A 72,089-nucleotide genomic window follows, 5' to 3' on the forward strand; every position below is an offset into this window, starting at 1 on the left:
TCTGATTCCCCGCTTCTGATTCTGATTCCCTGCCTCTGATTCCCCATCTCTGATTCCGCACATCTGATTCCCTGCCTCTGATTCCCCACCTCTGATTCCCCATATCTGATTCCCCGCCTCTGTTTCCCCGCCTCTGATTCCCCGCCTCTGTTTCCCTATATCTAATTCCCCACCTCTGATGCCCCAACTCTGATTCCCCACCTCTGATTCCCCAGCTCTGATTCCCCGCCTCTGATTCCCCGCATCCGATTCCCCATATCTGATCCCCGCCTCTGTTTCCCCGCCTCTGATTCCCCGCCTCTGTTTCCCCATATCTGATTCCCCGCCTCTGATTCCCAACTATGATTCCCCGCCTCTGATTCCCCAGCTCTGATTCCCTGCCTCTGATTCCCTGCGTTCTATTCCCTGCCTCTGATTCCCCGCCTGTGATTCCCCATCACTGATTCACCACCTCTGATTCCCCACATCTGATTCCCAATATCTAATTCCCCGCCTCTGTTTGCCCGCCTCTGATTCCCCGCCTCTGTTTCCCCATATCTGATTCCCCGTCTCTGAATCCCCAACTCTGATTCCCTGCCTCTGATTCCCCAGCTCTGATTCCCCACCTTTGATTCCCCCCGTCTGATTCCCAGCCTCTGAATCCCCGTGTCTGATTTCCTGCCTCTGATTCCCCGCCTCTGATTCCCCATCTCTGATTCACCGCCTCAGATTCCCCACCTCTGATTCCCCATCTCTGATTCCGCACATCCGATTCCCTGCCTCTGATTCCCCAACTCTGATTCCCCGCCTCTGATTCCCCATCTCTGATTCCCCACCTCTGATTCCCCGTGTCTGATTCCCTGCCTCTGATTCCCCGCCTCTGAATACCAGCCTCTGATTCCCCATATCTGATTCCCCGCCTCTGATTCCCTGCCTCTGATTCCCCAGCTCTGATTCCCCGCCTTTGATTCCCCCCGTCTGATTCCCAGCCTCTGAATCCCCGTGTCTGATTTCCTGCCTCTGATTCCCCGCCTCTGATTCCCAATCTCTGATTCACCGCCTCTGATTCCCCATCTCTGATTCCCCACCTCTGATTCCCCGTGTCTGATTCCCCGTGTCTGATTCCCTGCCTCTGATTCCACGCCTCTGATTCCCCATATCTGATTCCCTGCCACTGATTCCCCGCCTCTGATTCCCCATCTCTGATTCACCACCTCTGATTCCCGGCCTCTGATTGCCCACCTCTGATTCCCCGCCTCTGATTCGCCAGCTATGATTCCCCCCCTCTGATTCCCCGCGTCTGATTCCCCGCCTCTGATTCCCCAACTCTAATACCCCGCCTCTGATTCCCCAGCTCTGATTCCCCTCCTCTGATTCCCCGCATCTGATTCACTGCCTCTGATTCCCCGCCTCTGATTCCAGGCCTCTGATTCCCAACCTCTGATTCCCCACCTCTGATTCCCAATATCTGATTCCCCGCCTCTGTTTCACCGCCTCTGATTCCCCGCCTCTGTTTCCCCATATCTGATTCCCCGCCTCTGATTCCCCAACTCTGATTCCCCGCCTGTGATTCCCCAGCTCTGATTCCCCGCATCTGATTCCCCATATCTGATTCCCATCCTCTGATTGCCCACCTCTGATTCCCCGCCTCTGATTCGCCAGCTCTGATTCCCCGCCTCTGATTCCCCACATCTGATTCCCTGCCTCTGATTCCCCGCCTCTGATTCCCCATCTCTGATTCCCCGCCTGTGATTCCCCAGCTCTGATTCCCCGCCTCTGATTCCCCAGCTCTGATTCCCAGACTCTGATTCCCCGTGTTTGATCCCCTGCCTCTGATTACCTTCCTCTGATTCCCGGCCACTGATACCCCGCTTCTGATTCTGATTCCCTGCCTCTGATTCCCCATCTCTGATTCACCACATCTAATTCCCTGCCTCTGATTCCACGCCCCTGATTCCCCACCTCTGATTCCCCATATCTGAATCCCCGCCTCTGTTTCCACGCCTCTGATTCCCTGCCTCTGATTCCCAACCTCTGATTCCCCACCCCTGATTCCCCATATCTGATTCCCCGCCTCTGTTTCCCTGCCTCTGATTCCCCGCCCCTGTTTCCCCATATCTGATTCCCCGCCTCTGATTCCCCAACTCTGATTCCCCGCCTCTGATTCCCCAGCTCTGATTCCCCGCCTCTGATTCCCCGTGTTTGATTCCCTGCCTCTGATTCCCCGCCTCTGATTCCCCAGCTCTGATTCCCCTCCTCTGATTCCCCGCATCTGATTCCCTGCCTCTGATTCCCCGCCTCTGATTCCAGGCCTCTGATTCCCAACCTCTGATTCCCCACCTCTGATTCCCCATATCTGATTCCCCGCCTCTGTTTCACCGCCTCTGATTCCCCGACTCTGTTTCCCCATATCTGATTCCCCGCCTCTGATTCCCCAACTCTGATTCCCCGCCTGTGATTCCCCAGCTCTCATTCCCCGCCTCTGATTCCCCATATCTGATTCCCATACTCTGATTGCCCACCTCTGATTCCCCGCCTCTGATTCGCCAGCTCTGATTCCCCGCCTCTGATTCCCCGCATCTGATTCCCTGCCTCTGATTCCCCGCCTCTGATTCCCCATCTCTGATTCCCCGCCTGTGATTCCCCAGCTCTGATTCCCAGCCTCTGATTCCCCGTGTTTGATCCCCTGCCTCTGATTACCTTCCTCTGATTCCCGGCCTCTGATACCCCGCTTCCGATTCTGATTCCCTGCCTCTGATTCCCCATCTCTGATTCACCACATCTAATTCCCTGCCTCTGATTCCACGCCACTGATTCCCCACCTCTGATTCCCCATATCTGAATCCCCGCCTCTGTTTCCACGCCTCTGATTCCCTGCCTCTGATTCCCAACCTCTGATTCCCCACCCCTGATTCCCCATATCTGATTCCCCGCCTCTGTTTCCCTGCCTCTGATTCTCCGCCACTGTTTCCCCATATCTGATTCCCCGCCTCTGATTCCCCAACTCTGATTCCCCACCTCTGATTCCCCAGCTCTGATTCCCCGCCTCTGATTCCCCGTGTTTGATTCCCTGCCTCTGATTCCCCGCCTCTGATTCCCCATCTCTGATTCACCGCCTTTGATTCGACACCTCTGATTCCCCATATCTGATTCCCCACCTCTGTTACCCCGCCTCTGATTCCCCGCCTCTGATTCCCCATATATCATTCCCCGCCTCTGAATCCCCATCTCTGATTCCTGCCTCTGATTCCCCGCCTCTGATTCCCCGCCTCTGATTCCCTGCTTCTGATTCCCAACCTCTGATTCCCCACCTCTGATTCCCCATATCTGATTCCCCGCCTCTGTTTCCCCGCCTCTGATTCCCCGCCTCTGATTCCCCAACTCTGAATCCCCGCCTCTGATTCCCCAGCTCTGATTCCACGCCTCTGATTCCACGTGTTTGATTCCCTGCCTCTGATTCCCTGCCCTGATTCCCCATCTCTGATTCACCGCCTTTAATTCGCCACCTCTGATTCCCCATATCTGATTCCCCTCCTCTGTTTCCCCGCCTCTGATTCCCAACCTCTGATTCCACACCTCTGATTCCCCATATCTGATTCCCCGCCTCTGTTTCCCCGCCTCTGATTCCCCGCCCCTGTTTCCCCATATCTGATTCCCCACCTCTGATTCTCCTACTCTGCTTCCCCGCCTCTGATTCCCCAGCTCTGATTCCCCGCCTCTGATTCCCCGTTTTTGATTCCCTGCCTCTGATTCCCCGCCTCTGATTCCCCATCTCTGATTCACCGCCTTTGATTCGCCACCTCTGTTTCCCCATATCTGATTCCCCACCTCTGTTTCCCCGCCTCTGATTCCCCGCCTCTGATTCCACATATCTGATTCCCCGGCTCTGATTGCCCACCTCTGATTCCCCGCCTCTGATTCACCAGCTCTGATTCCCCGCCTCTGATTCCCCGCATCTGATTCCCTGCCTCTGATTCCCCGCCTCTGATTCCCCATCTCTGATTCACCGCCTTTGATTCGCCACCTCTGATTCCCCATATCTGATTCCCCACCTCTGTTTCCAGGCCTCTGATTCCCCGCCTCTGATTCTCCATATCTCATTCCCCTCCTCTGAATCCCCATCTCTGATTCCCGGACTCTGATTCCCCACCTCTGATTCCCGGCCTCTTATTCCCAGCATCTTATTCCCGGCCTCTGATTCCCGGCCTCTGATTCCCCGCTTCTGATTCTGATTCCCTGCCTCTGATTCCCCATCTCTGATTCCGCACATCTGATTCCCTGCCTCTGATTCCCCACCTCTGATTCCCCATATCTGATTCCCCGCCTCTGTTTCCCCGCCTCTGATTCCCCGCCTCTGTTTCCCTATATCTAATTCCCCACCTCTGATGCCCCAACTCTGATTCCCCACCTCTGATTCCCCAGCTCTGATTCCCCGCCTCTGATTCCCCGCATCCGATTCCCCATATCTGATCCCCGCCTCTGTTTCCCCGCCTCTGATTCCCCGCCTCTGTTTCCCCATATCTGATTCCCCGCCTCTGATTCCCAACTATGATTCCCCGCCTCTGATTCCCCAGCTCTGATTCCCTGCCTCTGATTCCCTGCGTTCTATTCCCTGCCTCTGATTCCCCGCCTGTGATTCCCCATCACTGATTCACCACCTCTGATTCCCCACATCTGATTCCCAATATCTAATTCCCCGCCTCTGTTTGCCCGCCTCTGATTCCCCGCCTCTGTTTCCCCATATCTGATTCCCCGTCTCTGAATCCCCAACTCTGATTCCCTGCCTCTGATTCCCCAGCTCTGATTCCCCACCTTTGATTCCCCCCGTCTGATTCCCAGCCTCTGAATCCCCGTGTCTGATTTCCTGCCTCTGATTCCCCGCCTCTGATTCCCCATCTCTGATTCACCGCCTCAGATTCCCCACCTCTGATTCCCCATCTCTGATTCCGCACATCCGATTCCCTGCCTCTGATTCCCCAACTCTGATTCCCCGCCTCTGATTCCCCATCTCTGATTCCCCACCTCTGATTCCCCGTGTCTGATTCCCTGCCTCTGATTCCCCGCCTCTGAATACCAGCCTCTGATTCCCCATATCTGATTCCCCGCCTCTGATTCCCTGCCTCTGATTCCCCAGCTCTGATTCCCCGCCTTTGATTCCCCCCGTCTGATTCCCAGCCTCTGAATCCCCGTGTCTGATTTCCTGCCTCTGATTCCCCGCCTCTGATTCCCAATCTCTGATTCACCGCCTCTGATTCCCCATCTCTGATTCCCCACCTCTGATTCCCCGTGTCTGATTCCCCGTGTCTGATTCCCTGCCTCTGATTCCACGCCTCTGATTCCCCATATCTGATTCCCTGCCACTGATTCCCCGCCTCTGATTCCCCATCTCTGATTCACCACCTCTGATTCCCGGCCTCTGATTGCCCACCTCTGATTCCCCGCCTCTGATTCGCCAGCTATGATTCCCCCCCTCTGATTCCCCGCGTCTGATTCCCCGCCTCTGATTCCCCAACTCTAATACCCCGCCTCTGATTCCCCAGCTCTGATTCCCCTCCTCTGATTCCCCGCATCTGATTCACTGCCTCTGATTCCCCGCCTCTGATTCCAGGCCTCTGATTCCCAACCTCTGATTCCCCACCTCTGATTCCCAATATCTGATTCCCCGCCTCTGTTTCACCGCCTCTGATTCCCCGCCTCTGTTTCCCCATATCTGATTCCCCGCCTCTGATTCCCCAACTCTGATTCCCCGCCTGTGATTCCCCAGCTCTGATTCCCCGCATCTGATTCCCCATATCTGATTCCCATCCTCTGATTGCCCACCTCTGATTCCCCGCCTCTGATTCGCCAGCTCTGATTCCCCGCCTCTGATTCCCCGCATCTGATTCCCTGCCTCTGATTCCCCGCCTCTGATTCCCCATCTCTGATTCCCCGCCTGTGATTCCCCAGCTCTGATTCCCCGCCTCTGATTCCCCAGCTCTGATTCCCAGACTCTGATTCCCCGTGTTTGATCCCCTGCCTCTGATTACCTTCCTCTGATTCCCGGCCACTGATACCCCGCTTCTGATTCTGATTCCCTGCCTCTGATTCCCCATCTCTGATTCACCACATCTAATTCCCTGCCTCTGATTCCACGCCCCTGATTCCCCACCTCTGATTCCCCATATCTGAATCCCCGCCTCTGTTTCCACGCCTCTGATTCCCTGCCTCTGATTCCCAACCTCTGATTCCCCACCCCTGATTCCCCATATCTGATTCCCCGCCTCTGTTTCCCTGCCTCTGATTCCCCGCCCCTGTTTCCCCATATCTGATTCCCCGCCTCTGATTCCCCAACTCTGATTCCCCGCCTCTGATTCCCCAGCTCTGATTCCCCGCCTCTGATTCCCCGTGTTTGATTCCCTGCCTCTGATTCCCCGCCTCTGATTCCCCAGCTCTGATTCCCCTCCTCTGATTCCCCGCATCTGATTCCCTGCCTCTGATTCCCCGCCTCTGATTCCAGGCCTCTGATTCCCAACCTCTGATTCCCCACCTCTGATTCCCCATATCTGATTCCCCGCCTCTGTTTCACCGCCTCTGATTCCCCGACTCTGTTTCCCCATATCTGATTCCCCGCCTCTGATTCCCCAACTCTGATTCCCCGCCTGTGATTCCCCAGCTCTCATTCCCCGCCTCTGATTCCCCATATCTGATTCCCATCCTCTGATTGCCCACCTCTGATTCCCCGCCTCTGATTCGCCAGCTCTGATTCCCCGCCTCTGATTCCCCGCATCTGATTCCCTGCCTCTGATTCCCCGCCTCTGATTCCCCATCTCTGATTCCCCGCCTGTGATTCCCCAGCTCTGATTCCCAGCCTCTGATTCCCCGTGTTTGATCCCCTGCCTCTGATTACCTTCCTCTGATTCCCGGCCTCTGATACCCCGCTTCCGATTCTGATTCCCTGCCTCTGATTCCCCATCTCTGATTCACCACATCTAATTCCCTGCCTCTGATTCCACGCCACTGATTCCCCACCTCTGATTCCCCATATCTGAATCCCCGCCTCTGTTTCCACGCCTCTGATTCCCTGCCTCTGATTCCCAACCTCTGATTCCCCACCCCTGATTCCCCATATCTGATTCCCCGCCTCTGTTTCCCTGCCTCTGATTCTCCGCCACTGTTTCCCCATATCTGATTCCCCGCCTCTGATTCCCCAACTCTGATTCCCCACCTCTGATTCCCCAGCTCTGATTCCCCGCCTCTGATTCCCCGTGTTTGATTCCCTGCCTCTGATTCCCCGCCTCTGATTCCCCATCTCTGATTCACCGCCTTTGATTCGACACCTCTGATTCCCCATATCTGATTCCCCACCTCTGTTACCCCGCCTCTGATTCCCCGCCTCTGATTCCCCATATATCATTCCCCGCCTCTGAATCCCCATCTCTGATTCCCGGACTCTGATTCCCCACCTCTGATTCCCGGCCTCTTATTCCCGGCATCTGAATCCCGGCCTCTGATTCCCGGCCTCTGATTCCCCGCTTCTGATTCTGATTCCCTGCCTCTGATTCCCCATCTCTGATTCCGCACATCTGATTCCCTGCCTCTGATTCCCCACCTCTGATTCCCCATATCTGATTCCCCACCTCTGTTTCCCCGCCTCTGATTCCCCGCCTCTGTTTCCCCATATCTTATTCCCCACCTCTGATGCCCCATCTCTGATTCCCCGCCTCTGATTCCCCGTGTCTGATTCCCTGCCTCTGATTCCCCGCTTCTGATTCCCCGCCTCTGAATCCCTGCCACTGATTCCCTGCCTCTGATTCCCCACCTCTGATTCCCCATATCTGATTCCCCGCCTCTGTTTCCCCGCCTCTGATTCCCCGCCTCTGTTTCCCCATATCTAATTCCCCACCTCTGATGCCCCATCTCTGATTCCCCGCCTCTGATTCCCCGTGTCTGATTCCCTGCCTCTGATTCCCCGCCTCTGATTCCCCGCCTCTGATTCCCTGCCACTGATTCAACTCTGATACCCCGCCTCTGATTCCCCAGCTCTGATTCCCCGCCTCTGATTCCCCGCATCCGATTCCCCATATCTGATTCCCCGCCTCTGTTTCCCCGCCTTTGATTCCCCGCCTCTGTTTCCCCATATCTGATTCCCCGCCTCTGATTCCCAACTATGATTCCCCGCCTCTGATTCCCCAGCTCTGATTCCCCGCCTCTGATTCCCCGCGTTCTATTCCCTGCCTCTGATTCCCCGCCTGTGATTCCCCATCTCTGATTCACCACCTCTGATTCCCCACCTCTGATTCCCCTTATCTAATTCCCTGCCTCTGTTTGCCCGCCTCTGATTCCCCGCCTCTGTTTCCCCATATCTGATTCCCCAACTCTGATTCCCCGCCTCTGATTCCCCGCCTCTGATTCCCCAACTCTGATTCCCCGCCTCTGATTCCCCAGCTCTGATACCCGCCTCTGATTCCCCGCGTCTGTTTCCCCGCCTCTGATTCCCTGCATCTGTTTCCCCATATCTAAGTCCCCGACTCTGATTCCCCAACTCTGATTCCCCACCTCTGATTCCCCAGCTCTGATTCCCCGCCTCTGATTCCCCGCATCTGATTCCCTGCATCTGATTCCCAGCCTCTGATTCCCTGCCTCTGATTCCAAACCTCTGATTCCCCACCTCTGATTCCCCATATCTGATTCCCCGCCTCTGTTTCCCCATATCTGATTCCCTGCCTCTGATTCCCCACCTCTGATTCCCCATATCTGATTCCCCGCCTCTGTTTCCCCGCCTCTGATTCCCCGCCTCTGTTTCCCTATATCTAATTCCCCACCTCTGAAGCCCCAACTCTGATTCCCCACCTCTGATTCCCCAGCTCTGATTCCCCGCCTCTGATTCCCCGCATCCGATTCCCCATATCTGATTCCCGCCTCTGTTTCCCCGCCTCTGATTCCCCGCCTCTGTTTCCCCATATCTGATTCCCCGCCTCTGATTCCCAACTATGATTCCCCGCCTCTGATTCCCCAGCTCTGATTCCCTGCCTCTGATTCCCTGCGTTCTATTCCCTGCATCTGATTCCCCGCCTGTGATTCCCCATCACTGATTCACCACCTCTGATTCCCCACATCTGATTCCCAATATCTAATTCCCCGCCTCTGTTTGCCCGCCTCTGATTCCCCGCCTCTGTTTCCCCATATCTGATTCCCCGTCTCTGAATCCCCAACTCTGATTCCCTGCCTCTGATTCCCCAGCTCTGATTCCCCACCTTTGATTCCCCCCGTCTGATTCCCAGCCTCTGAATCCCCGTGTCTGATTTCCTGCCTCTGATTCCCCGCCTCTGATTCCCCATCTCTGATTCACCGCCTCAGATTCCCCACCTCTGATTCCCCATCTCTGATTCCGCACATCCGATTCCCTGCCTCTGATTCCCCAACTCTGATTCCCCGCCTCTGATTCCCCATCTCTGATTCCCCGTGTCTGATTCCCTGCCTCTGATTCCCCGCCTCTGAATACCAGCCTCTGATTCCCCATATCTGATTCCCCGCCTCTGATTCCCTGCCTCTGATTCCCCAGCTCTGATTCCCCGACTTTGATTCCCCCCGTCTGATTCCCAGCCTCTGAATCCCCGTGTCTGATTTCCTGCCTCTGATTCCCCGCCTCTGATTCCCAATCTCTGATTCACCGCCTCTGATTCCCCATCTCTGATTCCCCACCTCTGATTCCCCGTGTCTGATTCCCCGTGTCTGATTCCCTGCCTCTGATTCCACGCCTCTGATTCCCCATATCTGATTCCCTGCCACTGATTCCCCGCCTCTGATTCCCCATCTCTGATTCACCACCTCTGATTCCCGGCCTCTGATTGCCCACCTCTGATTCCCCGCCTCTGATTCGCCAGCTATGATTCCCCCCCTCTGATTCCCCGCGTCTGATTCCCCGCCTCTGATTCCCCAACTCTAATACCCCGCCTCTGATTCCCCAGCTCTGATTCCCCTCCTCTGATTCCCCGCATCTGATTCCCTGCCTCTGATTCCCCGCCTCTGATTCCAGGCCTCTGATTCCCAACCTCTGATTCCCCACCTCTGATTCCCAATATCTGATTCCCCGCCTCTGTTTCACCGCCTCTGATTCCCCGCCTCTGTTTCCCCATATCTGATTCCCCGACTCTGATTCCCCAACTCTGATTCCCCGCCTGTGATTCCCCAGCTCTGATTCCCCGCATCTGATTCCCCATATCTGATTCCCATCCTCTGATTGCCCACCTCTGATTCCCCGCCTCTGATTCGCCAGCTCTGATTCCCCGCCTCTGATTCCCCGCATCTGATTCCCTGCCTCTGATTCCCCGCCTCTGATTCCCCATCTCTGATTCCCCGCCTGTGATTCCCCACCTCTGATTCCCCATATCTGATTCCCCACCTCTGTTTCCCCGCCTCTGATTCCACGCCTCTGTTTCCCCATATCTTATTCCCCACCTCTGATGCCCCATCTCTGATTCCCCGCCTCTGATTCCCCGTGTCTGATTCCCTGCCTCTGATTCCCCGCCTCTGATTCCCCGCCTCTGATTCCCTGCCACTGATTCCCTGCCTCTGATTCCCCACCTCTGATTCCCCATATCTGATTCCCCGCCTCTGTTTCCCCGCCTCTGATTCCCCGCCTCTGTTTCCCCATATCTAATTCCCCACCTCTGATGCCCCATCTCTGATTCCCCGCCTCTGATTCCCCGTGTCTGATTCCCTGCCTCTGATTCCCCGCCTCTGATTCCCCGCCTCTGATTCCCTGCCACTGATTCAACTCTGATACCCCGCCTCTGATTCCCCAGCTCTGATTCCCCGCCTCTGATTCCCCGCATCCGATTCCCCGCCTCTGTTTCCCCGCCTTTGATTCCCCGCCTCTGTTTCCCCATATCTGATTCCCCGCCTCTGATTCCCAACTATGATTCCCCGCCTCTGATTCCCCAGCTCTGATTCCCCGCCTCTGATTCCCCGCGTTCTATTCCCTGCCTCTGATTCCCCGCCTGTGATTCCCCATCTCTGATTCACCACCTCTGATTCCCCACCTCTGATTCCCCTTATCTAATTCCCTGCCTCTGTTTGCCCGCCTCTGATTCCCCGCCTCTGTTTCCCCATATCTGATTCCCCAACTCTGATTCCCCGCCTCTGATTCCCCAGCTCTGATACCCGCCTCTGATTCCCCGCGTCTGTTTCCCCGCCTCTGATTCCCTGCCTCTGTTTCCCCATATCTAAGTCCCCGACTCTGATTCCCCAACTCTGATTCCCCACCTCTGATTCCCCAGCTCTGATTCCCCGCCTCTGATTCCCCGCATCTGATTCCCTGCATTTGATTCCCAGCCTCTGATTCCCTTCCTCTGATTCCCAACCTCTGATTCCCCACCTCTGATTCCCCATATCTGATTCCCCGCCTCTGTTTCCCCGCCTCTGATTCCCCGCCTCTGTTTCCCCATATCTGATTCCCGGCCTCTGATTCCCCGCCTCTGATTCCCCCCCTCTGATTCCCTGCCTCTGATTCCCCATCTCCGATTCCGCACATCGGATTTCCTGCCTCTGATTCCCCGCCTCTGATTCCCCGCCTCTGATTCCCTGCTTCTGATTCCCAACCTCTGATTCCCCACCTCTGATTCCCCATATCTGATTCCCCGCCTCTGTTTCCCCGCCTCTGATTCCCCGCCTCTGATTCCCCAACTCTGAATCCCCGCCTCTGATTCCCCAGCTCTGATTCCACGCCTCTGATTCCCCGTGTTTGATTCCCTGCCTCTGATTCCCTGCCCTGATTCCCCATCTCTGATTCACCGCCTTTAATTCGCCACCTCTGATTCCCCATATCTGATTCCCCTCCTCTGTTTCCCCGCCTCTGATTCCCAACCTCTGATTCCACACCTCTGATTCCCCATATCTGATTCCCCGCCTCTGTTTCCCCGCCTCTGATTCCCCGCCCCTGTTTCCCCATATCTGATTCCCCACCTCTGATTCTCCTACTCTGCTTCCCCGCCTCTGATTCCCCAGCTCTGATTCCCCGCCTCTGATTCCCCGTTTTTGATTCCCTGCCTCTGATTCCCCGCCTCTGATTCCCCATCTCTGATTCACCGCCTTTGATTCGCCACCACTGTTTCCCCATATCTGATTCCCCACCTCTGTTTCCCCGCCTCTGATTCCCCGCCTCTGATTCCCCATATCTGATTCCCCGGCTCTGATTGCCCACCTCTGATTCCCCGCCTCTGATTCACCAGCTCTGATTCCCCGCCTCTGATTCCCCGCATCTGATTCCCTGCCTCTGATTCCCCGCCTCTGATTCCCCATCTCTGATTCACCGCCTTTGATTCGCCACCTCTGATTCCCCATATCTGATTCCCCATATCTGATTCCCCGCCTCTGTTTCCCCGCCTCTGATTCCCCGCCTCTGATTCCCCAACTCTGAATCCCCGCCTCTGATTCCCCAGCTCTGATTCCACGCCTCTGATTCCCCGTGTTTGATTCCCTGCCTCTGATTCCCTGCCCTGATTCCCCATCTCTGATTCACCGCCTTTAATTCGCCACCTCTGATTCCCCATATCTGATTCCCCTCCTCTGTTTCCCCGCCTCTGATTCCCAACCTCTGATTCCACACCTCTGATTCCCCATATCTGATTCCCCGCCTCTGTTTCCCCGCCTCTGATTCCCCGCCCCTGTTTCCCCATATCTGATTCCCCACCTCTGATTCTCCTACTCTGCTTCCCCGCCTCTGATTCCCCAGCTCTGATTCCCCGCCTCTGATTCCCCGTTTTTGATTCCCTGCCTCTGATTCCCCGCCTCTGATTCCCCATCTCTGATTCACCGCCTTTGATTCGCCACCTCTGTTTCCCCATATCTGATTCCCCACCTCTGTTTCCCCGCCTCTGATTCCCCGCCTCTGATTCCACATATCTGATTCCCCGGCTCTGATTGCCCACCTCTGATTCCCCGCCTCTGATTCACCAGCTCTGATTCCCCGCCTCTGATTCCCCGCATCTGATTCCCTGCCTCTGATTCCCCGCCTCTGATTCCCCATCTCTGATTCACCGCCTTTGATTCGCCACCTCTGATTCCCCATATCTGATTCCCCACCTCTGTTTCCAGGCCTCTGATTCCCCGCCTCTGATTCTCCATATCTCATTCCCCTCCTCTGAATCCCCATCTCTGATTCCCGGACTCTGATTCCCCACCTCTGATTCCCGGCCTCTTATTCCCAGCATCTTATTCCCGGCCTCTGATTCCCGGCCTCTGATTCCCCGCTTCTGATTCTGATTCCCTGCCTCTCATTCCCCATCTCTGATTCCGCACATCTGATTCCCTGCCTCTGATTCCCCACCTCTGATTCCCCATATCTGATTCCCCGCCTCTGTTTCCCCGCCTCTGATTCCCCGCCTCTGTTTCCCTATATCTAATTCCCCACCTCTGATGCCCCAACTCTGATTCCCCACCTCTGATTCCCCAGCTCTGATTCCCCGCCTCTGATTCCCCGCATCCGATTCCCCATATCTGATCCCCGCCTCTGTTTCCCCGCCTCTGATTCCCCGCCTCTGTTTCCCCATATCTGATTCCCCGCCTCTGATTCCCAACTATGATTCCCCGCCTCTGATTCCCCAGCTCTGATTCCCTGCCTCTGATTCCCTGCGTTCTATTCCCTGCCTCTGATTCCCCGCCTGTGATTCCCCATCACTGATTCACCACCTCTGATTCCCCACATCTGATTCCCAATATCTAATTCCCCGCCTCTGTTTGCCCGCCTCTGATTCCCCGCCTCTGTTTCCCCATATCTGATTCCCCGTCTCTGAATCCCCAACTCTGATTCCCTGCCTCTGATTCCCCAGCTCTGATTCCCCACCTTTGATTCCCCCCGTCTGATTCCCAGCCTCTGAATCCCCGTGTCTGATTTCCTGCCTCTGATTCCCCGCCTCTGATTCCCCATCTCTGATTCACCGCCTCAGATTCCCCACCTCTGATTCCCCATCTCTGATTCCGCACATCCGATTCCCTGCCTCTGATTCCCCAACTCTGATTCCACGCCTCTGATTCCCCATCTCTGATTCCCCACCTCTGATTCCCCGTGTCTGATTCCCTGCCTCTGATTCCCCGCCTCTGAATACCAGCCTCTGATTCCCCATATCTGATTCCCCGCCTCTGATTCCCTGCCTCTGATTCCCCAGCTCTGATTCCCCGCCTTTGATTCCCCCCGTCTGATTCCCAGCCTCTGAATCCCCGTGTCTGATTTCCTGCCTCTGATTCCCCGCCTCTGATTCCCAATCTCTGATTCACCGCCTCTGATTCCCCATCTCTGATTCCCCACCTCTGATTCCCCGTGTCTGATTCCCCGTGTCTGATTCCCTGCCTCTGATTCCACGCCTCTGATTCCCCATATCTGATTCCCTGCCACTGATTCCCCGCCTCTGATTCCCCATCTCTGATTCACCACCTCTGATTCCCGGCCTCTGATTGCCCACCTCTGATTCCCCACCTCTGATTCGCCAGCTATGATTCCCCCCCTCTGATTCCCCGCGTCTGATTCCCCGCCTCTGATTCCCCAACTCTAATACCCCGCCTCTGATTCCCCAGCTCTGATTCCCCTCCTCTGATTCCCCGCATCTGATTCACTGCCTCTGATTCCCCGCCTCTGATTCCAGGCCTCTGATTCCCAACCTCTGATTCCCCACCTCTGATTCCCAATATCTGATTCCCCGCCTCTGTTTCACCGCCTCTGATTCCCCGCCTCTGTTTCCCCATATCTGATTCCCCGCCTCTGATTCCCCAACTCTGATTCCCCGCCTGTGATTCCCCAGCTCTGATTCCCCGCATCTGATTCCCCATATCTGATTCCCATCCTCTGATTGCCCACCTCTGATTCCCCGCCTCTGATTCGCCAGCTCTGATTCCCCGCCTCTGATTCCCCGCATCTGATTCCCTGCCTCTGATTCCCCGCCTCTGATTCCCCATCTCTGATTCCCCGCCTGTGATTCCCCAGCTCTGATTCCCCGCCTCTGATTCCCCAGCTCTGATTCCCAGACTCTGATTCCCCGTGTTTGATCCCCTGCCTCTGATTACCTTCCTCTGATTCCCGGCCACTGATACCCCGCTTCTGATTCTGATTCCCTGCCTCTGATTCCCCATCTCTGATTCACCACATCTAATTCCCTGCCTCTGATTCCACGCCCCTGATTCCCCACCTCTGATTCCCCATATCTGAATCCCCGCCTCTGTTTCCACGCCTCTGATTCCCTGCCTCTGATTCCCAACCTCTGATTCCCCACCCCTGATTCCCCATATCTGATTCCCCGCCTCTGTTTCCCTGCCTCTGATTCCCCGCCCCTGTTTCCCCATATCTGATTCCCCGCCTCTGATTCCCCAACTCTGATTCCCCGCCTCTGATTCCCCAGCTCTGATTCCCCGCCTCTGATTCCCCGTGTTTGATTCCCTGCCTCTGATTCCCCGCCTCTGATTCCCCAGCTCTGATTCCCCTCCTCTGATTCCCCGCATCTGATTCCCTGCCTCTGATTCCCCGCCTCTGATTCCAGGCCTCTGATTCCCAACCTCTGATTCCCCACCTCTGATTCCCCATATCTGATTCCCCGCCTCTGTTTCACCGCCTCTGATTCCCCGACTCTGTTTCCCCATATCTGATTCCCCGCCTCTGATTCCCCAACTCTGATTCCCCGCCTGTGATTCCCCAGCTCTCATTCCCCGCCTCTGATTCCCCATATCTGATTCCCATCCTCTGATTGCCCACCTCTGATTCCCCGCCTCTGATTCGCCAGCTCTGATTCCCCGCCTCTGATTCCCCGCATCTGATTCCCTGCCTCTGATTCCCCGCCTCTGATTCCCCATCTCTGATTCCCCGCCTGTGATTCCCCAGCTCTGATTCCCAGCCTCTGATTCCCCGTGTTTGATCCCCTGCCTCTGATTACCTTCCTCTGATTCCCGGCCTCTGATACCCCGCTTCCGATTCTGATTCCCTGCCTCTGATTCCACATCTCTGATTCACCACATCTAATTCCCTGCCTCTGATTCCACGCCACTGATTCCCCACCTCTGATTCCCCATATCTGAATCCCCGCCTCTGTTTCCACGCCTCTGATTCCCTGCCTCTGATTCCCAACCTCTGATTCCCCACCCCTGATTCCCCATATCTGATTCCCCGCCTCTGTTTCCCTGCCTCTGATTCTCCGCCACTGTTTCCCCATATCTGATTCCCCGCCTCTGATTCCCCAACTCTGATTCCCCACCTCTGATTCCCCAGCTCTGATTCCCCGCCTCTGATTCCCCGTGTTTGATTCCCTGCCTCTGATTCCCCGCCTCTGATTCCCCATCTCTGATTCACCGCCTTTGATTCGACACCTCTGATTCCCCATATCTGATTCCCCACCTCTGTTACCCCGCCTCTGATTCCCCGCCTCTGATTCCCCATATATCATTCCCCGCCTCTGAATCCCCATCTCTGATTCCCGGACTCTGATTCCCCACCTCTGATTCCCGGCCTCTTATTCCCGGCATCTGAATCCCGGCCTCTGATTCCCGGCCTCTGATTCCCCGCTTCTGATTCTGATTCCCTGCCTCTGATTCCCCATCTCTGATTCCGCACATCTGATTCCCTGCCTCTGATTCCCCACCTCTGATTCCCCATATCTGATTCCCCACCTCTGTTTCCCCGCCTCTGATTCCCCGCCTCTGTTTCCCCATATCTTATTCCCCACCTCTGATGCCCCATCTCTGATTCCCCGCCTCTGATTCCCCGTGTCTGATTCCCTGCCTCTGATTCCCCGCTTCTGATTCCCCGCCTCTGAATCCCTGCCACTGATTCCCTGCCTCTGATTCCCCACCTCTGATTCCCCATATCTGATTCCCCGCCTCTGTTTCCCCGCCTCTGATTCCCCGCCTCTGTTTCCCCATATCTAATTCCCCACCTCTGATGCCCCATCTCTGATTCCCCGCCTCTGATTCCCCGTGTCTGATTCCCTGCCTCTGATTCCCCGCCTCTGATTCCCCGCCTCTGATTCCCTGCCACTGATTCAACTCTGATACCCCGCCTCTGATTCCCCAGCTCTGATTCCCCGCCTCTGATTCCCCGCATCCGATTCCCCATATCTGATTCCCCGCCTCTGTTTCCCCGCCTTTGATTCCCCGCCTCTGTTTCCCCATATCTGATTCCCCGCCTCTGATTCCCAACTATGATTCCCCGCCTCTGATTCCCCAGCTCTGATTCCCCGCCTCTGATTCCCCGCGTTCTATTCCCTGCCTCTGATTCCCCGCCTGTGATTCCCCATCTCTGATTCACCACCTCTGATTCCCCACCTCTGATTCCCCATATCTAATTCCCTGCCTCTGTTTGCCCGCCTCTGATTCCCCGCCTCTGTTTCCCCATATCTGATTCCCCAACTCTGATTCCCCGCCTCTGATTCCCCGCCTCTGATTCCCCAACTCTGATTCCCCGCCTCTGATTCCCCAGCTCTGATACCCGCCTCTGATTCCCCGCGTCTGTTTCCCCGCCTCTGATTCCCTGCATCTGTTTCCCCATATCTAAGTCCCCGACTCTGATTCCCCAACTCTGATTCCCCACCTCTGATTCCCCAGCTCTGATTCCCCGCCTCTGATTCCCCGCATCTGATTCCCTGCATCTGATTCCCAGCCTCTGATTCCCTGCCTCTGATTCCAAACCTCTGATTCCCCACCTCTGATTCCCCATATCTGATTCCCCGCCTCTGTTTCCCCATATCTGATTCCCTGCCTCTGATTCCCCACCTCTGATTCCCCATATCTGATTCCCCGCCTCTGTTTCCCCGCCTCTGATTCCCCGCCTCTGTTTCCCTATATCTAATTCCCCACCTCTGAAGCCCCAACTCTGATTCCCCACCTCTGATTCCCCAGCTCTGATTCCCCGCCTCTGATTCCCCGCATCCGATTCCCCATATCTGATTCCCCGCCTCTGTTTCCCCGCCTCTGATTCCCCGCCTCTGTTTCCCCATATCTGATTCCCCGGCTCTGATTCCCAACTATGATTCCCCGCCTCTGATTCCCCAGCTCTGATTCCCTGCCTCTGATTCCCTGCGTTCTATTCCCTGCCTCTGATTCCCCGCCTGTGATTCCCCATCACTGATTCACCACCTCTGATTCCCCACATCTGATTCCCAATATCTAATTCCCCGCCTCTGTTTGCCCGCCTCTGATTCCCCGCCTCTGTTTCCCCATATCTGATTCCCCGTCTCTGAATCCCCAACTCTGATTCCCTGCCTCTGATTCCCCAGCTCTGATTCCCCACCTTTGATTCCCCCCGTCTGATTCCCAGCCTCTGAATCCCCGTGTCTGATTTCCTGCCTCTGATTCCCCGCCTCTGATTCCCCATCTCTGATTCACCGCCTCAGATTCCCCACCTCTGATTCCCCATCTCTGATTCCGCACATCCGATTCCCTGCCTCTGATTCCCCAACTCTGATTCCCCGCCTCTGATTCCCCATCTCTGATTCCCCACCTCTGATTCCCCGTGTCTGATTCCCTGCCTCTGATTCCCCGCCTCTGAATACCAGCCTCTGATTCCCCATATCTGATTCCCCGCCTCTGATTCCCTGCCTCTGATTCCCCAGCTCTGATTCCCCGCCTTTGATTCCCCCCGTCTGATTCCCAGCCTCTGAATCCCCGTGTCTGATTTCCTGCCTCTGATTCCCCGCCTCTGATTCCCAATCTCTGATTCACCGCCTCTGATTCCCCATCTCTGATTCCCCACCTCTGATTCCCCGTGTCTGATTCCCCGTGTCTGATTCCCTGCCTCTGATTCCACGCCTCTGATTCCCCATATCTGATTCCCTGCCACTGATTCCCCGCCTCTGATTCCCCATCTCTGATTCACCACCTCTGATTCCCGGCCTCTGATTGCCCACCTCTGATTCCCCGCCTCTGATTCGCCAGCTATGATTCCCCCCCTCTGATTCCCCGCGTCTGATTCCCCGCCTCTGATTCCCCAACTCTAATACCCCGCCTCTGATTCCCCAGCTCTGATTCCCCTCCTCTGATTCCCCGCATCTGATTCCCTGCCTCTGATTCCCCGCCTCTGATTCCAGGCCTCTGATTCCCAACCTCTGATTCCCCACCTCTGATTCCCAATATCTGATTCCCCGCCTCTGTTTCACCGCCTCTGATTCCCCGCCTCTGTTTCCCCATATCTGATTCCCCGACTCTGATTCCCCAACTCTGATTCCCCGCCTGTGATTCCCCAGCTCTGATTCCCCGCATCTGATTCCCCATATCTGATTCCCATCCTCTGATTGCCCACCTCTGATTCCCCGCCTCTGATTCGCCAGCTCTGATTCCCCGCCTCTGATTCCCCGCATCTGATTCCCTGCCTCTGATTCCCCGCCTCAGATTCCCCATCTCTGATTCCCCGCCTGTGATTCCCCACCTCTGATTCCCCATATCTGATTCCCCACCTCTGTTTCCCCGCCTCTGATTCCACGCCTCTGTTTCCCCATATCTTATTCCCCACCTCTGATGCCCCATCTCTGATTCCCCGCCTCTGATTCCCCGTGTCTGATTCCCTGCCTCTGATTCCCCGCCTCTGATTCCCCGCCTCTGATTCCCTGCCACTGATTCCCTGCCTCTGATTCCCCACCTCTGATTCCCCATATCTGATTGCCCGCCTCTGTTTCCCCGCCTCTGATTCCCCGCCTCTGTTTCCCCATATCTAATTCCCCACCTCTGATGCCCCATCTCTGATTCCCCGCCTCTGATTCCCCGTGTCTGATTCCCTGCCTCTGATTCCCCGCCTCTGATTCCCCGCCTCTGATTCCCTGCCACTGATTCAACTCTGATACCCCGCCTCTGATTCCCCAGCTCTGATTCCCCGCCTCTGATTCCCCGCATCCGATTCCCCGCCTCTGTTTCCCCGCCTTTGATTCCCCGCCTCTGTTTCCCCATATCTGATTCCCCGCCTCTGATTCCCAACTATGATTCCCCGCCTCTGATTCCCCAGCTCTGATTCCCCGCCTCTGATTCCCCGCGTTCTATTCCCTGCCTCTGATTCCCCGCCTGTGATTCCCCATCTCTGATTCACCACCTCTGATTCCCCACCTCTGATTCCCCTTATCTAATTCCCTGCCTCTGTTTGCCCGCCTCTGATTCCCCGCCTCTGTTTCCCCATATCTGATTCCCCAACTCTGATTCCCCGCCTCTGATTCCCCAGCTCTGATACCCGCCTCTGATTCCCCGCGTCTGTTTCCCCGCCTCTGATTCCCTGCCTCTGTTTCCCCATATCTAAGTCCCCGACTCTGATTCCCCAACTCTGATTCCCCACCTCTGATTCCCCAGCTCTGATTCCCCGCCTCTGATTCCCCGCATCTGATTCCCTGCATCTGATTCCCAGCCTCTGATTCCCTTCCTCTGATTCCCAACCTCTGATTCCCCACCTCTGATTCCCCATATCTGATTCCCCGCCTCTGTTTCCCCGCCTCTGATTCCCCGCCTCTGTTTCCCCATATCTGATTCCCGGCCTCTGATTCCCCGCCTCTGATTCCCCCCCTCTGATTCCCTGCCTCTGATTCCCCATCTCCGATTCCGCACATCGGATTTCCTGCCTCTGATTCCCCGCCTCTGATTCCCCGCCTCTGATTCCCTGCTTCTGATTCCCAACCTCTGATTCCCCACCTCTGATTCCCCATATCTGATTCCCCGCCTCTGTTTCCCCGCCTCTGATTCCCCGCCTCTGATTCCCCAACTCTGAATCCCCGCCTCTGATTCCCCAGCTCTGATTCCACGCCTCTGATTCCCCGTGTTTGATTCCCTGCCTCTGATTCCCTGCCCTGATTCCCCATCTCTGATTCACCGCCTTTAATTCGCCACCTCTGATTCCCCATATCTGATTCCCCTCCTCTGTTTCCCCGCCTCTGATTCCCAACCTCTGATTCCACACCTCTGATTCCCCATATCTGATTCCCCGCCTCTGTTTCCCCGCCTCTGATTCCCCGCCCCTGTTTCCCCATATCTGATTCCCCACCTCTGATTCTCCTACTCTGCTTCCCCGCCTCTGATTCCCCAGCTCTGATTCCCCGCCTCTGATTCCCCGTTTTTGATTCCCTGCCTCTGATTCCCCGCCTCTGATTCCCCATCTCTGATTCACCGCCTTTGATTCGCCACCTCTGTTTCCCCATATCTGATTCCCCACCTCTGTTTCCCCGCCTCTGATTCCCCGCCTCTGATTCCCCATATCTGATTCCCCGGCTCTGATTGCCCACCTCTGATTCCCCGCCTCTGATTCACCAGCTCTGATTCCCCGCCTCTGATTCCCCGCATCTGATTCCCTGCCTCTGATTCCCCGCCTCTGATTCCCCATCTCTGATTCACCGCCTTTGATTCGCCACCTCTGATTCCCCATATCTGATTCCCCACCTCTGTTTCCAGGCCTCTGATTCCCCGCCTCTGATTCTCCATATCTCATTCCCCTCCTCTGAATCCCCATCTCTGATTCCCGGACTCTGATTCCCCACCTCTGATTCCCGGCCTCTTATTCCCAGCATCTTATTCCCGGCCTCTGATTCCCGGCCTCTGATTCCCCGCTTCTGATTCTGATTCCCTGCCTCTGATTCCCCATCTCTGATTCCGCACATCTGATTCCCTGCCTCTGATTCCCCACCTCTGATTCCACATATCTGATTCCCCGCCTCTGTTTCCCCGCCTCTGATTCCCCGCCTCTGTTTCCCTATATCTAATTCCCCACCTCTGATGCCCCAACTCTGATTCCCCACCTCTGATTCCCCAGCTCTGATTCCCCGCCTCTGATTCCCCGCATCCGATTCCCCATATCTGATCCCCGCCTCTGTTTCCCCGCCTCTGATTCCCCGCCTCTGTTTCCCCATATCTGATTCCCCGCCTCTGATTCCCAACTATGATTCCCCGCCTCTGATTCCCCAGCTCTGATTCCCTGCCTCTGATTCCCTGCGTTCTATTCCCTGCCTCTGATTCCCCGCCTGTGATTCCCCATCACTGATTCACCACCTCTGATTCCCCACATCTGATTCCCAATATCTAATTCCCCGCCTCTGTTTGCCCGCCTCTGATTCCCCGCCTCTGTTTCCCCATATCTGATTCCCCGTCTCCGAATCCCCAACTCTGATTCCCTGCCTCTGATTCCCCAGCTCTGATTCCCCACCTTTGATTCCCCCCGTCTGATTCCCAGCCTCTGAATCCCCGTGTCTGATTTCCTGCCTCTGATTCCCCGCCTCTGATTCCCCATCTCTGATTCACCGCCTCAGATTCCCCACCTCTGATTCCCCATCTCTGATTCCGCACATCCGATTCCCTGCCTCTGATTCCCCAACTCTGATTCCCCGCCTCTGATTCCCCATCTCTGATTCCCCACCTCTGATTCCCCGTGTCTGATTCCCTGCCTCTGATTCCCCGCCTCTGAATACCAGCGTCTGATTCCCCATATCTGATTCCCCGCCTCTGATTCCCTGCCGCTGATTCCCCAGCTCTGATTCCCCGCCTTTGATTCCCCCCGTCTGATTCCCAGCCTCTGAATCCCCGTGTCTGATTTCCTGCCTCTGATTCCCCGCCTCTGATTCCCAATCTCTGATTCACCGCCTCTGATTCCCCATCTCTGATTCCCCACCTCTGATTCCCCGTGTCTGATTCCCCGTGTCTGATTCCCTGCCTCTGATTCCACGCCTCTGATTCCCCATATCTGATTCCCTGCCACTGATTCCCCGCCTCTGATTCCCCATCTCTGATTCACCACCTCTGATTCCCGGCCTCTGATTGCCCACCTCTGATTCCCCGCCTCTGATTCGCCAGCTATGATTCCCCCCCTCTGATTCCCCGCGTCTGATTCCCCGCCTCTGATTCCCCAACTCTAATACTCCGCCTCTGATTCCCCAGCTCTGATTCCCCTCCTCTGATTCCCCGCATCTGATTCACTGCCTCTGATTCCCCGCCTCTGATTCCAGGCCTCTGATTCCCAACCTCTGATTCCCCACCTCTGATTCCCAATATCTGATTCCCCGCCTCTGTTTCACCGCCTCTGATTCCCCGCCTCTGTTTCCCCATATCTGATTCCCCGCCTCTGATTCCCCAACTCTGATTCCCCGCCTGTGATTCCCCAGCTCTGATTCCCCGCATCTGATTCCCCATATCTGATTCCCATCCTCTGATTGCCCACCTCTGATTCACCGCCTCTGATTCGCCAGCTCTGATTCCCCGCCTCTGATTCCCCGCATCTGATTCCCTGCCTCTGATTCCCCGCCTCTGATTCCCCATCTCTGATTCCCCGCCTGTGATTCCCCAGCTCTGATTCCCCGCCTCTGATTCCCCAGCTCTGATTCCCAGCCTCTGATTCCCCGTGTTTGATCCCCTGCCTCTGATTACCTTCCTCTGATTCCCGGCCACTGATACCCCGCTTCTGATTCTGATTCGCTGCCTCTGATTCCCCATCTCTGATTCACCACATCTAATTCCCTGCCTCTGATTCCACGCCCCTGATTCCCCACCTCTGATTCCCCATATCTGAATCCCCGCCTCTGTTTCCACGCCTCTGATTCCCTGCCTCTGATTCCCAACCTCTGATTCCCCACCCCTGATTCCCCATATCTGATTCCCCGCCTCTGTTTCCCTGCCTCTGATTCCCCGCCCCTGTTTCCCCATATCTGATTCCCCGCCTCTGATTCCCCAACTCTGATTCCCCGCCTCTGATTCCCCAGCTCTGATTCCCCGCCTCTGATTCCCCGTGTTTGATTCCCTGCCTCTGATTCCCCGCCTCTGATTCCCCAGCTCTGATTCCCCTCCTCTGATTCCCCGCATCTGATTCCCTGCCTCTGATTCCCCGCCTCTGATTCCAGGCCTCTGATTCCCCGCCTCTGATTCCCCACCTCTGATTCCCCATATCTGATTCCCCGCCTCTGTTTCACCGCCTCTGATTCCCCGACTCTGTTTCCCCATATCTGATTCCCCGCCTCTGATTCCCCAACTCTGATTCCCCGCCTGTGATTCCCCAGCTCTCATTCCCCGCCTCTGATTCCCCATATCTGATTCCCATCCTCTGATTGCCCACCTCTGATTCCCCGCCTCTGATTCGCCAGCTCTGATTCCCCGCCTCTGATTCCCCGCATCTGATTCCCTGCCTCTGATTCCCCGCCTCTGATTCCCCATCTCTGATTCCCCGCCTGTGATTCCCCAGCTCTGATTCCCAGCCTCTGATTCCCCGTGTTTGATCCCCTGCCTCTGATTACCTTCCTCTGATTCCCGGCCTCTGATACCCCGCTTCCGATGCTGATTCCCTGCCTCTGATTCCCCATCTCTGATTCACCACATCTAATTCCATGCCTCTGATTCCACGCCACTGATTCCCCACCTCTGATTCCCCATATCTGAATCCCCGCCTCTGTTTCCACGCCTCTGATTCCCTGCCTCTGATTCCCAACCTCTGATTCCCCACCCCTGATTCCCCATATCTGATTCCCCGCCTCTGTTTCCCTGCCTCTGATTCTCCGCCACTGTTTCCCCATATCTGATTCCCCGCCTCTGATTCCCCAACTCTGATTCCCCACCTCTGATTCACCGCCTTTGATTCGACACCTCTGATTCCCCATATCTGATTCCCCACCTCTGTTACCCCGCCTCTGATTCCCCGCCTCTGATTCCCCATATATCATTCACCGCCTCTGAATCCCCATCTCTGATTCCCGGACTCTGATTCCCCACCTCTGATTCCCGGCCTCTTATTCCCGGCATCTGAATCCCGGCCTCTGATTCCCGGCCTCTGATTCCCCGCTTCTGATTCTGATTCCCTGTCTCTGATTCCCCATCTCTGATTCCGCACATCTGATTCCCTGCCTCTGATTCCCCACCTCTGATTCCCCATATCTGATTCCCCACCTCTGTTTCCCCGCCTCTGATTCCCCGCCTCTGTTTCCCCATATCTTATTCCCCACCTCTGATGCCCCATCTCTGATTCCCCGCCTCTGATTCCCCGTGTCTGATTCCCTGCCTCTGATTCCCCGCCTCTGATTCCCCGCCTCTGAATCCCTGCCACTGATTCCCTGCCTCTGATTCCCCACCTCTGATTCCCCATATCTGATTCCCCGCCTCTGTTTCCCCGCCTCTGATTCCCCGCCTCTGTTTCCCCATATCTAATTCCCCACCTCTGATGCCCCATCTCTGATTCCCCGCCTCTGATTCCCCGTGTCTGATTCCCTGCCTCTGATTCCCCGCCTCTGATTCCCCGCCTCTGATTCCCTGCCACTGATTCAACTCTGCTACCCCGCCTCTGATTCCCCAGCTCTGATTCCCCGCCTCTGATTCCCCGCATCCGATTCCCCATATCTGATTCCCCGCCTCTGTTTCCCCGCCTTTGATTCCCCGCCTCTGTTTCCCCATATCTGATACCCCGCCTCTGATTCCCAACTATGATTCCCCGCCTCTGATTCCCCAGCTCTGATTCCCCGCCTCTGATTCCCCGCGTTCTATTCCCTGCCTCTGATTCCCCGCCTGTGATTCCCCATCTCTGATTCACCACCTCTGATTCCCCACCTCTGATTCCCCTTATCTAATTCCCTGCCTCTGTTTGCCCACCTCTGATTCCCCGCCTCTGTTTCCCCATATCTGATTCCCCGTGTCTGATTCCCTGCCTCTGATTCCCCGCCTCTGATTCCCCGCCTCTGATTCCCTGCCACTGATTCCCTGCCCCTGATACCCCACCTCTGATTCCCCATATCTGATTCCCTGCCTCTGTTTCCCCGCCTCTGATTCCCCGCCTCTGATTCCCCGCCTCTGATTCCCCGCCTCTGATTCCCCAACTCTGATTCCCCGCCTCTGATTCCCCAGCTCTGATACCCGCCTCTGATTCCCCGCGTCTGTTTCCCCGCCTCTGATTCCCTGCATCTGTTTCCCCATATCTAAGTCCCCGACTCTGATTCCCCAACTCTGATTCCCCACCTCTGATTCCCCAGCTCTGATTCCCCGCCTCTGATTCCCCGCATCTGATTCCCTGCATCTGATTCCCAGCCTCTGATTCCCTGCCTCTGATTCCCAACCTCTGATTCCCCACCTCTGATTCCCCATATCTGATTCCCCGCCTCTGTTTCCCCGCCTCTGATTCCCCGCCTCTGTTTCCCCATATCTGATTCCCTGCCTCTGATTCCCCACCTCTGATTCCCCATATCTGATTCCCCGCCTCTGTTTCCCCGCCTCTGATTCCCCGCCTCTGTTTCCCTATATCTAATTCCCCACCTCTGAAGCCCCAACTCTGATTCCCCACCTCTGATTCCCCAGCTCTGATTCCCCGCCTCTGATTCCCCGCATCCGATTCCCCATATCTGATTCCCCGCCTCTGTTTCCCCGCCTCTGATTCCCCGCCTCTGTTTCCCCATATCTGATTCCCCGCCTCTGATTCCAACTATGATTCCCCGCCTCTGATTCCCCAGCTCTGATTCCCTGCCTCTGATTCCCTGCGTTCTATTCCCTGCCTCTGATTCCCCGCCTGTGATTCCCCATCACTGATTCACCACCTCTGATTCCCCACATCTGATTCCCAATATCTAATTCCCCACCTCTGTTTGCCCGCCTCTGATTCCCCGCCTCTGTTTCCCCATATCTGATTCCCCGTCTCTGAATCCCCAACTCTGATTCCCTGCCTCTGATTCCCCAGCTCTGATTCCCCACCTTTGATTCCCCCCGTCTGATTCCCAGCCTCTGAATCCCCGTGTCTGATTTCCTGCCTCTGATTCCCCGCCTCTGATTCCCCATCTCTGATTCACCGCCTCAGATTCCCCACCTCTGATTCCCCATCTCTGATTCCGCACATCCGATTCCCTGCCTCTGATTCCCCAACTCTGATTCCCCGCCTCTGATTCCCCATCTCTGATTCCCCACCTCTGATTCCCCGTGTCTGATTCCCTGCCTCTGATTCCCCGCCTCTGAATACCAGCCTCTGATTCCCCATATGTGATTCCCCGCCTCTGATTCCCTGCCTCTGATTCCCCAGCTCTGATTCCCCGCCTTTGATTCCCCCCGTCTGATTCCCAGCCTCTGAATCCCCGTGTCTGATTTCCTGCCTCTGATTCCCCGCCTCTGATTCCCAATCTCTGATTCACCGCCTCTGATTCCCCATCTCTGATTCCCCACCTCTGATTCCCCGTGTCTGATTCCCCGTGTCTGATTCCCTGCCTCTGATTCCACGCCTCTGATTCCCCATATCTGATTCCCTGCCACTGATTCCCCGCCTCTGATTCCCCATCTCTGATTCACCACCTCTGATTCCCGGCCTCTGATTGCCCACCTCTGATTCCCCGCCTCTGATTCGCCAGCTATGATTCCCCCCCTCTGATTCCCCGCGTCTGATTCCCCGCCTCTGATTCCCCAACTCTAATACCCCGCCTCTGATTCCCCAGCTCTGATTCCCCTCCTCTGATTCCCCGCATCTGATTCCCTGCCTCTGATTCCCCGCCTCTGATTCCAGGCCTCTGATTCCCAACCTCTGATTCCCCACCTCTGATTCCCAATATCTGATTCCCCGCATCTGATTCCCAGCCTCTGATTCCCCGCCTCTGATTCCCCATCTCTGATTCCCCGCCTGTGATTCCCCAGCTCTGATTCCCCGCCTCTGATTCCCCAGCTCTGATTCCCAGACTCTGATTCCCCGTGTTTGATCCCCTGCCTCTGATTACCTTCCTCTGATTCCCGGCCACTGATACCCCGCTTCTGATTCTGATTCCCTGCCTCTGATTCCCCATCTCTGATTCACCACATCTAATTCCCTGCCTCTGATTCCACGCCCCTGATTCCCCACCTCTGATTCCCCATATCTGAATCCCCGCCTCTGTTTCCACGCCTCTGATTCCCTGCCTCTGATTCCCAACCTCTGATTCCCCACCCCTGATTCCCCATATCTGATTCCCCGCCTCTGTTTCCCTGCCTCTGATTCCCCGCCCCTGTTTCCCCATATCTGATTCCCCGCCTCTGATTCCCCAACTCTGATTCCCCGCCTCTGATTCCCCAGCTCTGATTCCCCGCCTCTGATTCCCCGTGTTTGATTCCCTGCCTCTGATTCCCCGCCTCTGATTCCCCAGCTCTGATTCCCCTCCTCTGATTCCCCGCATCTGATTCCCTGCCTCTGATTCCCCGCCTCTGATTCCAGGCCTCTGATTCCCAACCTCTGATTCCCCACCTCTGATTCCCCATATCTGATTCCCCGCCTCTGTTTCACCGCCTCTGATTCCCCGACTCTGTTTCCCCATATCTGATTCCCCGCCTCTGATTCCCCAACTCTGATTCCCCGCCTGTGATTCCCCAGCTCTCATTCCCCGCCTCTGATTCCCCATATCTGATTCCCATCCTCTGATTGCCCACCTCTGATTCCCCGCCTCTGATTCGCCAGCTCTGATTCCCCGCCTCTGATTCCCCGCATCTGATTCCCTGCCTCTGATTCCCCGCCTCTGATTCCCCATCTCTGATTCCCCGCCTGTGATTCCCCAGCTCTGATTCCCAGCCTCTGATTCCCCGTGTTTGATCCCCTGCCTCTGATTACCTTCCTCTGATTCCCGGCCTCTGATACCCCGCTTCCGATTCTGATTCCCTGCCTCTGATTCCACATCTCTGATTCACCACATCTAATTCCCTGCCTCTGATTCCACGCCACTGATTCCCCACCTCTGATTCCCCATATCTGAATCCCCGCCTCTGTTTCCACGCCTCTGATTCCCTGCCTCTGATTCCCAACCTCTGATTCCCCACCCCTGATTCCCCATATCTGATTCCCCGCCTCTGTTTCCCTGCCTCTGATTCTCCGCCACTGTTTCCCCATATCTGATTCCCCGCCTCTGATTCCCCAACTCTGATTCCCCACCTCTGATTCCCCAGCTCTGATTCCCCGCCTCTGATTCCCCGTGTTTGATTCCCTGCCTCTGATTCCCCGCCTCTGATTCCCCATCTCTGATTCACCGCCTTTGATTCGACACCTCTGATTCCCCATATCTGATTCCCCACCTCTGTTACCCCGCCTCTGATTCCCCGCCTCTGATTCCCCATATATCATTCCCCGCCTCTGAATCCCCATCTCTGATTCCCGGACTCTGATTCCCCACCTCTGATTCCCGGCCTCTTATTCCCGGCATCTGAATCCCGGCCTCTGATTCCCGGCCTCTGATTCCCCGCTTCTGATTCTGATTCCCTGCCTCTGATTCCCCATCTCTGATTCCGCACATCTGATTCCCTGCCTCTGATTCCCCACCTCTGATTCCCCATATCTGATTCCCCACCTCTGTTTCCCCGCCTCTGATTCCCCGCCTCTGTTTCCCCATATCTTATTCCCCACCTCTGATGCCCCATCTCTGATTCCCCGCCTCTGATTCCCCGTGTCTGATTCCCTGCCTCTGATTCCCCGCTTCTGATTCCCCGCCTCTGAATCCCTGCCACTGATTCCCTGCCTCTGATTCCCCACCTCTGATTCCCCATATCTGATTCCCCGCCTCTGTTTCCCCGCCTCTGATTCCCCGCCTCTGTTTCCCCATATCTAATTCCCCACCTCTGATGCCCCATCTCTGATTCCCCGCCTCTGATTCCCCGTGTCTGATTCCCTGCCTCTGATTCCCCGCCTCTGATTCCCCGCCTCTGATTCCCTGCCACTGATTCAACTCTGATACCCCGCCTCTGATTCCCCAGCTCTGATTCCCCGCCTCTGATTCCCCGCATCCGATTCCCCATATCTGATTCCCCGCCTCTGTTTCCCCGCCTTTGATTCCCCGCCTCTGTTTCCCCATATCTGATTCCCCGCCTCTGATTCCCAACTATGATTCCCCGCCTCTGATTCCCCAGCTCTGATTCCCCGCCTCTGATTCCCCGCGTTCTATTCCCTGCCTCTGATTCCCCGCCTGTGATTCCCCATCTCTGATTCACCACCTCTGATTCCCCACCTCTGATTCCCCATATCTAATTCCCTGCCTCTGTTTGCCCGCCTCTGATTCCCCGCCTCTGTTTCCCCATATCTGATTCCCCAACTCTGATTCCCCGCCTCTGATTCCCCGCCTCTGATTCCCCAACTCTGATTCCCCGCCTCTGATTCCCCAGCTCTGATACCCGCCTCTGATTCCCCGCGTCTGTTTCCCCGCCTCTGATTCCCTGCATCTGTTTCCCCATATCTAAGTCCCCGACTCTGATTCCCCAACTCTGATTCCCCACCTCTGATTCCCCAGCTCTGATTCCCCGCCTCTGATTCCCCGCATCTGATTCCCTGCATCTGATTCCCAGCCTCTGATTCCCTGCCTCTGATTCCAAACCTCTGATTCCCCACCTCTGATTCCCCATATCTGATTCCCCGCCTCTGTTTCCCCATATCTGATTCCCTGCCTCTGATTCCCCACCTCTGATTCCCCATATCTGATTCCCCGCCTCTGTTTCCCCGCCTCTGATTCCCCGCCTCTGTTTCCCTATATCTAATTCCCCACCTCTGAAGCCCCAACTCTGATTCCCCACCTCTGATTCCCCAGCTCTGATTCCCCGCCTCTGATTCCCCGCATCCGATTCCCCATATCTGATTCCCCGCCTCTGTTTCCCCGCCTCTGATTCCCCGCCTCTGTTTCCCCATATCTGATTCCCCGCCTCTGATTCCCAACTATGATTCCCCGCCTCTGATTCCCCAGCTCTGATTCCCTGCCTCTGATTCCCTGCGTTCTATTCCCTGCCTCTGATTCCCCGCCTGTGATTCCCCATCACTGATTCACCACCTCTGATTCCCCACATCTGATTCCCAATATCTAATTCCCCGCCTCTGTTTGCCCGCCTCTGATTCCCCGCCTCTGTTTCCCCATATCTGATTCCCCGTCTCTGAATCCCCAACTCTGATTCCCTGCCTCTGATTCCCCAGCTCTGATTCCCCACCTTTGATTCCCCCCGTCTGATTCCCAGCCTCTGAATCCCCGTGTCTGATTTCCTGCCTCTGATTCCCCGCCTCTGATTCCCCATCTCTGATTCACCGCCTCAGATTCCCCACCTCTGATTCCCCATCTCTGATTCCGCACATCCGATTCCCTGCCTCTGATTCCCCAACTCTGATTCCCCGCCTCTGATTCCCCATCTCTGATTCCCCACCTCTGATTCCCCGTGTCTGATTCCCTGCCTCTGATTCCCCGCCTCTGAATACCAGCCTCTGATTCCCCATATCTGATTCCCCGCCTCTGATTCCCTGCCTCTGATTCCCCAGCTCTGATTCCCCGCCTTTGATTCCCCCCGTCTGATTCCCAGCCTCTGAATCCCCGTGTCTGATTTCCTGCCTCTGATTCCCCGCCTCTGATTCCCAATCTCTGATTCACCGCCTCTGATTCCCCATCTCTGATTCCCCACCTCTGATTCCCCGTGTCTGATTCCCCGTGTCTGATTCCCTGCCTCTGATTCCACGCCTCTGATTCCCCATATCTGATTCCCTGCCACTGATTCCCCGCCTCTGATACCCCATCTCTGATTCACCACCTCTGATTCCCGGCCTCTGATTGCCCACCTCTGATTCCCCGCCTCTGATTCGCCAGCTATGATTCCCCCCCTCTGATTCCCCGCGTCTGATTCCCCGCCTCTGATTCCCCAACTCTAATACCCCGCCTCTGATTCCCCAGCTCTGATTCCCCTCCTCTGATTCCCCGCATCTGATTCCCTGCCTCTGATTCCCCGCCTCTGATTCCAGGCCTCTGATTCCCAACCTCTGATTCCCCACCTCTGATTCCCAATATCTGATTCCCCGCCTCTGTTTCACCGCCTCTGATTCCCCGCCTCTGTTTCCCCATATCTGATTCCCCGACTCTGATTCCCCAACTCTGATTCCCCGCCTGTGATTCCCCAGCTCTGATTCCCCGCATCTGATTCCCCATATCTGATTCCCATCCTCTGATTGCCCACCTCTGATTCCCCGCCTCTGATTCGCCAGCTCTGATTCCCCGCATCTGATTCCCTGCCTCTGATTCCCCGCCTCAGATTCCCCATCTCTGATTCCCCGCCTGTGATTCCCCACCTCTGATTCCCCATATCTGATTCCCCACCTCTGTTTCCCCGCCTCTGATTCCACGCCTCTGTTTCCCCATATCTTATTCCCCACCTCTGATGCCCCATCTCTGATTCCCCGCCTCTGATTCCCCGTGTCTGATTCCCTGCCTCTGATTCCCCGCCTCTGATTCCCCGCCTCTGATTCCCTGCCACTGATTCCCTGCCTCTGATTCCCCACCTCTGATTCCCCATATCTGATTGCCCGCCTCTGTTTCCCCGCCTCTGATTCCCCGCCTCTGTTTCCCCATATCTAATTCCCCACCTCTGATGCCCCATCTCTGATTCCCCGCCTCTGATTCCCCGTGTCTGATTCCCTGCCTCTGATTCCCCGCCTCTGATTCCCCGCCTCTGATTCCCTGCCACTGATTCAACTCTGATACCCCGCCTCTGATTCCCCAGCTCTGATTCCCCGCCTCTGATTCCCCGCATCCGATTCCCCGCCTCTGTTTCCCCGCCTTTGATTCCCCGCCTCTGTTTCCCCATATCTGATTCCCCGCCTCTGATTCCCAACTATGATTCCCCGCCTCTGATTCCCCAGCTCTGATTCCCCGCCTCTGATTCCCCGCGTTCTATTCCCTGCCTCTGATTCCCCGCCTGTGATTCCCCATCTCTGATTCACCACCTCTGATTCCCCACCTCTGATTCCCCTTATCTAATTCCCTGCCTCTGTTTGCCCGCCTCTGATTCCCCGCCTCTGTTTCCCCATATCTGATTCCCCAACTCTGATTCCCCGCCTCTGATTCCCCAGCTCTGATACCCGCCTCTGATTCCCCGCGTCTGTTTCCCCGCCTCTGATTCCCTGCCTCTGTTTCCCCATATCTAAGTCCCCGACTCTGATTCCCCAACTCTGATTCCCCACCTCTGATTCCCCAGCTCTGATTCCCCGCCTCTGATTCCCCGCATCTGATTCCCTGCATCTGATTCCCAGCCTCTGATTCCCTTCCTCTGATTCCCAACCTCTGATTCCCCACCTCTGATTCCCCATATCTGATTCCCCGCCTCTGTTTCCCCGCCTCTGATTCCCCGCCTCTGTTTCCCCATATCTGATTCCCGGCCTCTGATTCCCCGCCTCTGATTCCCCCCCTCTGATTCCCTGCCTCTGATTCCCCATCTCCGATTCCGCACATCGGATTTCCTGCCTCTGATTCCCCGCCTCTGATTCCCCGCCTCTGATTCCCTGCTTCTGATTCCCAACCTCTGATTCCCCACCTCTGATTCCCCATATCTGATTCCCCGCCTCTGTTTCCCCGCCTCTGATTCCCCGCCTCTGATTCCCCAACTCTGAATCCCCGCCTCTGATTCCCCAGCTCTGATTCCACGCCTCTGATTCCCCGTGTTTGATTCCCTGCCTCTGATTCCCTGCCCTGATTCCCCATCTCTGATTCACCGCCTTTAATTCGCCACCTCTGATTCCCCATATCTGATTCCCCTCCTCTGTTTCCCCGCCTCTGATTCCCAACCTCTGATTCCACACCTCTGATTCCCCATATCTGATTCCCCGCCTCTGTTTCCCCGCCTCTGATTCCCCGCCCCTGTTTCCCCATATCTGATTCCCCACCTCTGATTCTCCTACTCTGCTTCCCCGCCTCTGATTCCCCAGCTCTGATTCCCCGCCTCTGATTCCCCGTTTTTGATTCCCTGCCTCTGATTCCCCGCCTCTGATTCCCCATCTCTGATTCACCGCCTTTGATTCGCCACCTCTGTTTCCCCATATCTGATTCCCCACCTCTGTTTCCCCGCCTCTGATTCCCCGCCTCTGATTCCCCATATCTGATTCCCCGGCTCTGATTGCCCACCTCTGATTCCCCGCCTCTGATTCACCAGCTCTGATTCCCCGCCTCTGATTCCCCGCATCTGATTCCCTGCCTCTGATTCCCCGCCTCTGATTCCCCATCTCTGATTCACCGCCTTTGATTCGCCACCTCTGATTCCCCATATCTGATTCCCCACCTCTGTTTCCAGGCCTCTGATTCCCCGCCTCTGATTCTCCATATCTCATTCCCCTCCTCTGAATCCCCATCTCTGATTCCCGGACTCTGATTCCCCACCTCTGATTCCCGGCCTCTTATTCCCAGCATCTTATTCCCGGCCTCTGATTCCCGGCCTCTGATTCCCCGCTTCTGATTCTGATTCCCTGCCTCTGATTCCCCATCTCTGATTCCGCACATCTGATTCCCTGCCTCTGATTCCCCACCTCTGATTCCACATATCTGATTCCCCGCCTCTGTTTCCCCGCCTCTGATTCCCCGCCTCTGTTTCCCTATATCTAATTCCCCACCTCTGATGCCCCAACTCTGATTCCCCACCTCTGATTCCCCAGCTCTGATTCCCCGCCTCTGATTCCCCGCATCCGATTCCCCATATCTGATCCCCGCCTCTGTTTCCCCGCCTCTGATTCCCCGCCTCTGTTTCCCCATATCTGATTCCCCGCCTCTGATTCCCAACTATGATTCCCCGCCTCTGATTCCCCAGCTCTGATTCCCTGCCTCTGATTCCCTGCGTTCTATTCCCTGCCTCTGATTCCCCGCCTGTGATTCCCCATCACTGATTCACCACCTCTGATTCCCCACATCTGATTCCCAATATCTAATTCCCCGCCTCTGTTTGCCCGCCTCTGATTCCCCGCCTCTGTTTCCCCATATCTGATTCCCCGTCTCCGAATCCCCAACTCTGATTCCCTGCCTCTGATTCCCCAGCTCTGATTCCCCACCTTTGATTCCCCCCGTCTGATTCCCAGCCTCTGAATCCCCGTGTCTGATTTCCTGCCTCTGATTCCCCGCCTCTGATTCCCCATCTCTGATTCACCGCCTCAGATTCCCCACCTCTGATTCCCCATCTCTGATTCCGCACATCCGATTCCCTGCCTCTGATTCCCCAACTCTGATTCCCCGCCTCTGATTCCCCATCTCTGATTCCCCACCTCTGATTCCCCGTGTCTGATTCCCTGCCTCTGATTCCCCGCCTCTGAATACCAGCGTCTGATTCCCCATATCTGATTCCCCGCCTCTGATTCCCTGCCGCTGATTCCCCAGCTCTGATTCCCCGCCTTTGATTCCCCCCGTCTGATTCCCAGCCTCTGAATCCCCGTGTCTGATTTCCTGCCTCTGATTCCCCGCCTCTGATTCCCAATCTCTGATTCACCGCCTCTGATTCCCCATCTCTGATTCCCCACCTCTGATTCCCCGTGTCTGATTCCCCGTGTCTGATTCCCTGCCTCTGATTCCACGCCTCTGATTCCCCATATCTGATTCCCTGCCACTGATTCCCCGCCTCTGATTCCCCATCTCTGATTCACCACCTCTGATTCCCGGCCTCTGATTGCCCACCTCTGATTCCCCGCCTCTGATTCGCCAGCTATGATTCCCCCCCTCTGATTCCCCGCGTCTGATTCCCCGCCTCTGATTCCCCAACTCTAATACTCCGCCTCTGATTCCCCAGCTCTGATTCCCCTCCTCTGATTCCCCGCATCTGATTCACTGCCTCTGATTCCCCGCCTCTGATTCCAGGCCTCTGATTCCCAACCTCTGATTCCCCACCTCTGATTCCCAATATCTGATTCCCCGCCTCTGTTTCACCGCCTCTGATTCCCCGCCTCTGTTTCCCCATATCTGATTCCCCGCCTCTGATTCCCCAACTCTGATTCCCCGCCTGTGATTCCCCAGCTCTGATTCCCCGCATCTGATTCCCCATATCTGATTCCCATCCTCTGATTGCCCACCTCTGATTCACCGCCTCTGATTCGCCAGCTCTGATTCCCCGCCTCTGATTCCCCGCATCTGATTCCCTGCCTCTGATTCCCCGCCTCTGATTCCCCATCTCTGATTCCCCGCCTGTGATTCCCCAGCTCTGATTCCCCGCCTCTGATTCCCCAGCTCTGATTCCCAGCCTCTGATTCCCCGTGTTTGATCCCCTGCCTCTGATTACCTTCCTCTGATTCCCGGCCACTGATACCCCGCTTCTGATTCTGATTCCCTGCCTCTGATTCCCCATCTCTGATTCACCACATCTAATTCCCTGCCTCTGATTCCACGCCCCTGATTCCCCACCTCTGATTCCCCATATCTGAATCCCCGCCTCTGTTTCCACGCCTCTGATTCCCTGCCTCTGATTCCCAACCTCTGATTCCCCACCCCTGATTCCCCATATCTGATTCCCCGCCTCTGTTTCCCTGCCTCTGATTCCCCGCCCCTGTTTCCCCATATCTGATTCCCCGCCTCTGATTCCCCAACTCTGATTCCCCGCCTCTGATTCCCCAGCTCTGATTCCCCGCCTCTGATTCCCCGTGTTTGATTCCCTGCCTCTGATTCCCCGCCTCTGATTCCCCAGCTCTGATTCCCCTCCTCTGATTCCCCGCATCTGATTCCCTGCCTCTGATTCCCCGCCTCTGATTCCAGGCCTCTGATTCCCCGCCTCTGATTCCCCACCTCTGATTCCCCATATCTGATTCCCCGCCTCTGTTTCACCGCCTCTGATTCCCCGACTCTGTTTCCCCATATCTGATTCCCCGCCTCTGATTCCCCAACTCTGATTCCCCGCCTGTGATTCCCCAGCTCTCATTCCCCGCCTCTGATTCCCCATATCTGATTCCCATCCTCTGATTGCCCACCTCTGATTCCCCGCCTCTGATTCGCCAGCTCTGATTCCCCGCCTCTGATTCCCCGCATTTGATTCCCTGCCTCTGATTCCCCGCCTCTGATTCCCCATCTCTGATTCCCCGCCTGTGATTCCCCAGCTCTGATTCCCAGCCTCTGATTCCCCGTGTTTGATCCCCTGCCTCTGATTACCTTCCTCTGATTCCCGGCCTCTGATACCCCGCTTCCGATGCTGATTCCCTGCCTCTGATTCCCCATCTCTGATTCACCACATCTAATTCCATGCCTCTGATTCCACGCCACTGATTCCCCACCTCTGATTCCCCATATCTGAATCCCCGCCTCTGTTTCCACGCCTCTGATTCCCTGCCTCTGATTCCCAACCTCTGATTCCCCACCCCTGATTCCCCATATCTGATTCCCCGCCTCTGTTTCCCTGCCTCTGATTCTCCGCCACTGTTTCCCCATATCTGATTCCCCGCCTCTGATTCCCCAACTCTGATTCCCCACCTCTGATTCACCGCCTTTGATTCGACACCTCTGATTCCCCATATCTGATTCCCCACCTCTGTTACCCCGCCTCTGATTCCCCGCCTCTGATTCCCCATATATCATTCACCGCCTCTGAATCCCCATCTCTGATTCCCGGACTCTGATTCCCCACCTCTGATTCCCGGCCTCTTATTCCCGGCATCTGAATCCCGGCCTCTGATTCCCGGCCTCTGATTCCCCGCTTCTGATTCTGATTCCCTGCCTCTGATTCCCCATCTCTGATTCCGCACATCTGATTCCCTGCCTCTGATTCCCCACCTCTGATTCCCCATATCTGATTCCCCACCTCTGTTTCCCCGCCTCTGATTCCCCGCCTCTGTTTCCCCATATCTTATTCCCCACCTCTGATGCCCCATCTCTGATTCCCCGCCTCTGATTCCCCGTGTCTGATTCCCTGCCTCTGATTCCCCGCCTCTGATTCCCCGCCTCTGAATCCCTGCCACTGATTCCCTGCCTCTGATTCCCCACCTCTGATTCCCCATATCTGATTCCCCGCCTCTGTTTCCCCGCCTCTGATTCCCCGCCTCTGTTTCCCCATATCTAATTCCCCACCTCTGATGCCCCATCTCTGATTCCCCGCCTCTGATTCCCCGTGTCTGATTCCCTGCCTCTGATTCCCCGCCTCTGATTCCCCGCCTCTGATTCCCTGCCACTGATTCAACTCTGCTACCCCGCCTCTGATTCCCCAGCTCTGATTCCCCGCCTCTGATTCCCCGCATCCGATTCCCCATATCTGATTCCCCGCCTCTGTTTCCCCGCCTTTGATTCCCCGCCTCTGTTTCCCCATATCTGATACCCCGCCTCTGATTCCCAACTATGATTCCCCGCCTCTGATTCCCCAGCTCTGATTCCCCGCCTCTGATTCCCCGCGTTCTATTCCCTGCCTCTGATTCCCCGCCTGTGATTCCCCATCTCTGATTCACCACCTCTGATTCCCCACCTCTGATTCCCCTTATCTAATTCCCTGCCTCTGTTTGCCCACCTCTGATTCCCCGCCTCTGTTTCCCCATATCTGATTCCCCGTGTCTGATTCCCTGCCTCTGATTCCCCGCCTCTGATTCCCCGCCTCTGATTCCCTGCCACTGATTCCCTGCCCCTGATACCCCACCTCTGATTCCCCATATCTGATTCCCTGCCTCTGTTTCCCCGCCTCTGATTCCCCGCCTCTGATTCCCCGCCTCTGATTCCCCGCCTCTGATTCCCCAACTCTGATTCCCCGCCTCTGATTCCCCAGCTCTGATACCCGCCTCTGATTCCCCGCGTCTGTTTCCCCGCCTCTGATTCCCTGCATCTGTTTCCCCATATCTAAGTCCCCGACTCTGATTCCCCAACTCTGATTCCCCACCTCTGATTCCCCAGCTCTGATTCCCCGCCTCTGATTCCCCGCATCTGATTCCCTGCATCTGATTCCCAGCCTCTGATTCCCTGCCTCTGATTCCCAACCTCTGATTCCCCACCTCTGATTCCCCATATCTGATTCCCCGCCTCTGTTTCCCCGCCTCTGATTCCCCGCCTCTGTTTCCCCATATCTGATTCCCTGCCTCTGATTCCCCACCTCTGATTCCCCATATCTGATTCCCCGCCTCTGTTTCCCCGCCTCTGATTCCCCGCCTCTGTTTCCCTATATCTAATTCCCCACCTCTGAAGCCCCAACTCTGATTCCCCACCTCTGATTCCCCAGCTCTGATTCCCCGCCTCTGATTCCCCGCATCCGATTCCCCATATCTGATTCCCCGCCTCTGTTTCCCCGCCTCTGATTCCCCGCCTCTGTTTCCCCATATCTGATTCCCCGCCTCTGATTCCAACTATGATTCCCCGCCTCTGATTCCCCAGCTCTGATTCCCTGCCTCTGATTCCCTGCGTTCTATTCCCTGCCTCTGATTCCCCGCCTGTGATTCCCCATCACTGATTCACCACCTCTGATTCCCCACATCTGATTCCCAATATCTAATTCCCCGCCTCTGTTTGCCCGCCTCTGATTCCCCGCCTCTGTTTCCCCATATCTGATTCCCCGTCTCTGAATCCCCAACTCTGATTCCCTGCCTCTGATTCCCCAGCTCTGATTCCCCACCTTTGATTCCCCCCGTCTGATTCCCAGCCTCTGAATCCCCGTGTCTGATTTCCTGCCTCTGATTCCCCGCCTCTGATTCCCCATCTCTGATTCACCGCCTCAGATTCCCCACCTCTGATTCCCCATCTCTGATTCCGCACATCCGATTCCCTGCCTCTGATTCCCCAACTCTGATTCCCCGCCTCTGATTCCCCATCTCTGATTCCCCACCTCTGATTCCCCGTGTCTGATTCCCTGCCTCTGATTCCCCGCCTCTGAATACCAGCCTCTGATTCCCCATATGTGATTCCCCGCCTCTGATTCCCTGCCTCTGATTCCCCAGCTCTGATTCCCCGCCTTTGATTCCCCCCGTCTGATTCCCAGCCTCTGAATCCCCGTGTCTGATTTCCTGCCTCTGATTCCCCGCCTCTGATTCCCAATCTCTGATTCACCGCCTCTGATTCCCCATCTCTGATTCCCCACCTCTGATTCCCCGTGTCTGATTCCCCGTGTCTGATTCCCTGCCTCTGATTCCACGCCTCTGATTCCCCATATCTGATTCCCTGCCACTGATTCCCCGCCTCTGATTCCCCATCTCTGATTCACCACCTCTGATTCCCGGCCTCTGATTGCCCACCTCTGATTCCCCGCCTCTGATTCGCCAGCTATGATTCCCCCCCTCTGATTCCCCGCGTCTGATTCCCCGCCTCTGATTCCCCAACTCTAATACCCCGCCTCTGATTCTCCAGCTCTGATTCCCCTCCTCTGATTCCCCGCATCTGATTCCCTGCCTCTGATTCCCCGCCTCTGATTCCAGGCCTCTGATTCCCAACCTCTGATTCCCCACCTCTGATTCCCAATATCTGATTCCCCGCCTCTGTTTCACCGCCTCTGATTCCCCGCCTCTGTTTCCCCATATCTGATTCCCCGCCTCTGATTCCCCAACTCTGATTCCCCGCCTGTGATTCCCCAGCTCTGATTCCCCGCATCTGATTCCCCATATCTGATTCCCATCCTCTGATTGCCCACCTCTGATTCCCCGCCTCTGATTCGCCAGCTCTGATTCCCCGCCTCTGATTCCCCGCATCTGATTCCCTGCCTCTGATTCCCCGCCTCTGATTCCCCATCTCTGATTCCCCGCCTGTGATTCCCCAGCTCTGATTCCCCGCCTCTGATTCCCCAGCTCTGATTCCCAGCCTCTGATTCCCCGTGTTTGATCCCCTGCCTCTGATTACCTTCCTCTGATTCCCGGCCACTGATACCCCGCTTCTGATTCTGATTCCCTGCCTCTGATTCACCATCTCTGATTCACCACATCTAATTCCCTGCCTCTGATTCCACGCCCCTGATTCCCCACCTCTGATTCCCCATATCTGAATCCCCGCCTCTGTTTCCACGCCTCTGATTCCCTGCCTCTGATTCCCAACCTCTGATTCCCCACCCCTGATTCCCCATATCTGATTCCCCGCCTCTGTTTCCCTGCCTCTGATTCCCCGCCCCTGTTTCCCCATATCTGATTCCCCGCCTCTGATTCCCCAACTCTGATTCCCCGCCTCTGATTCCCCAGCTCTGATTCCCCGCCTCTGATTCCCCGTGTTTGATTCCCTGCCTCTGATTCCCCGCCTCTGATTCCCCATCTCTGATTCACCGCCTTTGATTCGCCACCTCTGATTCCCCATATCTGATTCCCCACCTCTGTTACCCCGCCTCTGATTCCCCGCCTCTGATTCCCCATATATCATTCCCCGCCTCTGAATCCCCATCTCTGATTCCCGGACTCTGATTCCCCACCTCTGATTCCCGGCCTCTTTTTCCCGGCATCTGAATCCCGGCCTCTGATTCCCGGCCTCTGATTCCCCGCTTCTGATTCTGATTCCCTGCCTCTGATTCCCCATCTCTGATTCCGCACATCTGATTCCCTGCCTCTGATTCCCCACCTCTGATTCCCCATATCTGATTCCTCGCCTCTGTTTCCCCGCCTCTGATTCCCCGCCTCTGTTTCCCCATATCTAATTCCCCACCTCAGATGCCCCAACTCTGATACCCCGCCTCTGATTCCCCAGCTCTGATTCCCCGCCTCTGATTCCCCGCATCCGATTCCCCATATCTGATTCCCCGCCTCTGTTTCCCCGCCTTTGATTCCCCGCCTCTGTTTCCCCATATCTGATTCCCCGCCTCTGATTCCCAACTATGATTCCCCGCCTCTGATTCCCCAGCTCTGATTCCCCGCCTCTGATTCCCCGCGTTCTATTCCCTGCCTCTGATTCCCCACCTGTGATTCCCCATCTCTGATTTACCACCTCTGATTCCCCACGTCTGATTCCCCATATCTAATTCCCCGCCTCTGTTTGCCCGCCTCTGATTCCCCGCCTCTGTTTCCCCATATCTGATTCCCAGTGTCTGATTCCCTGCCTCTGATTCCCCGCCTCTGATTCCCCGCCTCTGATTCCCTGCCACTGATTCCCTGCCCCTGATACCCCACCTCTGATTCCCCATATCTGATTCCCTGCCTCTGTTTCCCCGCCTCTGATTCCCCGCCTCTGATTCCCCATATCTGATTCCCCGCCTCTGATTCCCCAACTCTGATTCCCCGCCTCTGATTCCCCAGCTCTGAATCCCCGCCTCTGATTCCCCGCGTCTGTTTCCCCGCCTCTGATTCCCCGCCTCTGTTTCCCCATATCTAAGTCCCCGACTCTGATTCCCCAACTCTGATTCCCCACCTCTGATTCCCCAGCTCTGATTCCCCGCCTCTGATTCCCCGCATCTGATTCCCTGCATCTGATTCCCTGCCTCTGATTCCCTGCCTCTGATTCCCAACCTCTGATTCCCCACCTCTGATTCCCCATATCTGATTCCCCGCCTCTGTTTCCCCGCCTCTGATTCCCCGCCTCTGTTTCCCCATATCTGATTCCCGGCCTCTGATTCTCCGCCTCTGATTCCCCGCCTCTGATTCCCTGCCTCTGATTCCCCATCTCCGATTCCGCACATCGGATTCCCTGCCTCTGATTCCCCGCCTCTGATTCCCCGCCTCTGATTCCCTGCTTCTGATTCCCAACCTCTGAATCCCCACCTCTGATTCCCCATATCTGATTCCCCGCCTCTGTTTCCCCGCCTCTGATTCCCCGCCTCTGATTCCCCAACTCTGAATCCCCGCCTCTGATTCCCCAGCTCTGATTCCCCGCCTCCGATTCCCCACATCTGATTCCCTGCCTCTGATTCCCCGCCTCTGATTCCAGGCCTCTGATTCCCAGCATCTGATTCCGGCCTCTGATTCCCGGCCTCTGATTCCCTGCTTCTGATTCTGATTCCCTGCCTCTGATTCCCCATCTCTGATTCCGCACATCTGATTCCTTGCCTCTGATTCCCCACCTCTGATTCCCCATATCTGATTCCCCACCTGGGTTTCCCCGCCTCTGATTCCCCGCCTCTGTTTCCCAATATCTAAGTCCCCGCCTCTGATTCCCCAAATCTGATTCCCCACCTCTGATTCCCCAGCTCTGATTCCCCGCCTCTGATTCCCCGCATCTGATTCCCTGCATCTGATTCCAAGCCTCTGATTCCCTGCCTCTGATTCCCAACCTCTGATTCCCCACGTCTGATTCCCCATATCTGATTCCCCGCCTCTGTTTCCCCGCCTCGGATTCCCCGCCTCTGTTTCCCCATATCTGATTCCCGGCCTCTGATTCCCCGCCTCTGATTCCCCGCCTCTGATTCCCTGCCTCTGATTCCCCATCTCCGATTCCGCACATCTGATTCCCTTCCTCTGATTCCCCGCCTCTGATTTTCCGCCTCTGATTCCCTGCCTCTGATTCCCCACCTCTGTTCCCCCACTTCTGATTCCCCGCATCTGATTCCCCGCCTCTGATTCCCCGCCTCTGATTCACCTCCTCTGATTCCCCGCCTCTGATTCCCCGCCTCTGATTCCCCACCTCTGATTTCCCGCCTCTGATTCCCTGATTCTGATTCGCCGCCTCTGATTCCCCAACTCTGATTCCCCACTTCTGATTCCCCGCCTCTGATTCCCCGCCTCTGATTGCACGCCTCTGATTCCCCGCCTCTGATTCCCCGCCTCTGATTCCCCGCCTCTGATTCCCCTCCTCTGATACCCCGCCTCTGATTCCCCGCCTCTGATTCCCCGCATCTGATTCACGGCTCTGATTCCCCGCCTCTGATTCCCCGCCTCTGATTCACCGCCTCTGATTCCCCGCCTCTGATTCCCCGCCTCTTATTCCCCACCTCTGATTGCCCGCCTCTGATTCCCTGATTCTGATTCGCCGCCTCTGATTCCCCACCTCTGATTCCCCACTTCTGATTCCCCGCCTCTGATTCCCTGCCTCTGATTGCACGCCTCTGATTCCCCGCCTCTGATTCCCCGCCTCTGATTCCCCGCCTCTGATTCCCCACCTCTGATTCACTGCCTCCCTTTCCGCTCAACATTCCTGGCCTACGTTTCCCCACATATCTTTCCCCGCCTCTGATTCCCCGCCTCTGATTCTCCGCCTCTGATTCCCCGCCTCTGATTCCCCACCTCTGATACCCCGCTTCTGATTCCCCGCCTCTGATTCCCCGCCTCTGATTCCCCGCCTCTGATTCCCCGCCTCTGATTCCCCAACTCTGATTCACTGCCTCCCTTTCCGCTCAACATTCCTGGCCTACGTTTCCCCACATATCTTTCCCCGCCTCTGATTCCCCGCCTCTGATTCCACGCCTCTGATTCCCCACCTCTGATTCCCCACCTCTGATTCCCCGCCTCTGATTCCCCGCCTCTGATTCCCCTCCTCTGATACCCCGCCTCTGATTCCCCGCCTCTGATTCCCCGCATCTGATTCCCCGCATCTGATTCCCCGCCTCTGATTCCCCGCCTCTGATTCCCCGCCTCTGATTCCCCGCCTCTGATTCCCCGCCTCTTATTCCCCGCCTATGTTTACCAGCTTCTGTTTACCCGCCTGTTTCCCCGCCTTAGATTCTCTGCCTCAGATTCCCTGCATCAGATTCCCTTCATCTGATTCCCTGCCTCTGATTCCCTGCCTCTGATTCCCCGCCTCTGATTCCCCGCCTCTGATTCCCCACCTCTGATTCCCCCCTCTGATACCCCGCCTCTGATTCCCCGCCTCTGATTCCCCGCCTCTGATTACCCGCGTCTGATTCCATGCCTCTCTTTCCCTTCCTCTATTTCCGTGCCTCTTTCTCTGCATCTAGTTTCCCACATCTCATTTCCCCCTTCTGATAACCCTCATCAGATTCCCTGCCACAGATTCCCTGCCTCAGATTCCCTGCCTCAGATTCCCTGCATCAGATTCCCTTCATCTGATTCCCTGCCTCTGATTCCCCGCCTCTGATTCCCTGCCTCAGATTCCCTGCCTCTGATTCCCCACCTCTGATTCCCCGCCTCTGATTCCCTGCCTCTCTTTCCCTGCCTCTATTTCCGTGCCTCTTTCTCTGCATCTCGTTTCCCACATCTCATTTCCCCATTCTGATAACCCGCATCAGATTCCCTGCCACAGATTCCCTGCCTCAGATTCCCTGACTCAGATTCCCTGCATCAGATTCCCTTCATCTGATTCCCTGCCTCTGATTCCCCGCCTCTGATTCCCCACCTCTGATTCCCTGCCTCAGATTCCCTGCCTCTGATTCCCTGCCTCTGATTCCCTGCCTCTGATTTCCTGCATCTGATTGCCCGCCTCTGATTCTCCGCCTCTGATTCCCCGCCTCTGATTCCCCGCCTCTGATTCCCCGCCTCTGATTCCCCGCCTCTGATTCCCCGCCTCTGATTCCCCGCCTCTGATTCCCTGCCTCTGATAACATGCCTCTGATTCCCTGCCTCTGATTCCATGCCTCTGAGACCCCACCTCTGATTCCCCGCGTCCGATTCCGCACCCATGTTTCACCGCCTCTGTTGCTCTGCCTCTGTTTTCCCGGCTCAGATTCACCGGCTCTGATTCCGCACCACTGATTCCACGCCTCTCTTTCTGTGTCTCTGATTCCCCGCCTCTGATTCCACGCCTCTGATTACCCGCCTCTGATACCCTGCCTCTCTATCCCTGCCTCTATTTCCGTGCCTCTTTCTCTGCATCTCGTTTCCCACATCTCATTTCCCCCTTCTGATAACCCGCATCAGATTCCCTGCCACAGATTCCCTGCCTCAGATTCCCTGCCTCAGATTCCCTGCATCAGATTCCCTTCATCTGATTCCCTGCCTCTGATTCCCCGCGGCTGATTCCCTGCCTCTGATTCCCCACCTCTGTTTACCCGCCTGTTTCCCCACCTCTGATTCACCACCTCATATTCGCCACCTCAGATTCCCTGCCTCTGATTCCCTGCCTCTGATTCACTGCCTCTGATTCCCTGCATCTGATTGCCCGCCTCTGATTCCCTGCCTCTGATTCCCCGCCTCTGATTCCCCGCCTCTGATTCCCCGCCTCCGATTCCCCACCTCTGATTCCCCACTTCTGATTCCCCGCCTCTGATTCCCCACCTCTGATTCCACGCCTCTGATTCCCCGCCTCTGATTCCCCACCTCTGATTCCCCGCCTCTGATACCCCGCCTCTGATTCCCTGCCTCTGATTCCCTGCATCTGTTTCCCCGCCTCAGATTTCCCACCTCTGATTCCCCGCCTCTGATTCCCCGCCTCTGATTCCCCGACTCTGATTCCCCGCCTCTGATTCCCCGCCTATGTTTACCCGCCTCTGTTTACCCGCCTGTTTTCCCGCCTCTGATTCCCCACCACAGATTCCCTGCCTCAGATTCCCTGCCCCTGCTTCCCTGCCTCTGATTCCATTCCTCTGATTCCCTGCATCTGATTGCCCGCCTCTGATTCCCCGCCTCTGATTCCCAGCCTCTGATTCCCCACCTCTGATTCCCCACGTCTGATTCCCCGCCTCTGATTCCCTGCCTCTGATTCCCCGCCACTGATTCACCGCCTCTGATTCCCCGCCTCTGATTCACCGCCTCTGATTCCCCACTTCTGATTGCCAGCCTCTGATTCCCTGCCTCTGATTTCCCGCCTCTGGTTCCCCACCTCTGATTCCCCACTTCTGATTCCCCGCCTCTGAATCCCCGCCTCTGATTCCACGCCTCTGATTCCCCGCCTCTGATTCCCCGCCTCTGATTCCCCGCCTCTGATTCCCCTCCTCTGATACCCCGACTCTGATTCCCTGCCTCTGATTCCCCGCCTCTGATTCCCCGCCTCTGATTCCCCGCCTCTGATTCCCCGCCTCTGATTCCCCGCCTCTGATTCCCCGCCTCTGATTCCCCGCCTATGTTTACCTGCCTCTGTTTACCCGCCTGTTTCCCCGCATCTGATTCCCCACCTCAGATTCCCTACCTCAGATTCACTGCCTCTGATTCCCTGCCTCTGATTCCCTGCCTCTGATTCCCTGCATCTGATTGGCCGCCTCTGAATCTCCGCCTCTGATTCCCCGCCTCTGATTCCCCACCTCCGATTCCCCGCTTCTGATTCCCCACCTCTCATTCCCCGCCTCTGATTCCCCGCCTCTGATTCCCCGCCTCTGATTCCCCACCTCTGATTCACTCCCTCCCTTTCCACTAAACTTTCCTGGCCTATGTTTCCCCACATTTCTTTCCCCGCCTCTGATACCCCGCCTCTGACTGCCCGCCTCTGATTTCCCGCCTCTGATGACCCGCATCTGATACCCCGCCTCTGATTCCCCGCCTCTGATACCCTGCCTCTGATAACTTTTACTGATTCCCTGCCTCAGATTCCCTGCCTCCGATTCCCTGCCTCAGATTCCCTGCCTCAGATTCCCTGCATTAGATTCCCTTCATCTGATTCCCTGCCTCTGATTCCCCGCCTCTGATTCCCCGCCTCTGATTCCCCACCTCTGTCTCTACGCCTCTCTTTTGCCTGCACTCATTCCCCTCCACTCTTTCCGTGCCTCTCTTTCCCTCCCTCAATTTCAACAACACTTTTTGATCTGTTCCGTGTACCTCATTTTCAACATACAAGTTCCAACCACTATGTTTCGCCCATCCATTTCGCCGCCTCTATTTATGCACCGATGTTTACCCGCTTCTGTTTACCCGCCTGTTTCCCCACATCTCTTTCCCCACCTCTGATTCCACGCATCTGATTCCCCGCCTCTCATTCCCCGCCTCTGATTCCCTGCCTCTGATTCACCGCCTCCATTTCCGCGCAACTTTCCTGGCCTACGTTTCCCCACATCTCTTTCCCCTCCTCTGATTCCACGCCTCTGATTCGCCGCCTCTGATTGCCCGCCTCTGATTGCCCACCTCAGATTCCCTGCCTCAGATTCCCTGCCTCAGATTCCCTGCCTCTGATTCCCTGCCTCTGATTCCCTGCATCTGATTGCCCGCCTCTGATTGCCTGCCTCTGATTCCCCGCCTCTGATTCCCCACCTCTGATTCCCCACTTCTGATTCCCCGCCTCTGATTCCCCGCCTCTGATTCCCCGCCTCTGATTCACCGCCTCTGATTCCCCGCCTCTGATTCCCCGCCTCTTATTCCCCACCTCTGATTGCCCGCCTCTGATTCCCTGATTCTGATTCGCCGCCTCTGATTCCCCACCTCTGATTCCCCACTTCTGATTCCCCGCCTCTGATTCCCTGCCTCTGATTGCACGCCTCTGATTCCCCGCCTCAGATTCCCCGCCTCTGATTCCCCGCCTCTGATTCCCCTCCTCTGATACCCCGCCTCTGATTCCCCGCCTATGATTCCCTGCATCTGATTCCCAACCTCAGATTCCCCGCCTCTGATTCCCCGACTTTGATTCCCCGCCTCTGATTCCACTCCTCTGATTCCCTGCCTCTGATTCCCCGCCTATGTTTACCAGCCTCTGTTTACCCGCCTGTTTTCCCGCCTCTGATTGCCCACCTCAGATTCCCTGCCTCAGATTCCCTGCCTCAGATTCCCTGCCTCTGATTCCCTGCCTCTGAATCCCTACATCTGATTGCCCGCCTCTGATTCCCTTCCTCTGATTCCCCGCCTCTGATTCCCCACCTCTGATCCCCCACTTCTGATTCCCCGCCTCTGATACCCCGCCTCTGATTCTCCATATCTCATTCCCCGCCTCTGAATCCCCATCTCTGATTCCCGGACTCTGATTCCACACCTCTGATTCCCGGCCTCTTATTCCCAGCATCTGATTCCCGGCCTCTGATTCCCGGCCTCTGATTCCCCGCTTCTGATTCTGATTCCCTGCCTCTGATTCCCCATTTCTGATTCCGCACATCTGATTCCCTGCCTCTGATTCCCCACCTCTGATTCCCCATATCTGATTCCCCGCCTCTGTTTCCCCGCCTCTGATTCCCCACCTCTGTTTCCCTATATCTAATTCCCCACCTCTGATGCCCCAACTCTGATTCCCCGCCTCTGATTCCCCAGCTCTGATTCCCCGCCTCTGATTCCCCGCATCCGATTCCCCATATCTGATTCCCCGCCTCTGTTTCCCCGCCTCTGATTCCCCGCCTCTGTTTCCCCATATCTGATTCCCCGCCTCTGATTCCCAACTATGATTCCCCGCCTCTGATTCCCCAGCTCTGATTCCCTGCGTCTGATTCCCTGCGTTCTATTCCCTGCCTCTGATTCCCCGCCTGTGATTCCCCATCACTGATTCACCACCTCTGATTCCCCACCTCTGATTCCCCATATCTAATTCCCCGCCTCTGTTTGCCCACCTCTGATTCCCCGCCTCTGTTTCCCCATATCTGATTCCCCGTCTCTGAATCCCCAACTCTGATTCCCTGCCTCTGATTCCCCAGCTCTGGTTCCCCGCCTTTGATTCCTCCCGTCTGATTCCCAGCCTCTGAATCCCCGTGTCTGATTTCCTGCCTCTGATTCCCCGCCTCTGATTCCCCATCTCTGATTCCTCTGATTCCCCACATCTGATTCCCCATCTCTGATTCCGCACATCCGATTCCCTGCCTCTGATTCCCCAACTCTGATTCCCCACCTCTGATTCCCCAGATCTGATTCCCCGCCTCAGATTCCCCGCGTCTGATTCCCTGCCTCTGATTCCCCGCCTCTGATTCCCCATCTCTGATTCCCCACCTCTGATTCCCCGTGTCTGATTCCCTGCCTCTGATTCCCCGCCTCTGAATCCCAGCCTCTGATTCCCCATATCTGATTCCCCGCCTCTGATTCCCTGCCTCTGATTCCCCAGCTCTGGTTCCCCGCCTTTGATTCCTCCCGTCTGATTCCCAGCCTCTGAATCCCCGTGTCTGATTTCCTGCCTCTGATTCCCTGCCTCTGATTCCCTGCCTCTGAGACCCCACCTCTGATTCCCCGCGTCCGATTCCGCACCCATGTTTCACCGCCTCTGTTGCTCTGCCTCTGTTTTCCCGGCTCAGATTCACCGGCTCTGATTCCGCACCACTGATTCCACGCCTCTCTTTCTGTGTCTCTGATTCCCCGCCTCTGATTCCACGCCTCTGATTACCCGCCTCTGATACCCTGCCTCTCTATCCCTGCCTCTATTTCCGTGCCTCTTTCTCTGCATCTCGTTTCCCACATCTCATTTCCCCCTTCTGATAACCCGCATCAGATTCCCTGCCACAGATTCCCTGCCTCAGATTCCCTGCCTCAGATTCCCTGCATCAGATTCCCTTCATCTGATTCCCTGCCTCTGATTCCCCGCGGCTGATTCCCTGCCTCTGATTCCCCACCTCTGTTTACCCGCCTGTTTCCCCACCTCTGATTCACCACCTCATATTCGCCACCTCAGATTCCCTGCCTCTGATTCCCTGCCTCTGATTCACTGCCTCTGATTCCCTGCATCTGATTGCCCGCCTCTGATTCCCTGCCTCTGATTCCCCGCCTCTGATTCCCCGCCTCTGATTCCCCGCCTCTGATTCCCCACCTCTGATTCCCCACTTCTGATTCCCCGCCTCTGATTCCCCACCTCTGATTCCACGCCTCTGATTCCCCGCCTCTGATTCCCCACCTCTGATTCCCCGCCTCTGATACCCCGCCTCTGATTCCCTGCCTCTGATTCCCTGCATCTGATTCCCCGCCTCAGATTTCCCACCTCTGATTCCCCGCCTCTGATTCCCCGCCTCTGATTCCCCGACTCTGATTCCCCGCCTCTGATTCCCCACCTATGTTTACCCGCCTCTGTTTACCCGCCTGTTTTCCCGCCTCTGATTCCCCACCACAGATTCCCTGCCTCAGATTCCCTGCCCCTGCTTCCCTGCCTCTGATTCCATTCCTCTGATTCCCTGCATCTGATTGCCCGCCTCTGATTCCCCGCCTCTGATTCCCAGCCTCTGATTCCCCACCTCTGATTCCCCACGTCTGATTCCCCGCCTCTGATTCCCTGCCTCTGATTCCCCGCCACTGATTCACCGCCTCTGATTCCCCGCCTCTGATTCACCGCCTCTGATTCCCCACTTCTGATTGCCAGCCTCTGATTCCCTGCCTCTGATTTCCCGCCTCTGGTTCCCCACCTCTGATTCCCCACTTCTGATTCCCCGCCTCTGAATCCCCGCCTCTGATTCCACGCCTCTGATTCCCCGCCTCTGATTCCCCGCCTCTGATTCCCCGCCTCTGATTCCCCTCCTCTGATACCCCGACTCTGATTCCCTGCCTCTGATTCCCCGCCTCTGATTCCCCGCCTCTGATTCCCCGCCTCTGATTCCCCGCCTCTGATTCCCCGCCTCTGATTCCCCGCCTCTGATTCCCCGCCTATGTTTACCTGCCTCTGTTTACCCGCCTGTTTCCCCGCATCTGATTCCCCACCTCAGATTCCCTACCTCAGATTCACTGCCTCTGATTCCCTGCCTCTGATTCCCTGCCTCTGATTCCCTGCATCTGATTGCCCGCCTCTGAATCTCCGCCTCTGATTCCCCGCCTCTGATTCCCCACCTCCGATTCCCCGCTTCTGATTCCCCACCTCTCATTCCCCGCCTCTGATTCCCCGCCTCTGATTCCCCGCCTCTGATTCCCCACCTCTGATTCACTCCCTCCCTTTCCACTAAACTTTCCTGGCCTATGTTTCCCCACATTTCTTTCCCCGCCTCTGATACCCCGCCTCTGACTGCCCGCCTCTGATTTCCCGCCTCTGATGACCCGCATCTGATACCCCGCCTCTGATTCCCCGCCTCTGATACCCTGCCTCTGATAACTTTTACTGATTCCCTGCCTCAGATTCCCTGCCTCCGATTCCCTGCCTCAGATTCCCTGCCTCAGATTCCCTGAATTAGATTCCCTTCATCTGATTCCCTGCCTCTGATTCCCCGCCTCTGATTCCCCGCCTCTGATTCCCCACCTCTGTCTCTACGCCTCTCTTTTGCCTGCACTCATTCCCCTCCACTCTTTCCGTGCCTCTCTTTCCCTCCCTCAATTTCAACAACACTTTTTGATCTGTTCCGTGTACCTCATTTTCAACATACAAGTTCCAACCACTATGTTTCGCCCATCCATTTCGCCGCCTCTATTTATGCACCGATGTTTACCCGCTTCTGTTTACCCGCCTGTTTCCCCACATCTCTTTCCCCACCTCTGATTCCACGCATCTGATTCCCCGCCTCTCATTCCCCGCCTCTGATTCCCTGCCTCTGATTCACCGCCTCCATTTCCGCGCAACTTTCCTGGCCTACGTTTCCCCACATCTCTTTCCCCTCCTCTGATTCCACGCCTCTGATTCGCCGCCTCTGATTGCCCGCCTCTGATTGCCCACCTCAGATTCCCTGCCTCAGATTCCCTGCCTCAGATTCCCTGCCTCTGATTCCCTGCCTCTGATTCCCTGCATCTGATTGCCCGCCTCTGATTGCCTGCCTCTGATTCCCCGCCTCTGATTCCCCACCTCTGATTCCCCACTTCTGATTCCCCGCCTCTGATTCCCCGCCTCTGATTCCCCGCCTCTGATTCACCGCCTCTGATTCCCCGCCTCTGATTCCCCGCCTCTGATTCCCCGCCTCTGATTCCCCGCCTATGTTTACCTGCCTCTGTTTACCCGCCTGTTTCCCCGCATCTGATTCCCCACCTCAGATTCCCTACCTCAGATTCACTGCCTCTGATTCCCTGCCTCTGATTCCCTGCCTCTGATTCCCTGCATCTGATTGCCCGCCTCTGAATCTCCGCCTCTGATTCCCCGCCTCTGATTCCCCACCTCCGATTCCCCGCTTCTGATTCCCCACCTCTCATTCCCCGCCTCTGATTCCCCGCCTCTGATTCCCCGCCTCTGATTCCCCACCTCTGATTCACTCCCTCCCTTTCCACTAAACTTTCCTGGCCTATGTTTCCCCACATTTCTTTCCCCGCCTCTGATACCCCGCCTCTGACTGCCCGCCTCTGATTTCCCGCCTCTGATGACCCGCATCTGATACCCCGCCTCTGATTCCCCGCCTCTGATACCCTGCCTCTGATAACTTTTACTGATTCCCTGCCTCAGATTCCCTGCCTCCGATTCCCTGCCTCAGATTCCCTGCCTCAGATTCCCTGCATTAGATTCCCTTCATCTGATTCCCTGCCTCTGATTCCCCGCCTCTGATTCCCCGCCTCTGATTCCCCACCTCTGTCTCTACGCCTCTCTTTTGCCTGCACTCATTCCCCTCCACTCTTTCCGTGCCTCTCTTTCCCTCCCTCAATTTCAACAACACTTTTTGATCTGTTCCGTGTACCTCATTTTCAACATACAAGTTCCAACCACTATGTTTCGCCCATCCATTTCGCCGCCTCTATTTATGCACCGATGTTTACCCGCTTCTGTTTACCCGCCTGTTTCCCCACATCTCTTTCCCCACCTCTGATTCCACGCATCTGATTCCCCGCCTCTCATTCCCCGCCTCTGATTCCCTGCCTCTGATTCACCGCCTCCATTTCCGCGCAACTTTCCTGGCCTACGTTTCCCCACATCTCTTTCCCCTCCTCTGATTCCACGCCTCTGATTCGCCGCCTCTGATTGCCCGCCTCTGATTGCCCACCTCAGATTCCCTGCCTCAGATTCCCTGCCTCAGATTCCCTGCCTCTGATTCCCTGCCTCTGATTCCCTGCATCTGATTGCCCGCCTCTGATTGCCTGCCTCTGATTCCCCGCCTCTGATTCCCCACCTCTGATTCCCCACTTCTGATTCCCCGCCTCTGATTCCCCGCCTCTGATTCCCCGCCTCTGATTCACCGCCTCTGATTCCCCGCCTCTGATTCCCCGCCTCTTATTCCCCACCTCTGATTGCCCGCCTCTGATTCCCTGATTCTGATTCGCCGCCTCTGATTCCCCACCTCTGATTCCCCACTTCTGATTCCCCACCTCTGATTCCCTGCCTCTGATTGCACGCCTCTGATTCCCCGCCTCAGATTCCCCGCCTCTGATTCCCCGCCTCTGATTCCCCTCCTCTGATACCCCGCCTCTGATTCCCCGCCTATGATTCCCTGCATCTGATTCCCAACCTCAGATTCCCCGCCTCTGATTCCCCGACTTTGATTCCCCGCCTCTGATTCCCCGCCTCTGATTCCCTGCCTCTGATTCCCCGCCTATGTTTACCAGCCTCTGTTTACCCGCCTGTTTTCCCGCCTCTGATTGCCCACCTCAGATTCCCTGCCTCAGATTCCCTGCCTCAGATTCCCTGCCTCTGATTCCCTGCCTCTGAATCCCTACATCTGATTGCCCGCCTCTGATTCCCTTCCTCTGATTCCCCGCCTCTGATTCCCCACCTCTGATCCCCCACTTCTGATTCCCCGCCTCTGATACCCCGCCTCTGATTCTCCATATCTCATTCCCCGCCTCTGAATCCCCATCTCTGATTCCCGGACTCTGATTCCACACCTCTGATTCCCGGCCTCTTATTCCCAGCATCTGATTCCCGGCCTCTGATTCCCGGCCTCTGATTCCCCGCTTCTGATTCTGATTCCCTGCCTCTGATTCCCCATTTCTGATTCCGCACATCTGATTCCCTGCCTCTGATTCCCCACCTCTGATTCCCCATATCTGATTCCCCGCCTCTGTTTCCCCGCCTCTGATTCCCCACCTCTGTTTCCCTATATCTAATTCCCCACCTCTGATGCCCCAACTCTGATTCCCCGCCTCTGATTCCCCAGCTCTGATTCCCCGCCTCTGATTCCCCGCATCCGATTCCCCATATCTGATTCCCCGCCTCTGTTTCCCCGCCTCTGATTCCCCGCCTCTGTTTCCCCATATCTGATTCCCCGCCTCTGATTCCCAACTATGATTCCCCGCCTCTGATTCCCCAGCTCTGATTCCCTGCGTCTGATTCCCTGCGTTCTATTCCCTGCCTCTGATTCCCCGCCTGTGATTCCCCATCACTGATTCACCACCTCTGATTCCCCACCTCTGATTGCCCATATCTAATTCCCCGCCTCTGTTTGCCCACCTCTGATTCCCCGCCTCTGTTTCCCCATATCTGATTCCCCGTCTCTGAATCCCCAACTCTGATTCCCTGCCTCTGATTCCCCAGCTCTGGTTCCCCGCCTTTGATTCCTCCCGTCTGATTCCCAGCCTCTGAATCCCCGTGTCTGATTTCCTGCCTCTGATTCCCCGCCTCTGATTCCCCATCTCTGATTCCTCTGATTCCCCACATCTGATTCCCCATCTCTGATTCCGCACATCCGATTCCCTGCCTCTGATTCCCCAACTCTGATTCCCCACCTCTGATTCCCCAGATCTGATTCCCCGCCTCAGATTCCCCGCGTCTGATTCCCTGCCTCTGATTCCCCGCCTCTGATTCCCCATCTCTGATTCCCCACCTCTGATTCCCCGTGTCTGATTCCCTGCCTCTGATTCCCCGCCTCTGAATCCCAGCCTCTGATTCCCCATATCTGATTCCCCGCCTCTGATTCCCTGCCTCTGATTCCCCAGCTCTGATTCCCCGCCTTTGATTCCCCCCGTCTAATTCCCAGCCTCTGAATCCCCGTGTCTGATTTCCTGCCTCTGATTCCCCGCCTCTGATTCCCCATCTCTGATTCACCGCCTCTGATTCCCCATCTCTGATCCCCCACCTCTGATTCCCTGTGTCTGATTCCCCATGTCTGATTCCCTGCCTCTGATTCCACGCCTCTGATTCCCCATATCTGATTCCCTGCCACTGATTCCCCGCCTCTGATTCCCCATCTCTGATTCACCACCTCTGATTCCCGGCCTCTGATTGCCCACCTCTGATTCCCCGCCTCTGATTCGCCAGCTATGATTCCCCCCTTCTGATTCCCCGCGTCTGATTCCCCGCCTCTGATTCACCAACTCTAATACCCCGCCTCTGATTCCCCAGCTCTGATTCCCCTCCTCTGATTCCCCGCATCTGATTCCCTGCCTCTGATTCCCCGCCTCTGATTCCAGGCCTCTGATTCCCAACCTCTGATTCCCCACCTCTGATTCCCCATATCTGATTCCCCGCCTCTGTTTCACCGCCTCTGATTCCCCGACTCTGTTTCCCCATATCTGATTCCCATCCTCTGATTGCCCACCTCTGATTCCCCGCCTCTGATTTTCCAGCTCTGATTCCCCGCCTCTGATTCCCCGCATCTGATTCCCTGCCTCTGATTCCCCGCCTCTGATTCCCCATCTCTGATTCCCCGCCTGTGATTCCCCAGCTCTGATTCCCAGCCTCTGATTCCCCGTGTTTGATCCCCTGCCTCTGATTACCTTCCTCTGATTCCCGGCCTCTGATACCCCGCTTCTGATTCTGATTCCCTGCCTCTGATTCCCCATCTCTGATTCACCACTTCTAATTCCCTGCCTCTGATTCCACGCCCCTGATTCCCCACCTCTGATTCCCCATATCTGAATCCCCGCCTCTGTTTGCACGCCTCTGATTCCCTGCCTCTGATTCCCAACCTCTGATTCCCCACCCCTGATTCCCCATATCTGATTCCCCGCCTCTGTTTCCCTGCCTCTGATTCTCCGCCACTGTTTCCCCATATCTTATTCCCCGCCTCTGATTCCCCAACTCTGATTCCCCACCTCTGATTCCCCAGCTCTGATTCCCCGCCTCTGATTCCCCGTGTTTGATTCCCTGCCTCTGATTCCCCGCCTCTGATTCCCCATCTCTGATTCACTGCCTTTGATTCGACACCTCTGATTCCCCATATCTGATTCCCCACCTCTGTTACCCCGCCTCTGATTCCCCGCCTCTGATTCCCCATATATCATTCCCCGCCTCTGAATCCCCATCTCTGATTCCCGGACTCTGATTCCCCACCTCTGATTCCCGGCCTCTTATTCCCGGCATCTGAATCCCGGCCTCTGATTCCCGGCCTCTGATTCCCCGCTTCTGATTCTGATTCCCTGCCTCTGATTCCCCATCTCTGATTCCCCACCTCTGTTTCCCCGCCTCTGATTCCCCGCCTCTGTTTCCCCATATCTAATTCCCCACCTCTGATGCCCCAACTCTGATACCCCGCCTCTGATTCCCCAGCTCTGATTCCCCGCCTCTGATTCCCCGCATCCGATTCCCCATATCTGATTCCCCGCCTCTGTTTCCCCGCCTTTGATTCCCCGCCTCTGTTTCCCCATATCTGATTCCCCGCCTCTGATTCCCAACTATGATTCCCCGCCTCTGATTCCCCAGCTCTGATTCCCCGCCTCTGATTCCCCGCGTTCTATTCCCTGCCTCTGATTCCCCGCCTGTGATTCCCCATCTCTGATTCACCACCTCTGATTCCCCACCTCTGATTCCCCTTATCTAATTCCCTGCCTCTGTTTGCCCGCCTCTGATTCCCCGCCTCTGTTTCCCCATATCTGATTCCCCGCCTCTGATTCCCTGCCACTGATTCCCTGCCCCTGATACCCAACCTCTGATTCCCCATATCTGATTCCCTGCCTCTGTTTCCCCGCCTCTGATTCCCCGCCTCTGATTCCCCGCCTCTGATTCCCCGCCTCTGATTCCCCAACTCTGATTCCCCGCCTCTGATTCCCCAGCTCTGATACCCGCCTCTGATTCCCCGCGTCTGTTTCCCCGCCTCTGATTCCCTGCCTCTGTTTCCCCATATCTAAGTCCCCGACTCTGATTCCCCAACTCTGATTCCCCACCTCTGATTCCCCAGCTCTGATTCCCCGCCTCTGATACCCCGCATCTGATTCCCTGCATCTGATTCCCAGCCTCTGATTCCCTGCCTCTGATTCCCAAACTCTGATTCCCCACCTCTGATTCCCCATATCTGATTCCCCGCCTCTGTTTCCCCGCCTCTGATTCCCCGCCTCTGTTTCCCCATATCTGATTCCCGGCCTCTGATTCCCCACATCTCTTTCCCCTCCTCTGATTCCACGCCTCTGATTCGCCGCCTCTGATTGCCCGCCTCTGATTGCCCACCTCAGATTCCCTGCCTCAGATTCCCTGCCTCAGATTCCCTGCCTCTGATTCCCTGCCTCTGATTCCCTGCATCTGATTGCCCGCCTCTGATTGCCTGCCTCTGATTCCCCGCCTCTGATTCCCCACCTCTGATTCCCCACTTCTGATTTCCCGCCTCTGATTCCCCGCCTCTGATTCCCCGCCTCTGATTCACCGCCTCTGATTCCCCGCCTCTGATTCCCCGCCTCTTATTCCCCACCTCTGATATCCCGCCTCTGATTCCCTTATTCTGATTCGCCGCCTCTGATTCCCCACCTCTGATTCCCCACTTCTGATTCCCCGCCTCTGATTCCCTGCCTCTGATTGCACGCCTCTGATTCCCCGCCTCTGATACCCCGCCTCTGATTCCCCGCCTCTGATTCCCCTCCTCTGATACCCCGCCTCTGATTCCCCGCCTATGATTCCCTGCATCTGATTCCCCGCCTCAGATTCCCCGCCTCTGATTCCCCGACTTTGATTCCCCGCCTCTGATTCCCCGCCTCTGATTCCCTGCCTCTGATTCCCCGCCTATGTTTACCAGCCTCTGTTTACCCGCCTGTTTTCCCGCCTCTGATTGCCCACCTCAGATTCCCTGCCTCAGATTCCCTGCCTCAGATTCCCTGCCTCAGATTCCCTGCCTCTGATTCCCTGCCTCTGATTCCCTACATCTGATTGCCCGCCTCTGATTCCCTTCCTCTGATTCCCCGCCTCTGATTCCCCACCTCTGATCCCCCACTTCTGATTCCCCGCCTCTGATACCCCGCCTCTGATTCTCCATATCTCATTCCCCGCCTCTGAATCCCCATCTCTGATTCCCGGACTCTGATTCCACACCTCTGATTCCCGGCCTCTTCTTCCCAGCATCTGATTCCCGGCCTCTGATTCCCGGCCTCTGATTCCCCGCTTCTGATTCTGATTCCCTGCCTCTGATTCCCCATTTCTGATTCCGCACATCTGATTCCCTGCCTCTGATTCCCCACCTTTGATTCCCCATATCTGATTCCCCGCCTCTGTTTCCCCGCCTCTGATTCTCCACCTCTGTTTCCCTATATCTAATTCCCCACCTCTGATGCCCCAACTCTGATTCCCCGCCTCTGATTCCCCAGCTCTGATTCCCCGCCTCTGATTCCCCGCATCCGATTCCCCATATCTGATTCCCCGCCTCTGTTTCCCCGCCTCTGATTCCCCGCCTCTGTTTCCCCATATCTGATTCCCCGCCTCTGATTCCCAACTATGATACCCCGCCTCTGATTCCCCAGCTCTGATTCCCTGCGTCTGATTCCCTGCGTTCTATTCCCTGCCTCTGATTCCCCGCCTGTGATTCCCCATCACTGATTCACCACCTCTGATTCCCCACCTCTGATTCCCCATATCTAATTCCCCGCCTCTGTTTGCCCACCTCTGATTCCCCGCCTCTGTTTCCCCATATCTGATTCCCCGTCTCTGAATCCCCAACTCTGATTCCCTGCCTCTGATTCCCCAGCTCTGATTCCCCGCCTTTGATTCCTCCCGTCTGATTCCCAGCCTCTGAATCCCCGTGTCTGATTTCCTGCCTCTGATTCCCCGCCTCTGATTCCCCATCTCTGATTCCTCTGATTCCCCACATCTGATTCCCCATCTCTGATTCCGCACATCCGATTCCCTGCCTCTGATTCCCCAACTCTGATTCCCCACCTCTGATTCCCCAGCTCTGATTCCCCGCCTCAGATTCCCCGCGTCTGATTCCCTGCCTCTGATTCCCCGCCTCTGATTCCCCATCTCTGATTCCCCACCTCTGATTCCCCGTGTCTGATTCCCTGCCTCTGATTCCCCGCCTCTGAATCCCAGCCTCTTATTCCCCATATCTGATTCCCCACCTCTGATTCCCTGCCTCTGATTCCCCAGCTCTGATTCCCCGCCTTTGATTCCCCCCGTCTAATTCCCAGCCTCTGAATCCCCGTGTCTGATTTCCTGCCTCTGATTCCCCGCCTCTGATTCCCCATCTCTGATTCACCGCCTCTGATTCCCCATCTCTGATCCCCCACCTCTGATTCCCCGTGTCTGATTCCCCATGTCTGATTCCCTGCCTCTGATTCCACGCCTCTGATTCCCCATATCTGATTCCCTGCCACTGATTCCCCGCCTCTGATTCCACATCTCTGATTCACCACCTCTGATTCCCGGCCTCTGATTGCCCACCTCTGATTCCCCGCCTCTGATTCGCCAGCTATGATTCCCCCCTTCTGATTCCCCGCGTCTGATTCCCCGCCTCTGATTCCCCAACTCTAATACCCCGCCTCTGATTCCCCAGCTCTGATTCCCCTCCTCTGATTCCCCGCATCTGATTCCCTGCCTCTGATTCCCCGCCTCTGATTCCAGGCCTCTGATTCCCAACCTCTGATTCCCCACCTCTGATTCCCCATATCTGATTCCCCGCCTCTGTTTCACCGCCTCTGATTCCCCGACTCTGTTTCCCCATATCTGATTCCCCGCCTCTGATTCCCCACCTCTGATTCCCCACTTCTGATTCCCCGCCTCTGATTCCCCGCCTCTGATTCCCCGCCTCTGATTCACCGCCTCTGATTCCCCGCCTCTGATTCCCCGCCTCTTATTCCCCACCTCTGATTGCCCGCCTCTGATTCCCTGATTCTGATTCGCCGCCTCTGATTCCCCACCTCTGATTCCCCACTTCTGATTCCCCGCCTCTGATTCCCTGCCTCTGATTGCACGCCTCTGATTCCCCGCCTCTGATTCCCCGCCTCTGATTCCCCGCCTCTGATTCCCCTCCTCTGATACCCCGCCTCTGATTCCCCGCCTATGATTCCCTGCATCTGATTCCCCGCCTCAGATTCCCCGCCTCTGATTCCCCGACTTTGATTCCCCGCCTCTGATTCCCCGCCTCTGATTCCCCGCCTCTGATTCCCCGCCTATGTTTACCAGCCTCTGTTTACCCGCCTGTTTTCCCGCCTCTGATTGCCCACCTCAGATTCCCTGCCTCTGATTCCCCAACTCTGATTCCCCACCTCTGATTCCCCAGCTCTGATTCCCCGCCTCAGATTCCCCGCGTCTGATTCCCTGCCTCTGATTCCCCGCCTCTGATTCCCCATCTCTGATTCCCCACCTCTGATTCCCCGTGTCTGATTCCCTGCCTCTGATTCCCCGCCTCTGAATCCCAGCCTCTTATTCCCCATATCTGATTCCCCACCTCTGATTCCCTGCCTCTGATTCCCCAGCTCTGATTCCCCGCCTTTGATTCCCCCCGTCTAATTCCCAGCCTCTGAATCCCCGTGTCTGATTTCCTGCCTCTGATTCCCCGCCTCTGATTCCCCATCTCTGATTCACCGCCTCTGATTCCCCATCTCTGATCCCCCACCTCTGATTCCCCGTGTCTGATTCCCCATGTCTGATTCCCTGCCTCTGATTCCACGCCTCTGATTCCCCATATCTGATTCCCTGCCACTGATTCCCCGCCTCTGATTCCCCATCTCTGATTCACCACCTCTGATTCCCGGCCTCTGATTGCCCACCTCTGATTCCCCGCCTCTGATTCGCCAGCTATGATTCCCCCCTTCTGATTCCCCGCGTCTGATTCCCCGCCTCTGATTCCCCAACTCTAATACCCCGCCTCTGATTCCCCAGCTCTGATTCCCCTCCTCTGATTCCCCGCATCTGATTCCCTGCCTCTGATTCCCCGCCTCTGATTCCAGGCCTCTGATTCCCAACCTCTGATTCCCCACCTCTGATTCCCCATATCTGATTCCCCGCCTCTGTTTCACCGCCTCTGATTCCCCGACTCTGTTTCCCCATATCTGATTCCCCGCCTCTGATTCCCCACCTCTGATTCCCCACTTCTGATTCCCCGCCTCTGATTCCCCGCCTCTGATTCCCCGCCTCTGATTCACCGCCTCTGATTCCCCGCCTCTGATTCCCCGCCTCTTATTCCCCACCTCTTATTTCCCGCCTCTGATTCCCTGATTCTGATTCGCCGCCTCTGATTCCCCACCTCTGATTCCCCACTTCTGATTCCCCACCTCAGATTCCCTGCCTCTGATTCCCCAACTCTGATTCCCCACCTCTGATTCCCCAGCTCTGATTCCCCGCCTCAGATTCCCCGCGTCTGATTCCCTGCCTCTGATTCCCCGCCTCTGATTCCCCATCTCTGATTCCCCACCTCTGATTCCCCGTGTCTGATTCCCTGCCTCTGATTCCCCGCTTCTGAATCCCAGCCTCTTATTCCCCATATCTGATTCCCCACCTCTGATTCCCTGCCTCTGATTCCCCAGCTCTGATTCCCCGCCTTTGATTCCCCCCGTCTAATTCCCAGCCTCTGAATCCCCGTGTCTGATTTCCTGCCTCTGATTCCCCGCCTCTGATTCCCCATCTCTGATTCACCGCCTCTGATTCCCCATCTCTGATCCCCCACCTCTGATTCCCCGTGTCTGATTCCCCATGTCTGATTCCCTGCCTCTGATTCCACGCCTCTGATTCCCCATATCTGATTCCCTGCCACTGATTCCCCGCCTCTGATTCCCCATCTCTGATTCGCCACCTCTGATTCCCGGCCTCTGATTGCCCACCTCTGATTCCCCGCCTCTGATTCGCCAGCTATGATTCCCCCCTTCTGATTCCCCGCGTCTGATTCCCCGCCTCTGATTCCCCAACTCTAATACCCCGCCTCTGATTCCCCAGCTCTGATTCCCCTCCTCTGATTCCCCGCATCTGATTCCCTGCCTCTGATTCCCCGCCTCTGATTCCAGGCCTCTGATTCCCAACCTCTGATTCCCCACCTCTGATTCCCCATATCTGATTCCCCGCCTCTGTTTCACCGCCTCTGATTCCCCGACTCTGTTTCCCCATATCTGATTCCCCGCCTCTGATTCCCCAACACTGATTCCCCGCCTGTGATTCCCCAGCTCTCATTCCCCGCCTCTGATTCCCCATATCTGATTCCCATCCTCTGATTGCCCACCTCTGATTCCCCGCCTCTGATTCGCCAGCTCTGATTCCCCGCCTCTGATTCCCCGCATCTGATTCCCTGCCTCTGATTCCCCGCCTCTGATTCCCCATCTCTGATTCCCCGCCTGTGATTCCCCAGCTCTGATTCCCAGCCTCTGATTCCCCGTGTTTGATCCCCTGCCTCTGATTACCTTCCTCTGATTCCCGGCCTCTGATACCCCGCTTCTGATTCTGATTCCCTGCCTCTGATTCCCCATCTCTGATTCTCCACATCTAATTCCCTGCCTCTGATTCCACGCCCCTGATTCCCCACCTCTGATTCCCCATATCTGAATCCCCGCCTCTGTTTCCACGCCTCTGATTCCCTGCCTCTGATTCCCAACCTTTGATTCCCCACCCCTGATTCCCCATATCTGATTCCCCGCCTCTGTTTCCCTGCCTCTGATTCTCCGCCACTGTTTCCCCATATCTGATTCCCCGCCTCTGATTTTCCAACTCTGATTCCCCACCTCTGATTCCCCAGCTCTGATTCCCCGCCTCTGATTCCCCGTGTTTGATTCCCTGCCTCTGATTCCCCGCCTCTGATTCCCCATCTCTGATTCACCGCCTTTGATTCGACACCTCTGATTCCCCATATCTGATTCCCCACCTCTGTTACCCCGCCTCTGATTCCCCGCCTCTGATTCCCCATATATCATTCCCCGCCTCTGAATCCCCATCTCTGATTCCCGGACTCTGATTCCCCACCTCTGATTCCCGGCCTCTTATTCCCGGCATCTGAATCCCGGCCTCTGATTCCCGGCCTCTGATTCCCCGCTTCTGATTCTGATTCCCTGCCTCTGATTCCCCATCTCTGATTCCGCACATCTGATTCCCTGCCTCTGATTCCCCACCTCTGATTCCCCATATCTGATTCCCCACCTCTGTTTCCCCGCATCTGATTCCCCGCCTCTGTTTCCCCATATCTAATTCCCCACCTCTGATGCCCCAACTCTGATACCCCGCCTCTGATTCCCCAGCTCTGATTCCCCACCTCTGATTCCCCGCATCCGATTCCCCATATCTGATTCCCCGCCTCTGTTTCCCCGCCTTTGATTCCCCGCCTCTGTTTCCCCATATCTGATTCACCGCCTCTGATTCACAACTATGATTCCCCGCCTCTGATTCCCCAGCTCTGATTCCCCGCCTCTGATTCCCCGCGTTCTATTCCCTGCCTCTGATTCCCCGCCTGTGATTCCCCATCTCTGATTCACCACCTCTGATTCCCCACCTCTGATTCCCCTTATCTAATTCCCTGCCTCTGTTTGCCCGCCTCTGAATCCCCGCCTCTGTTTCCCCATATCTGATTCCCCGCCTCTGATTCCCTGCCACTGATTCCCTGCCCCTGATACCCCACCTCTGATTCCCCATATCTGATTCCCTGCCTCTGTTTCCCCGCCTCTGATTCCCCGCCTCTGATTCCCCACCTCTGATTCCCCGCCTCTGATTCCCCAACTCTGATTCCCCGCCTCTGATTCCCCAGCTCTGATACCCGCCTCTGATTCCCCGCGTCTGTTTCCCCGCCTCTGATTCCCTGCCTCTGTTTCCCCATATCTAAGTCCCCGACTCTGATTCCCCAACTCTGATTCCCCACCTCTGATTCCCCAGCTCTGATACCCCGCCTCTGATTCCCCGCCTATGATTCCCTGCATCTGATTCCCCGCCTCAGATTCCCCGCCTCTGATTCCCCGACTTTGATTCCCCGCCTCTGATTCCCCGCCTCTGATTCCCTGCCTCTGATTCCCCGCCTATGTTTACCAGCCTCTGTTTACCCGCCTGTTTTCCCGCCTCTGATTGCCCACCTCAGATTCCCTGCCTCAGATTCCCTGCCTCAGATTCCCTGCCTCAGATTCCCTGCCTCTGATTCCCTGCCTCTGATTCCCTACATCTGATTGCCCGCCTCTGATTCCCTTCCTCTGATTCCCCGCCTCTGATTCCCCACCTCTGATCCCCCACTTCTGATTCCCCGCCTCTGATACCCCGCCTCTGATACTCCATATCTCATTCCCCGCCTCTGAATCCCCATCTCTGATTCCCGGACTCTGATTCCACACCTCTGATTCCCGGCCTCTTCTTCCCAGCATCTGATTCCCGGCCTCTGATTCCCGGCCTCTGATTCCCCGCTTCTGATTCTGATTCCCTGCCTCTGATTCCCCATTTCTGATTCCGCACATCTGATTCCCTGCCTCTGATTCCCCACCTCTGATTCCCCATATCTGATTCCCCGCCTCTGTTTCCCCGCCTCTGATTCTCCACCTCTGTTTCCCTATATCTAATTCCCCACCTCTGATGCCCCAACTCTGATTCCCCGCCTCTGATTCCCCAGCTCTGATTCCCCGCCTCTGATTCCCCGCATCCGATTCCCCATATCTGATTCCCCGCCTCTGTTTCCCCGCCTCTGATTCCCCGCCTCTGTTTCCCCATATCTGATTCCCCGCCTCTGATTCCCAACTATGATTCCCCGCCTCTGATTCCCCAGCTCTGATTCCCTGCGTCTGATTCCCTGCATTCTATTCCCTGCCTCTGATTCCCCGCCTGTGATTCCCCATCACTGATTCACCACCTCTGATTCCCCACCTCTGATTCCCCATATCTAATTCCCCGCCTCTGTTTGCCCACCTCTGATTCCCCGCCTCTGTTTCCCCATATCTGATTCCCCATCTCTGAATCCCCAACTCTGATTCCCTGCCTCTGATTCCCCAGCTCTGATTCCCCGCCTTTGATTCCTCCCGTCTGATTCCCAGCCTCTGAATCCCCGTGTCTGATTTCCTGCCTCTGATTCCCCGCCTCTGATTCCCCATCTCTGATTCCTCTGATTCCCCACATCTGATTCCCCATCTCTGATTCCGCACATCCGATTCCCTGCCTCTGATTCCCCAACTCTGATTCCCCACCTCTGATTCCCCAGCTCTGATTCCCCGCCTCAGATTCCCCGCGTCTGATTCCCTGCCTCTGATTCCCCGCCTCTGATTCCCCATCTCAAATTCCCCACCTCTGATTCCCCGTGTCTGATTCCCTGCCTCTGATTCCCCGCCTCTGAATCCCAGCCTCTTATTCCCCATATCTGATTCCCCACCTCTGATTCCCTGCCTCTGATTCCCCAGCTCTGATTCCCCGCCTTTGATTCCCCCCGTCTAATTCCCAGCCTCTGAATCCCCGTGTCTGATTTCCTGCCTCTGATTCCCCGCCTCTGATTCCCCATCTCTGATTCACCGCCTCTGATTCCCCATCTCTGATCCCCCACCTCTGATTCCCCGTGTCTGATTCCCCATGTCTGATTCCCTGCCTCTGATTCCACGCCTCTGATTCCCCATATCTGATTCCGTGCCACTGATTCCCCGCCTCCGATTCCCCATCTCTGATTCACCACCTCTGATTCCCGGCCTCTGATTGCCCACCTCTGATTCCCCGCCTCTGATTCGCCAGCTATGATTCCCCCCTTCTGATTCCCCGCGTCTGATTCCCCGCCTCTGATTCCCCAACTCTAATACCCCGCCTCTGATTCCCCAGCTCTGATTCCCCTCCTCTGATTCCCCGCATCTGATTCCCTGCCTCAGATTCCCAGCCTCTGATTCCAGGCCTCTGATTCCCAACCTCTGATTCCCCACCTCTGATTCCCCATATCTGATTCCCCGCCTCTGTTTCACCGCCTCTGATTCCCCGACTCTGTTTCCCCATATCTGATTCCCCGCCTCTGATTCCCCACCTCTGATTCCCCACTTCTGATTCCCCGCCTCTGATTCCCCGCCTCTGATTCCCCGCCTCTGATTCACCGCCTCTGATTCCCCGCCTCTGATTCCCCGCCTCTTATTCCCCACCTCTGATTGCCCGCCTCTGATTCCCCGCTTCTGATTCTGATTCCCTGCCTCTGATTCCCCATCTCTGATTCCGCACATCTGATTCCCTGCCTCTGATTCCCCACCTCTGATTCCCCATATCTGATTCCCCACCTCTGTTTCCCCGCATCTGATTCCCCGCCTCTGTTTCCCCATATCTAATTCCCCACCTCTGATGCCCCAACTCTGATACCCCGCCTCTGATTCCCCAGCTCTGATTCCCCACCTCTGATTCCCCGCATCCGATTCCCCATATCTGATTCCCCTCCTCTGTTTCCCCGCCTTTGATTCCCCGCCTCTGTTTCCCCATATCTGATTCCCCGCCTCTGATTCACAACTATGATTCCCCGCCTCTGATTCCCCAGCTCTGATTCCCCGCCTCTGATTCCCCGCGTTCTATTCCCTGCCTCTGATTCCCCGCCTGTGATTCCCCATCTCTGATTCACCACCTCTGATTCCCCACCTCTGATTCCCCTTATCTAATTCCCTGCCTCTGTTTGCCCGCCTCTGAATCCCCGCCTCTGTTTCCCCATATCTGATTCCCCGCCTCTGATTCCCTGCCACTGATTCCCTGCCCCTGATACCCCACCTCTGATTCCCCATATCTGATTCCCTGCCTCTGTTTCCCCGCCTCTGATTCCCCGCCTCTGATTCCCCACCTCTGATTCCCCGCCTCTGATTCCCCAACTCTGATTCCCCGCCTCTGATTCCCCAGCTCTGATACCCGCCTCTGATTCCCCGCGTCTGTTTCCCCGCCTCTGATTCCCTGCCTCTGTTTCCCCATATCTAAGTCCCCGACTCTGATTCCCCAACTCTGATTCCCCACCTCTGATTCCCCAGCTCTGATACCCCGCCTCTGATTCCCCGCCTATGATTCCCTGCATCTGATTCCCCGCCTCAGATTCCCCGCCTCTGATTCCCCGACTTTGATTCCCCGCCTCTGATTCCCCGCCTCTGATTCCCTGCCTCTGATTCCCCGCCTATGTTTACCAGCCTCTGTTTACCCGCCTGTTTTCCCGCCTCTGATTGCCCACCTCAGATTCCCTGCCTCAGATTCCCTGCCTCAGATTCCCTGCCTCAGATTCCCTGCCTCTGATTCCCTGCCTCTGATTCCCTACATCTGATTGCCCGCCTCTGATTCCCTTCCTCTGATTCCCCGCCTCTGATTCCCCACCTCTGATCCCCCACTTCTGATTCCCCGCCTCTGATACCCCGCCTCTGATACTCCATATCTCATTCCCCGCCTCTGAATCCCCATCTCTGATTCCCGGACTCTGATTCCACACCTCTGATTCCCGGCCTCTTCTTCCCAGCATCTGATTCCCGGCCTCTGATTCCCGGCCTCTGATTCCCCGCTTCTGATTCTGATTCCCTGCCTCTGATTCCCCATTTCTGATTCCGCACATCTGATTCCCTGCCTCTGATTCCCCACCTCTGATTCCCCATATCTGATTCCCCGCCTCTGTTTCCCCGCCTCTGATTCTCCACCTCTGTTTCCCTATATCTAATTCCCCACCTCTGATGCCCCAACTCTGATTCCCCGCCTCTGATTCCCCAGCTCTGATTCCCCGCCTCTGATTCCCCGCATCCGATTCCCCATATCTGATTCCCCGCCTCTGTTTCCCCGCCTCTGATTCCCCGCCTCTGTTTCCCCATATCTGATTCCCCGCCTCTGATTCCCAACTATGATTCCCCGCCTCTGATTCCCCAGCTCTGATTCCCTGCGTCTGATTCCCTGCGTTCTATTCCCTGCCTCTGATTCCCCGCCTGTGATTCCCCATCACTGATTCACCACCTCTGATTCCCCACCTCTGATTCCCCATATCTAATTCCCCGCCTCTGTTTGCCCACCTCTGATTCCCCGCCTCTGTTTCCCCATATCTGATTCCCCATCTCTGAATCCCCAACTCTGATTCCCTGCCTCTGATTCCCCAGCTCTGATTCCCCGCCTTTGATTCCTCCCGTCTGATTCCCAGCCTCTGAATCCCCGTGTCTGATTTCCTGCCTCTGATTCCCCGCCTCTGATTCCCCATCTCTGATTCCTCTGATTCCCCACATCTGATTCCCCATCTCTGATTCCGCACATCCGATTCCCTGCCTCTGATTCCCCAACTCTGATTCCCCACCTCTGATTCCCCAGCTCTGATTCCCCGCCTCAGATTCCCCGCGTCTGATTCCCTGCCTCTGATTCCCCGCCTCTGATTCCCCATCTCAAATTCCCCACCTCTGATTCCCCGTGTCTGATTCCCTGCCTCTGATTCCCCGCCTCTGAATCCCAGCCTCTTATTCCCCATATCTGATTCCCCACCTCTGATTCCCTGCCTCTGATTCCCCAGCTCTGATTCCCCGCCTTTGATTCCCCCCGTCTAATTCCCAGCCTCTGAATCCCCGTGTCTGATTTCCTGCCTCTGATTCCCCGCCTCTGATTCCCCATCTCTGATTCACCGCCTCTGATTCCCCATCTCTGATCCCCCACCTCTGATTCCCCGTGTCTGATTCCCCATGTCTGATTCCCTGCCTCTGATTCCACGCCTCTGATTCCCCATATCTGATTCCGTGCCACTGATTCCCCGCCTCCGATTCCCCATCTCTGATTCACCACCTCTGATTCCCGGCCTCTGATTGCCCACCTCTGATTCCCCGCCTCTGATTCGCCAGCTATGATTCCCCCCTTCTGATTCCCCGCGTCTGATTCCCCGCCTCTGATTCCCCAACTCTAATACCCCGCCTCTGATTCCCCAGCTCTGATTCCCCTCCTCTGATTCCCCGCATCTGATTCCCTGCCTCAGATTCCCAGCCTCTGATTCCAGGCCTCTGATTCCCAACCTCTGATTCCCCACCTCTGATTCCCCATATCTGATTCCCCGCCTCTGTTTCACCGCCTCTGATTCCCCGACTCTGTTTCCCCATATCTGATTCCCCGCCTCTGATTCCCCACCTCTGATTCCCCACTTCTGATTCCCCGCCTCTGATTCCCCGCCTCTGATTCCCCGCCTCTGATTCACCGCCTCTGATTCCCCGCCTCTGATTCCCCGCCTCTTATTCCCCACCTCTGATTGCCCGCCTCTGATTCCCTGATTCTGATTCGCCGCCTCTGATTCCCCACCTCTGATTCCCCACTTCTGATTCCCCGCCTCTGATTCCCTGCCTCTGATTGCACGCCTCTGATTCCCCGCCTCTGATTCCCCGCCTCTGATTCCCCGCCTCTCATTCCCCTCCTCTGATACCCCGCCTCTGATTCCCCGCCTATGATTCCCTGCATCTGATTCCCCGCCTCAGATTCCCCGCCTCTGATTCCCCGACTTTGATTCCCCGCCTCTGATTCCCCGCCTCTGATTCCCTGCCTCTGATTCCCCGCCTATGTTTACCAGCCTCTGTTTACCCGCCTGTTTTCCCGCCTCTGATTGCCCACCTCAGATTCCCTGCCTCTGATTCCCCAACTCTGATTCCCCACCTCTGATTCCCCAGCTCTGATTCCCCGCCTCAGATTCCCCGCGTCTGATTCCCTGCCTCTGATTCCCCGCCTCTGATTCCCCATCTCTGATTCCCCACCTCTGATTCCCCGTGTCTGATTCCCTGCCTCTGATTCCCCGCCTCTGAATCCCAGCCTCTTATTCCCCATATCTGATTCCCCACCTCTGATTCCCTGCCTCTGATTCCCCAGCTCTGATTCCCCGCCTTTGATTCCCCCCGTCTAATTCCCAGCCTCTGAATCCCCGTGTCTGATTTCCTGCCTCTGATTCCCCGCCTCTGATTCCCCATCTCTGATTCACTGCCTCTGATTCCCCATCTCTGATCCCCCACCTCTGATTCCCCGTGTCTGATTCCCCATGTCTGATTCCCTGCCTCTGATTCCACGCCTCTGATTCCCCATATCTGATTCCCTGCCACTGATTCCCCGCCTCTGATTCCCCATCTCTGATTCACCACCTCTGATTCCCGGCCTCTGATTGCCCACCTCTGATTCCCCGCCTCTGATTCGCCAGCTATGATTCCCCCCTTCTGATTCCCCGCGTCTGATTCCCCGCCTCTGATTCCCCAACTCCAATACCCCGCCTCTGATTCCCCAGCTCTGATTCCCCTCCTCTGATTCCCCGCATCTGATTCCCTGCCTCTGATTTCCCGCCTCTGATTCCAGGCCTCTGATTCCCAACCTCTGATTCCCCACCTCTGATTCCCCATATCTGATTCCCCGCCTCTGTTTCACCGCCTCTGATTCCCCGACTCTGTTTCCCCATATCTGATTCCCCGCCTCTGATTCCCCACCTCTGATTCCCCACTTCTGATTCCCCGCCTCTGATTCCCCGCCTCTGATTCCCCGCCTCTGATTCACCGCCTCTGATTCCCCGCCTCTGATTCCCCGCCTCTTATTCCCCACCTCTGATTGCCCGCCTCTGATTCCCTGATTCTGATTCGCCGCCTCTGATTCCCCACCTCTGATTCCCCACTTCTGATTCCCCACCTCAGATTCCCTGCCTCTGATTCCCCAACTCTGATTCCCCACCTCTGATTCCCCAGCTCTGATTCCCCGCCTCCGATTCCCCGCGTCTGATTCCCTGCCTCTGATTCCCCGCCTCTGATTCCCCATCTCTGATTCCCCACCTCTGATTCCCCGTGTCTGATTCCCTGCCTCTGATTCCCCGCCTCTGAATCCCAGCCTCTTATTCCCCATATCTGATTCCCCACCTCTGATTCCCTGCCTCTGATACCCCAGCTCTGATTCCCCGCCTTTGATTCCCCCCGTCTAATTCCCAGCCTCTGAATCCCCGTGTCTGATTTCCTGCCTCTGATTCCCCGCCTCTGATTCCCCATCTCTGATTCACCGCCTCTGATTCCCCATCTCTGATCCCCCACCTCTGATTCCCCGTGTCTGATTCCCCATGTCTGATTCCCTGCCTCTGATTCCACGCCTCTGATTCCCCATATCTGATTCCCTGCCACTGATTCCCCGCCTCTGATTCCCCATCTCTGATTCACCACCTCTGATTCCCGGCCTCTGATTGCCCACCTCTGATTCCCCGCCTCTGATTCGCCAGCTATGATTCCCCCCTTCTGATTCCCCGCGTCTGATTCCCCGCCTCTGATTCCCCAACTCTAATACCCCGCCTCTGATTCCCCAGCTCTGATTCCCCTCCTCTGATTCCCCGCATCTGATTCCATGCCTCTGATTCCCCGCCTCTGATTCCAGGCCTCTGATTCCCAACCTCTGATTCCCCACCTCTGATTCCCCATATCTGATTCCCCGCCTCTGTTTCACCGCCTCTGATTCCCCGACTCTGTTTCCCCATATCTGATTCCCCGCCTCTGATTCCCCAACACTGATTCCCCGCCTGTGATTCCCCAGCTCTCATTCCCCGCCTCTGATTCCCCATATCTGATTCCCATCCTCTGATTGCCCACCTCTGATTCCCCGCCTCTGATTCGCCAGCTCTGATTCCCCGCCTCTGATTCCCCGCATCTGATTCCCTGCCTCTGATTCCCCGCCTCTGATTCCCCATCTCTGATTCCCCGCCTGTGATTCCCCAGCTCTGATTCCCAGCCTCTGATTCCACGTGTTTGATCCCCTGCCTCTGATTACCTTCCTCTGATTCCCGGCCTCTGATACCCCGCTTCTGATTCTGATTCCCTGCCTCTGATTCCCCATCTCTGATTCTCCACATCTAATTCCCTGCCTCTGATTCCACGCCCCTGATTCCCCACCTCTGATTCCCCATATCTGAATCCCCGCCTCTGTTTCCACGCCTCTGATTCCCTGCCTCTGATTCCCAACCTTTGATTCCCCACCCCTGATTCCCCATATCTGATTCCCCGCCTCAGTTTCCCTGCCTCTGATTCTCCGCCACTGTTTCCCCATATCTGATTCCCC

The sequence above is a fragment of the Narcine bancroftii genome, chromosome 2, assembly GCF_036971445.1.
Source record: "Narcine bancroftii isolate sNarBan1 chromosome 2, sNarBan1.hap1, whole genome shotgun sequence".
Lineage (NCBI taxonomy): Eukaryota > Metazoa > Chordata > Chondrichthyes > Torpediniformes > Narcinidae > Narcine > Narcine bancroftii.